The 71,917-nt window shown below is 42.1% G+C and overlaps 3 protein-coding genes and 1 pseudogene across 3 annotated transcripts; all 4 read left to right on the top strand.

The window, feature by feature from the left end:
* The first annotated feature begins 9,306 nt into the window (after positions 1 to 9,306).
* On the top strand, positions 9,307 to 13,970 carry LOC148854556 (Thioredoxin superfamily protein). Its single transcript, XM_088941282.1, has 8 exons — positions 9,307 to 9,863; positions 10,342 to 10,498; positions 10,587 to 10,706; positions 10,802 to 10,845; positions 10,940 to 11,065; positions 13,302 to 13,386; positions 13,498 to 13,554; positions 13,635 to 13,970. Exons 1-8 carry the CDS (start codon positions 9,808 to 9,810, stop codon positions 13,716 to 13,718), a joined length of 729 nt encoding a protein of 242 aa, XP_088797408.1. The 5' UTR covers positions 9,307 to 9,807; the 3' UTR covers positions 13,719 to 13,970.
* A 4,371-nt stretch (positions 13,971 to 18,341) lies between these two features.
* LOC148854557 (cytosolic sulfotransferase 5 pseudogene) lies at positions 18,342 to 18,956 on the top strand (annotated as a pseudogene).
* Positions 18,957 to 46,219: 27,263 nt separating this feature from the next.
* On the top strand, positions 46,220 to 63,170 carry LOC148854558 (hexosyltransferase GAUT11-like). Its single transcript, XM_088982190.1, has 2 exons — positions 46,220 to 46,939; positions 61,298 to 63,170. The coding sequence occupies exons 1-2, from the start codon at positions 46,790 to 46,792 to the stop codon at positions 62,741 to 62,743; spliced, it is 1,596 nt and encodes a 531-aa protein (XP_088838316.1). The 5' UTR covers positions 46,220 to 46,789; the 3' UTR covers positions 62,744 to 63,170.
* A 4,202-nt stretch (positions 63,171 to 67,372) lies between these two features.
* Positions 67,373 to 68,015, top strand: LOC148854559 (uncharacterized). The gene is made up of 2 exons (XM_088984846.1): positions 67,373 to 67,569; positions 67,754 to 68,015. The coding sequence occupies exons 1-2, from the start codon at positions 67,373 to 67,375 to the stop codon at positions 68,013 to 68,015; spliced, it is 459 nt and encodes a 152-aa protein (XP_088840972.1).
* The last annotated feature ends 3,902 nt before the right edge of the window (positions 68,016 to 71,917 follow it).

Below are 71,917 nucleotides of genomic sequence, written 5' to 3' on the forward strand. Positions count from 1 at the left end.
AGTCGCAGCGTAGGTACTTCGATCTCTGGGGGGATCACTGCTTCGGTGCCGTAGGTGAGATTGAAGGGTGTTTCTCCCGTGGCCGTCTTCTTCGTGGTCTGGTAGGCCCACAGGACACTGGGTAGTTCATCTGCCCACAATTCTTTAGCTTGGTCCAGTCGTGCCTTTAGTCCGCGGAGGATGGCCCTGTTCGTGACTTCTGCCTGACCGTTTGCTTGAGGGTGCGCGACTGAAGTAAAATTCTGTTGGATTCCCATGTCTCGACACCAGTCTTGAAATTTGATGTCCTTGAACTGCTTGCCATTGTCGGAGATCAATACCCGAGGTAATCCGAAATAGCACACGATGTTCTTCCAAAAGAAGTTTTGAACATTTCGGGTTGTGATCGTCATGAGGGTTCAGCTTCTACCCACTTGGTAAAATAGTCCACTGCTACTACTAAGAACTTCCTTCCACCCAATGTCGGCGGGAATGACCCGAGTAGATCGATGCCCCACTATGCAAAGGGCCACGGACTGGTGAGGTACTTGAGGTTGGCAGGGGGTTGGTGGTGGATATTGGCATGTCTCTGGCATTTGTCACATTTCATAACGAGTTCAATGGCATTTGCCTTCATTGTTGGCCAATAATACCCTTGTCGAAGCGCATTCTGGGCAAGGGCTCTACCCCCCAAGTGCTCGACGCACAACCCCTCATGAGTGTCGTGGAGTACGAGTTCGGCTTTGGTAGGCCGCAAGCAATGTAGATAGGGGAGCGTGTAGGATCTCCTGTACAACCGCTCGTCTATCAAGACATATTTGGCTGCCTCGCGCTGCACCCTTCTGGCTGCATTGCGATCTGCAGGGAGGGTCCCGTGTAGCAAGAAGCTCGCGAGCGGGTCAATCCAACTCGGTTCTGCTTGAACGACGGGAGCGACCTCCTCTGCCCCCTTGAGAATGCTAGGCCGAGACAGGTCCTCTATGTACACGGTTCTCATGGTGATGTCGCTAGTGTTGGCTAACTTGGACAGGGCGTCGGCCTCAGCGTTCTCCGACCTAGGGATCTGTCTGACAAAGTGTGACTGGAAGTCGAGCAGGGCCTCTCTAACTTTGGTCAAGTAGGCAATCATGGTTGGCTCGCGAGCTTCATACTCGCCAGTGACCTGGTTAACCATGAGCTGGGAGTTGCTGCAAATAACAATGTGTTTTGTTTTTACTTCTCTGGTTATGGCTAGTCTAGCTATCAATGCCTTGTACTCTGCTTCATTGTTGGACGTCGCAAACTCGAAGCATAGCGTGTATTCTAGTTTTGTACCGTTTGGGCCATGCAGAACTATTCCGGCATCGCTGCCCTGTTGGTTCGAGGAGCCATCTACGTGAAGGATCCAGGGCTCCTCATCCCAGATCATGGTTGGCCGAGCTTGGAGAGATGCCACACTGGCTGCTACCTCACGGGGTTCAGACTCGACCGACCTGGGAGCGTCGGGCTCACCCGAGCTGGGAGCCTTGTGCTCAATCGGCCTGGGGACTTCGGAGCTGAATGTGCATTCGGCTATGAAATCTGCTAAGGCTTGGGCCTTAATGGCAATTCGCGGCTTGTACTGGAGGTCGTAGTCCCTGAGCTCAATGGCGCACTTCGTCAACCGACCAGAGACCTCGGGCCTAAGCAATACTTGACTCAGGGGTCTGTCAGTGAGGACGATAACAGTATGAGCTTGGAAGTACGGGCAGAGTTTTCGATCTGCGATTATCAATGTGTATGCTAGCTTTTCCATCTCCGGGTATCTCATTTCTGCTCCTTGCAATACTTTACTAACATAATAAATGGGTCGTTGGACCCAGTCCACTTTTTTTATTAGTACTGAAGTGACCACTTCGTCGCTCGCCGAGAGGTACAGTTCTAAAACATCGCCCTCCTCAGGCCGGGTTAAGGTCGACACACTAGCGAGGTATTTCTTGAGCTCATCAAACGCGAGCTGACAGTCTTGGGTTCACTCAAACCCTTTGCTCTTGGTCGCCTTAAAGAACGACAGACAGCGGTTTGCCGATTTAGACATGAAGCGGCACAGGGTGGCTATGCGGCCATTCAACCTCTGAACCTCCTTCAACTTACGGGGTGGTCCCATGTCTAAGATGGCTTTAACCTTATTCAGGTTGGCTTAAATGCTGCGCCGGTTAACGATGTATCCTAGGAACTTACCCGAGGTCACACCGAACACACACTTGTTTGGGTTCAATCTCATACTAAACTTACGCAAATTTTCAAAAACAGAATGCATGTCTTGTATTAATTCATGTGAGAATTGAGTTTTGACGACCATGTTGTCTACATAGCATTCTACTTTTCTACCGATTAATAGCGCAAACAATTTATTTAAGAGCCTTTGAAAGGTTACCCCTGCATTTTTCAAATCAAAGGGCATAACCTTGTAACAGTACAGGCCGAATTCCATGATGAAGGCAGTCTTTTCTTCGTTCGCGGGTCCATTTTGATTTGGTTATAGCCCGAATAGGCGTCCAAGAAACTTAGCAACTCATGCCCTGAGGTCGCGTCCACCAAACGGTCGATTCTGGGGAGCGGGAAGCAGTCTTTCGGGCAAGCCTGGTTCAGGTCGGTGTAGTCGACGCACATATGCCACTTGCCGTTGGCCTTCTTTACCAGGACGGGGTTGGCTACCCAGCTTGGGTAGTGGACTTCTCTTATGATGTCCGCTGCGAGGAGCTTCTCGACTTCCTCGTCGACCGCTTTCCACCGTTCCGGGGCTAGGTTGCGTTTCTTCTGTTTAACGGGCCTAACAGTTCGGATCATAGGGGCTCCTGGACGGAAGCGCCGATCTGAAGCGTCCTAGCTGGGTCTGTTGTTGAAGTTGGGACCACGACTGTTTCTTCTGTGGGCACGGCTCACTCTTTGCTTTGCTCCGTGGGTTGTTCCAGCTCGAGGTCATCGGCCACCTTGGTTTTCCCCTTTAGGGCGGCAACGTAGCACTTGCGGGACTCGACCTGGTCGCCCCGTGCTACTCCCACACCGAAGTTTGTTGGGAACTTCATAGCCAAGTGGTAAGTGGAGACCACCGCCCGTAGGACATGGGTGATCGGCCGACCTATTATGGCATTGTAGGGAGAGGGAGTCGCTACCACTAGGAAGTTGTGTTCGAATCTGACCACACAAGGCCAAGTGCCGATCTCTACAGGTACTGTTACTTTCCCAAGGGGGCGAACTTCCTCTCCGCTGAAGCCCACTAAAGGGGTGTCCATAGGCCTCAAGTCGGTTCTCTGCAACTGAAGCTGGTCGAACGCAACTTTGAAAAGGATGTCGGCTGAACTGTTTGAGTCCACGAGTACGCAACTGACCTCAAAGTCGTTAATTCTTAGCTTTATCACGAGAGCATCATCATGGGGGTAGTGGACCCTCGCGCATCGTCTTCTGTGAAGAAAATTGGGTCTCTCATCTTTGGCCGCTTTGGGGGGTTTTGCTCTTCTTGGGTGACCTCACGAACTGATGTCCGAGCTGCTGCCAAAGTGCAACCCACAATGATCGAACCTCCCACTATCATGTGGATGGTCCCCCGAACTGGCCTCTCCTCTAGAGGCTGCCTCTACGGTTGTTGGCTTGCTGCTGGATTCGGGAACATCTTTATCGTGCTCCCCTTGCCGACCTGTTCTATTACTATTGTTATTATTATTATTTTGTACAAAGTTTCTCAAATATCCGCGATGGATGAGCTCCTTTATCTCATCGCGGAGGTTTTTACAATTCTCGGTACTGTGATCTTGGTCTTTGTGAAAACTGCAATACCGACTCTTATTTCTTTCATTAGGATTGCCCCTCAGACGGGGTGGCCACTTCACGTACAGGGCGTCCTTGATCACTATCAGCTCGGTTCGGTGCAGGAGCTCGGAACAATTGACCCAACTTTGCCCCCCGAACTGTTTTCTTTTTTCTTCGGGTGTCCCCTTGACTGGAAGGTTCTCCTTCTCTCTTTCTTTTTTCGGGTGCGCCCTTGCCCTTCTGGTTGATCTCCTCTTCGGTGGCTATGAACTTATCCGCCAGCTTTAGAAACTTGGTTATGGTCGCGGGTTGGTTGACGACCATGTGCCACTTGAACTCTTTGTGCGTCACGCCCTTCTTGGCTGCTGCGAGGCGTACGGAGGGGTCCAGGCGTGGTATCTGCATACAAGTGTCGTTGAACCGCTTGATATAGCTCCGGATGGATTCTCCCTCTCTTTGTGCTATGTTGAAGATGTTTTCTTCAGTTTGCGGGCACTGTTTGTTGGTGACAAAGTGAGATGTGAAGGCTTGTGCGAACTACATCCAACTTCTTATCGACCTGGGTGCCAAGTTCCGGTACCACGTGCGGGTTGCTCCCCTGAAAGTAGTGGAGAAGGCCACGCACATGCTTGACTCACTGGCTCGCGCCAGGTGCATCTGTGACTAAAAGGCATCTACATGATCATTCGGGTCGAACGACCCGTCATACTTGTCAAGAGGGGGGAGCTTGAAATCCTTGGGCATCGAGACTGCCAGGAGTTTGGAAGACAGGGGGGACGGAACCGAGAGGAGGGGAGCTTTGGCTTTGGCCGAGCTTACCTCTCCTTTGCTCATGATCTCGGGCAAATCGCAGGTGACAGATCGGCAAGCTCGGCGGCAACGTCTCTGCTTCTTGACGGGCTCGGCGTTCGTGCTGCTCACCTCCGCGTTGTCCAGAATGGTTTGCGTAGGGAGTAGCCCGGTCTGCTAGTGGTGGCTATGGACAGAGGGGTCCTGCTTGGAGTCTGTTGCTAGGATCTCGAACCGGTTTTCAAGGATCGAGGTTCCAAACTTCGATTGTCGAGGCGACGTAGATCTGCCGAGCCAGGGTCCTCCCGACCTGTCCGCCCGCGGCGAGATCGGGGTAGCCGGTCTCTCCCGTCTGCCGTGGGGGGAGGCTTGGTTTTTTGGGAGATTTTGGGGGGCCTCTCCTCGGCCGGAGTGCTCGCTCTGGCGGCGAGATTTGGCTTGCTGCAAGGCTAGGTGCTGAGAAGGGAGTTGAGGCTGCTGAAGTTGAGGTTGGGGCAGCTGGGGGAACTGCTGCTGATACTGATATTGGGAGACCTGGTGCAGTACGTGTTGTTGATAGAGCTGAAGTTGTTGAAACTGTTGCATTTGGGCCTGCATGGCTCTCATGCACTACATCAGGTCCTCCAGCTGGTTCGGGCTGGCCGCTGGGGGCACGACCGAAGGTTCGGTGAATGTCGTTCCGATTGTAGCGGGGAGTGGGGCGATGCCAGGTGCCATTGTGAGAGGCACGTTCAAGCTGGGGATTCCGTCTGCTGAGAGGGGGACGGTGAACTGTCCGATACAGATAGTGGGAAGCTGGGGTTGTTCCCTGGAGTTATCCATTTTCGTGCTTCATCCGACGTTGCTAGAGGAAGCCATGAGCGTTGGATTGTTTCAAGGAAGAAGAAAGAACTGAAAGAGTTTAGAAGGAAAGGCCTTTTGAAGCGCATCCCACAGATGGTGCCAAATGATGTAGCACAATCCGGTCACTCCTAGCTAGCGTTCACGTGGCTCCTGAGAGGTACCTGAAATGAGAGGAAAGAGGAAGAACTCCCGGGGGATTTTCCGGTAGGAATGCTCCGATGCTTAAGTTAGTACTATGTGCAAGAAGCTGAAAGAGAACGAAAACTAAGAGTGCAGGTTGCACTGATCATTTAAGATCCCTTGTTCCTTGAGGATGAGCTCCTTATAACTGAATTCTGTTGCTCCAGGCCCTATGACTTCTGATAGGGCAGGTATAACCGCCATTGTCAGTCTGCCACAACCGTTACAGGCATGGCTGAGGTGGCACGCGCGGGGCCGTCATGCAGGGTATGTGTCTGTCAGGTGTGGGACGCCTTTCTAAAGGTGGCAGGTGTGGTGAGGGGACATGCCTGCAATTCGCAGGTTTGTCAGGTACGACGATCGGGCAAGAAGCCCTCCTATGGTGTACCGAGCTGTTCCCCTACAAATTGCCCTGAGCTAGGCTATCCAGGCAGCCGGTTATGCCGAGCTAGCTGACCTGAGGTCTTTGTGTCTTGGGGCGTCCGAGGAAGAATCAGTGCGTTCTTGCTTGGGAATGGCCCGAGGTCCTTTCGGAGGAGCTTGGGTCTCAAAAGGGGTCAGAGTGCCCCAAACTCGGGACCCCCCGAAGTGCCTTAACCCCGGGGAGGAGGTGTGGGCGAGGCGGCTTTCGGCGAGTAGTTTACCTGCCGAGTTGCCGTGATGATTGCGCTCACGCCTGTTGTGCTGTCATGCCGAGTCGCTATTTGAGCAAGGTCACGACCACTTGTACCTGAGCTACGAGGTCGGGCCAATTCACTCTCCATCACTACCTTTTTCCTAATGATAAATTATAGTCAATCTACGTGCATTGTGGGGAGCTTAGACTTAAAATCCGTAACCATGATCAAACAAAAGAAGTGTTGTCACCTAACTTGGAGGTGACTTCCATACTTAGGATGGTCCCATTATTCTCCTCTCTTTCATGTTTCCTCTGTTGGATGTGCTTTGGAATCTTGATTAAATTATCAGTTGATTGTAGCCATACATGATGATTTGATTGTAGTCATATATTTTTCATCTCTTACTTTAGAGGATGGATGCATTTGTAAATATTATTTAGCATGGATTGTTTTTCTTAGCAATCGTGTAAATGATTTTCTTCCTTCTTTGCCTCTTTGAATGGATATTATTTAAATGCTTTTTATCCATTCATATGCCCCTAAATATTAAGCAGTATTGGTGACATTATTGTAAACATCTATCTAATTTTACTATTTTATAAATAGATTAATAATTTCAAAGTTCTTGATACTTTTTTTGGGGTGGGTTGCTCAACAAGACATTGATTTTTTATTGTTAAATAGTAAATTTCAAATTAAATGATACTATAGTTGCCCTTACTTAGTATGGGGACATTGTGTAGATAAAACACGGTAAGTTTCTTAAATCAAATAAATAGGCCACCCTAAATGTCTATTATAAATAATTAAAAAATGAAATAATTCAAATTAAATCAAATAATTACTTGCTAAAAATTATTGAATTAAGTAAATAATAATAACACTCAATTATTTATAGAAATAATTAATAATAATAATAATAATAATAATAATAATAATAATAATATTAATAATAATAATAATAATAATAATAATCAAGTACTCAATTAAGTAAATAATAAAAAATGAAATAACAATCATCAATTATCATTAGTGTTTATTCAAAGCATGCCCCATAATAATTACCGAATATAGTAATTAAACCTTAAATAATAATCAATATTTATTAACAGCCATTAAAATTGTTAAGCCAAATCATTAATGTTTATTCTTAAATTCAAAATATGAATCAACAATTCTATTATATAATAATTATAGTCGGTTGGAAAAAATATTTTAAGTAAATATTTAAATATTACAAATTTAGTTAATATTATTACTATATAACAAAAATTTTAAATTAAATACTAAAATAAATTAATAATAAATAATAATAATAATGGTTACATTAAAGTAATAAATGGTTCAAGTTGAATTTAGTGACCCGTATAACTTTACGGGTTTGACATATAAGGGTCAATGTATGTGGACCCGTATACTGTATGAGTGTCTTAAAATCTGGCAGCTTATAAACAATAATAAAAACTGTATATATATATATATATATGTATGTATATAAAACTTCCACATACTTAGTACGGAGTCATTCACTAGTTTATATTGATAATGAAATGTAAAAGTACAACAATAAAAAAGAAGTAAATTTGCATTCAAGTAAGATTTTGATAAAAAAAATCATATGCTTTATTGGAATTTGTATTTGCATCCATTACAGCTAAAAGTCTGTTTGATAAGAAGGTAAATTTGTCAATGTAAAACTAACCCAACTTTATAATTTATATGAACCCATTTTACACTCTACATATTTGCATTCACACTTATTTACATCATTTCCAAACACAATCTAATCTATTATTTGCTTCCTCTATAGTTAAACTGATGTCCAAAGGGCACCTAGATTTCTCGTTGCTAATGTCAAAAGATCCCTTAACGAAAGCTGAGGTTATTACAAGAACTGGGTCTTACTATTGTACGAAGAGGAATGCATGTCTAATGTTCAGGAGAAATCCGGGGTTATTCAGCACCTCTGAGGAGAGGTTAAAGTTGGGACTTGAGTTCTACTTGTACTATTGGTATAGAGAAGAGATTGATCCCTTGTTATACGATACTTAGTATTCTCAAGTTGAAGAACCCTAGTTTTATTAATGCGATACCGTTACCTGAGGATGAATGCAAGTAACACTTGCATCAATATTTTGGGGAAAAGTTATTGATAGCTAAGATGATAGTTCCAATTCTCTCATATGAATGAGAATCAATATTTTGGGGAGTAATAAAAATATTTTAATTATTACTGATAAATATGTTATGAAGTATTCTTATTACTATATAAATATTAATACTGAACATTATTATTTATTTAAATTAAAATGATATTATTTATAATTTTATAATAATAATAATTATTTAATAGTAATATATTTAGTATTATTATTAAATAAAAATATTATTATTATTATTATTATTATTATTATTGTTGTTGTTAAATATTAATAATAATAAGAGCATTAATGTCATTTTATCACATCTCAAATGCATCTGATTTTGGTAAGACATGAAACTAGGTCTTACCAATTTAGATTTGAATTTGTGTTTTAAATCCTCTAGTCAAACCTAAACCCAAATGCCACTAGCATTTGTAAAAGCAAAATAACTTCATACATGTGAAAAGTGTTATCAAACGCCACTTAACACTTTTCCCGAATAAACCCTTAAAAATTAACAAGCTCTCGTTAGCTTCTCTTTAATTTTCACCTTTCTTCTGCTTAATAGTTTCTTAATGGATGTGGAGTACTAGTATTAAAGGGTACATGCTTCTCGGGGACCAAAGGGTTCATTGGATATAAACATGTTCATGGGTTGGGTAGTCCAATGGTCCGGCCAGGCCCGACCTAAAATATTGGCCTGACCTCTTTTTGGATTGGGCTCCGACTTTCTGAAAAAAGCTCGACTTGATAATGTATTATATAATAAAAAGCGTATATATAATATATTATTTTTTTTTCTATTTTTCAAATAATAATGAGATCTTTCATTATTATTTTAGGCTCTAAAATCTTTTAATATAAATAAAATAATTTTTAATTAAATTAAAAAAAATATTTTTTTTTTCAAATTTATGATCGGGCTCTAACTCAGACCCGGACTTCAAACTTTATATGAGGGCCGGTCTCAAGCTCAATACCTCGGACTGACTGATGATGGCCATGCTGGACTCGAACTCGGGCAAAAACGCCGAACTCAACCCGTGAGCAAAGTCTAATTGAATGCGACCTCGAAGTCCTCACTCCTCGGAAAGGAAAAAGCTTCTTTCTTTCCGAAAAAAGGGTTTCTTGTTTGTTTTTGATTTTTTTTTTTAAATTTTTCATGAGGTGGTTTCAGGTTTTGCTCTTTCTGAATTTTTTTTGTCATTTAATTTTAGAAGTTTTAGAAAGGAAAAAGCTTTGCTTCTTTCTGAAAAATTTTTTATCTCGAGAGAGGGCCCACCCCATTACGATTAGGTTTTAGGTCATTTTCGGTCATCTCATATGTGGATGATTCTTAAACATGTACTACGAGTGCGGCACAAACAGACAAAACGGTGCATTGAAAGGCTGAAAAATGGCCCAGTAAACCCACCTACCAAGCTTATTGAAAATCTATAAAAAGAAGTTCATTGAAGATCCTTCCCGACCTAGTACCTAGTTTAATGCGTTCTCTCTCTTCAGCTTCAGCCCTCACCTTTTCTAGCTTCACTGTTCCGAGGTACCCAATTCTTAAGCTCTCTTGATTCTTCCTCAATTTATTGATTTCTGGTCTTAATTTTATTCTAAATTATGAATTACTGTATGTATTACTGATGCCACTTGAAAATACTGATGCTTTTCTTTATCCAATTTGATTGCAAAATTGTTCTTGCTGACCCCTGTTGTTGAAAACATGGTTTGAATTAGTGATATTTGGTTTGACGAAACATGACTTCGAAAAAGTTGTAGATTTGAGGGAATTGATATATGAAAATTGAAATCCAAATATAGTGTCAACTCTTGATTTCTGACTTGATTCTCCGTTTGGTGCAAATTGGTCTACAGGACACAGATATAGCTTTAGTGTTTTGTTTAGGCTATGTTATATAACACCAAATTAAGAATTTAATTACTCTGACTGGTTTGATTCCTTGCCTTGCAAGGTTTCGTATGGTAGAAGTATTGAAGTTTATGATAATATTCTGTAAAACTTGCAGATACACAAGATTCATGGCTCAATTAGAAGATAACAACGCCGGGAAGAAACTCATTCAAATTGATGTCAGTTCAGACACTGTCTGCCCATGGTGTTTTGTTGGCAAAAGAAATCTGGATAAAGCTATAACTTCATCAAAGGATAAATTTGATTTTGAGGTTCACTTCTTTGTTATTATTTTTCTTTTTTCCTGAATTGTTTATTTTTTCACCACATGTTAGATTTACTGCTAGTTCAAATTTTCAGATTAGATGGCATCCATTTTTCCTTAATCCTTCTGCCCCAAAAGAAGGAGTTAACAAGGCAGAATTTTACAGAAGCAAGTTTGGATCTCGGGCTGAACAAATTAAAGCTCGGATGACGGAGGTTTTTCTCATTTATCAAATCACTTAATATAGAGTGTTTGTTTCCTTTGTTTTGTTTAGTTAGTAAAAGCATTTTGAAAGCTTTAATTCTTGCAGGTATTTCGGGATCATGGCCTTGATTATGACATGTCTGGGCTTACGTAAGCATGAAATGTGGCTTAATCGTAGATACCATTATGTAGGAGAAAGATGACCTTTACCAGAGTTTCAACTAACCATGATTCAATAATTCAGGGGGAATACTTTGGACAGTCACAGGCTCATAGCATTTGCCAGACACCAGGGTCCTGATAAGCAGCGTGCTCTTGTGGAGGAATTGGGTTTGGGCTACTTCACACAAGGAAAGTATATAGGAGATCGGTATGTGTGTATTGTTCTGTTGGTATAAACTTGGTGTACTTCTGTCTTTTTTTTTTTTTTTTTCTGGTAAATAGTGTTCGTACTTCTATCTTTTTGTTGGTATAAACTTGGTGTACTTCTATCTTTTTTTTGATAAACAGTGTTTGTACTTCTATCTTTTTGTTGGTATAAACTTTGGTGTACTTCTATCTATGAACGGATGTTTGCCTTATAATGTGAACTACATATATACAATTATAGATATCCCAACAGCATTAGCTACCTATATTAATGTTTATAGTTGGGTTTTGAAGGGTAATCATATCTAACATGTAACATCTAAGAAGCTATTTGATAATGGCTGAAGTGTCTGAAATTAATGATTTGTTACTTTAATTTTTAGTGAATAAGTTATTAAATAGGAGGCAAGTTCCTTAATGGATGAAACACCTTGACATGCCATTAAGCCATTATTGAGCAATCCTCCTACTTAATGACTTACTAAAAGACAAAACAATAAAATGTTAAATTCAGCTAATTCAGCTGTTATCAAATGGCCCTTAGTGCCTGTGATTCAAATGATTATGATTTACAAGAAACCCTGTTAGAATGTTTCATTGCTTAAGTTTTACTTTCACTTGCTCAGGACGGTTATGAGACAAAGTTAGGGGAAAAAAATCTTCCAAAAATAATGGTTTTGAATTATTGGTTCTTCAAAGATTAGCTACATTTACCATCTTATGCTTGAATTGGAATTTATTTACTATAATTCACTAGTAACGAGTCAGGAAGGGTGGTTATTTGTTCCCTTCTCCTAAACTAACTCTATGCAACTAAGGTTGTTACAGGGTTGGGGATCCATTTCTCCTCCTTGGGATCATAAAAAGGTTATCATGTAATTTGTGGGTGACTTTGATCTTTTCTGTTTTGAGCTGTGTTGATATGATAAATAGAAAAGAACCTTCATCTCTGAACAACCTTGTGCTCTATAAGCAATTAGCTTCTTGTAGTTTTGATAATGAATACCCCAGAAGGATCATCAGTGCTTGAGTGCTTCTGCTTAATGTGAAAACATTCAGGCATCATTTTATTTATGGTTGATTATGATCTTTTCTGATTCTGAGCTATGTTGGTATGATAAATAGTAAAAACCTTCATCTCTGAACAATTGTGTGCCCTATAAACCACTCGTTCTTATAATTTTGATGATGAGTACTCCAGAAGGGTCCTTGGTGCTTCTGCTTATATGTGAGAACATCCAGGTTAAAGGGGAATGCTTAATCATTCCATAAAATGGTCAATATATAAGATTGCCAAGTTTCTTTTAAGAGCCAATAACAGACAAGGAAAATACATGGGTAGCCTGAGGAATAGGCTTAGGCCAGAATAGAACATATCTCAGTCCTAATTTGAAACTCATAGAAGAGAGGATGCTAATGCTTTCAAATCGTTGTAATGGGGTAGACTTGGCAAGGACTATCCAGTCTAGGATTTTGAACAAGCTTTATGACTTTCAAATATCCCCATAAATGAACATTGAATCTACCCTCATTATGCTAGAAAGCAATAACCTGGAATTAGTGCCAAAACAGTCTACATCCTGATAGATCACGATAGGTCTAGATGTTGAACTATCTAGCTTGATTGCATTTGCAGCTAATTCAGCTTGATCCTTTCATGATGCTTCATCAAAACTTCTGTCGTGAATTGGTAATGACATTACATTGACCAAAAGGAGACACCATATTGCTTAACTGCTTTCCTGGCTGAAACAGTGAAGCCATACCATAGTTTCTTCATTATAGAAATGAGTAGCAGAGGATATGATATCAGTACCACTTGCAGCATTTCCCTCAAATATAGCAGCATTTCTAGCTTTTCACTTGATGACAGCACCACCAGGGAAAAGATTAATTTCCTCTATAGGTTTCATATGGGGCTCATCCAATATTTACTTGATCTCCTTAACAAACATCTTGTTATCTTGAACAGCGTATCTTAGGTGTAGATGAGTAGCTAACAAATAAGTCCTGCTGCATCATCTTGCCACAGAATCCTGAAAATATGGTTAGGTCCAATCAGTTAAATTCTTGACTTGAGAGATCACCTTGCAAGCGATTGGTATCAGCACCTCTTTCTGTGTGCAACATGTACAAAAAGATCAGAAACATGGATTCCTAGAACTGAGAGGTGTTAATATTTGAATGCTGTTATTTTATGAAATATTTCTATTTTAATATTTGAAATTTGAATGCAGGGAATTCCTTGTAGAATGTGCTAGAAAGGCTGGAGTAGAGGGAGCAGCAGATTTCCTTGAAGATCCAAACAATGGACTCAAAGAGGTCTTTGTTTCTTTTTCTTTGTTCATTTAAGATGTCCTTTTTTCCCCTTACCTTCAAGTTCTATGTTCTCTACGTATTTCAATTGAACTTGCCATTAATAATTTCCTGAAGGTTTACGAAGAGCTGGAGCAGTATTCTGCAAACATTACTGGCGTCCCATACTTTGTGGTGAGTACTGTTTTTTTGTCATAACACTTCACACCTGGGGACACTATTTTCCTTTATTGAGTGGAAGATTTGTTTGACAGATAAACGGGAAACACAAGCTGGATGGAGCCCAACCGCCTGAGGTCTTCCTGAAAGCTTTTCAAGTAGCTGCTGACAATAGCTAGCTTATGGTTTCTATTCTTTTAATTCTGTATTAGAGAAGCAACTTGCTTGCCTATTCCAAAGACCTATTCTGAAGATAAAATGGCTTGTTGGTGTACCATTCTACTTACCTACATTGTCAAAAACTTTGAAGCTTATCAGATGTGTTGGTAATAAATTCATGGTATATAGGGGATTGGCTTTGCTAGCCGGAATAAATGTACGACTGACCCATAAATGGATTATCCTGATAAATTAATTTGTTTTCATCCAAATGTATCATGCATGCAGCAAACCAACCCAACAAAGCCTTATCCCAACTAGTCTATACATGGTTGGCTATAGAAATCATAGAAATCATATTTTGACATATTCCACTCTATCAAGGGTCGTATCCTCTTCAAAATATATTATACTATTTTAGAACTCATTAGGCATGATCATTGGGGTCAGTCTGATCAGATAGAACTCTTTCCAGTGCTCTATTGGAGTCATGGTTTCAGAAAGAACAATCCTAAGGGGGCGTTCTACAAAGTGAATCGTTTTTCTTGTTGTTGATTCCAAAAGCAAATCAAAACCATCCAAAACAAAAACAAATTCTTGACTGTGTTTGTTTTTTATTTTCAAAGCTGAAACCAAAGTCATGTTTCCGAATCTGTGTTTCAAAAACATGTTTTCATCTGATTATTGAACTTCATGTTTCATAAATCATCTAATTTTTATACTAAAAATTTTATTTTTGTTTTAAAAATTAATATTTTGTTGGTTTTAAAAGCATGTATTAATTTTTAAAATAAAATCAACTTGTTTTTCTTTTTGAAAACAAAAACAGATTTCAAGCGAATCAAATAACAGATGAAAACAAAAACATTCATTTTGTACAATGCCCCCTAAGTGGGTGTTTAGCACCGAAGCGTATCGCAAGCTTTTCGTTTATGCGGATGTGTCATGCACACCACATCACCAATTAAATGGAATTGGCAAAGATATCGCATTTAACAGTCTTGTTTCTCTTTTTTTTTTTTTTTTTTGCAATGATTAGTTTTGGGATTCACCCTAGTGACATGGCACACTAAAGTTTGAAAATCTGATTACTTTTCTGAGATGTCATATAATTGTCATTATAAATATAATATAGGGTAAATCTCTTAAATTATGACACTGTTTGTAAAATTGACTAACTCTACCCTTACTGTTTATATATTGTTTTAAAATACCCTTAAGTTTTTTGACAGTTGACGCGCCGGTAAACACTAACAGAGAAAATGAAATATCGAATTTGTCCTTTATTATTCATCAAATTTTCAAAGTAAAGCCCATTTAATGAAAAATCCTTGGTTTCCAATTTTTTCCAAAAGCAAATATGGCAGCGGTAGATCAAGAGAGAGAGAGACTTGCAACAGCGTGGACGGGATGAGAGAGAGATAGAGAGATAGAGAGAGGTAAGAGAGAAGAGGGGCACAGAGGTTGTCGAGCTCAAAAATGAGAGAGCCTTGCCGACCACCCTCTAAGCTGTAATGCTGCGGTTCTATATCTGGTGCCTAGTTGGAAATGCTGCTGCCAACTTTCCATTACTACTTGGTAATAAAATTGACTTTTCCATTTCTTGGGCTAGGATGCGAGCATGAATGAGTTGTTCTGTTGATTGATGATAAGTTAAAAATCTCTTTCGAGAAGTTGCCAAGAAAGGATACTTTAGGAATTTTAAAAAATATATCAATCACGTGATGTCACATGTGAATGGAGTGTGACGGAAAGTTAATGATAAGGAAGGTTTTAGACAATTGTTAGAAAACTTAAGAGTAATTTAAGAGATTTACCCTATATTATAATATTAAGTTAAATCACTTTAAATGTCCAATCAGCCTACATCCCGATTTTTTTTGTGCTTTTTCAATAAAAACAAGTGAAATGAATCACTTGTGAACCGGGGCCCACTTGTGAAACGCTCTGGTGCCAAACACCATGCAAGGTTCAAAATATCGCAACGTATTGGGTCGTATTCGCCGATATGTATCGCTCTGACGAGAACCTAATACACAGATCATAGATCCTTTGTTCTATTTCTTTTCATATGTATTGGCTGATACAGGCCCATACCGGGCTGTTTCGGATCTGTATCGGGCCTAAAGCAATTTGATACAGTTCGATACATTTGATTTCGGTTTATCATTAATTTTTTTAATATTTAATACCAAATATCTCATTAATGTTGTTAGTCCTGTATTAAGTCTAATTTCTCTTTCATTAATTAGTCAATTATTCTAAAGCAAATTTAAATTTGTTCACCAATGAGCCACACATATTTGTTTGCTATGATCATATGTATTTTTAATTTTAAGTAAATTTTCACTTTTCTTAATGTGTGATAAGTGTTTATTAATAAATGCTAGAATTAATTACTAAAATTTATATACTAATAAATATTAAAATTAATTATATTATTTTTTTTTGAAAATTGACATTCACATTTTAGTTACTTTATATAAACCATTAAATTATGATTTTTTACATTTAAATGACTTATTTACAATCATATAAAATTTGTAAATATTGTTAGTGATATATTTTTTAGGATTAATTTGAAATTTCTACTATATTTATATGTATCTTGATTTTTCGTCTGTATCTATACGTATCTAAAACGTATCTTGATATATCTCTTAAAATTGTCTTTCCGGTACACCTTACGTTTCCAATACTTTGAACCTTGACACCATGTAAGAAATACAATTATCTTGGCTATCTCCACCTCCAATTTTCATAAGTGTCTTGTTAATTATGGTAGTGTTTAGAGCCAATGCCGTTTCCTGATAGTTGTTTTTTGAGAAAGCGGTGCTGCATTGGCATGCCATTTTTATAAAAAAACATTTTTTATTATTTGGTGCCATTGCTATTGCTGCACATAGGCAATTTTCAATGCCATGTCAGCATACTATTGCTAGCAATGGTAAAAAACGAGAAAACACAAAAAAAAGGGGTTTTCTCATGCCACACCTTTCCTGATTTCTGAGGTGTGGTCTGAGAAAACGTTTTTCAGAAAAATGGATAACCAAACGTTTTCGACTATGATACTGGAAAAACTCCTACTCAATCAACCACCGATGGGACACAGATAAAAAACCCGGGGGCAGAGATGCCTACCCACACTTAGGAGTGGATTGACTAGAGAGTTGTTCAAATACACAAAGAACACATATTCACAAAATTGACGTTGAGCAAATAAGTCAGAAAATAGAGCTAATTTTTACCTGAGCATGAGATGGTTGGTAGGGGTGTCAATGGTATTCCAAAAACCGAAACCGATTTCGAATTCGAGATTTCATGTAATCAAATCGAATTCGGATGATCCGAATAATATAAATGGTCGAATTTGAATATTCATTTTCTACCGATGAGTCAATGAAATCGAATTCGAATGCAAGTTCATTCGATTCGATAAATATTCAAATTCGATTATATTATAAATAAATATAGTATTATATAATATATTTTTACATATCCGCTTTTAATGATTTCTGACATATCTCTTACAAAATTTAGAAAACTTGATTATAAATATAGTATTATAGAATATAATTTTATCATATCCGCTTTTATTGCATTCTAACTCTTACAAAATACAAAAAATTTGATTACCATCTGAGTGAGTGACAAGATCACTCAGTTTAGCGGTGAGGCATGAAGGTGATCGTTCATTCCCCTCCATCTCTGCTACTCTGTCTCTGCTATACTTTTATCATCTCCCCCATCTCTGCGACTCCATCTCATTTGCCCCGGTTCTCCGTCATTCTCCTCCGCCTCCCCATGGTATGAAGGTGAAAGTTCACATGACGCATCCAGAGTCCGGACTTTAGTAGCTGGAAGCATTATTGTAGAAAAATTAGTCGAATGTTTGATTTTCAAGTTTTTTGTTGCATCTTCCCAAGGTGGAAGTTCACATCAGCAGATTTCTTTTGTTCAGACGCTTGGCCAGCTTTAAAACCATTAGAGTAGAAGCACCAGCTTCAGAGACCAAAGCCGATCTAGGTTGAGAGCCAGCAACGACCCCTCTCTCCACTAATCGTCTCCTTTCCATGCATCACCCTCTATGGTCTATAAATACAACCCATATATGTAAAAATAAAAACAAATATACTTGGGTTTTATTTCATCATTCAACACTAAGAAGAATTAATTTTCCTAGTTCATTTTGTGCCTTCTCATTTCATGGCTACTACCAAGTATCTGCTAATAATGACCATTTCCGATTCACTGAAGCCTTTACCACGACAACTTCCTAGGGAGACATGGTGGGATGAGTTGGATCGATCTCTACCAATGGAAAGGCTTCTGGTACGTTCCCCGACACCCGGAAGCTGCGCCGCAGTGGCCGCTCGGTCGCACTTCGGAGCAGGAGATGACGATGTGATCGTAGCTTCTTCTATGAAAACAGGCACCACCTGGCTCGAAGCCCTTGTTACGTGCATCTGCATCATGATGATTCACCAATGCTGCCATGATCAAATTAAGCAGCAGTGGTAATACTGTAATACCACCCTTGCTGCTGTCGATCACGATGATGTCGTTAATTAAGGATATTGATGACCCTCTGATTACAAGGTATCCTAGAGCCTACATACGAACCTTAGAAATCCATGTTTACAATGAAACCCCCAACTCCTTGTCTTTCTGCTACACCATCTCCTAGACTCTTTCATACCCACATGCCTTACAGAGTTTTGCCTGAGTCCATCAAGAACTCCCAGTGCAAGATAGCATATATCACGAGGAACCCCAAAGACACTTATTGTATCCCTGTGGCACTTCAAGAACAAAGTCAGGACACATGAACACGGGCCATTTCCATTTTCCAATGACTCAAGCATTTGAGAGCTTCTTCAATGGAGTCCATGCTTTTGGTTCATTCTTTGATCATGTTTTAGAACATTGGAAGGAGAGCATGGAGAGCATGGAGAGACCTTACAAGATACTCTTTTTGAAGTATGAATAGCTTAAAAGGGACCCAAGGGGACAAGTGAAGAGGTTAGTTTCATTTCTTGGGAAACCTTTTGCTAAGGAGGAGGAAGTTGATAAATTGTTGTGGATGTGTAGCTTATTAGACAGGCTTAAAAACATGGGGATGAGCAAAAATGGTGAAGACCCTTGACTTTGAGTCCCCAACAGTTGTTTCTTCAGGCTTGGTGAAATAGGAGATTGGAAGAATCACTTCACCCCAGAGATGGGAATAGAGACTTGATCAAATTACTCGCATTAGTTAAATTAGAGGGATCTGGCCTTTGTCTCTAAATATATATATATATATATATATATATTGGGGGGAGTGGGGGGGGGGGGGTATTATCTATGTACTGAATATTGTTTTCGGGGGTCTTCACTTTTTCTTCATTCTTTTTGGTTAACACATTTATTAACTTTTTTTCGGGGGTCTTCGTAAACGGGGTAAAATGAGATGCAAGCATTATATCTGTTTTTTGTTAATTACAATATTAAGCACGTTGGATGAGTACTTGATAAATATTTTGACACCATGGTGCCTATTTGATCCGGACTGATTTTTGTATTGGAGCAGAAAGTAGGACCAGGTCATAGGGATGGATGAATATATCAAAAGAAGGTGGAAAAGGATGGATGGACCACCATTGTTGGTGAATTTGTCGTGGGCCGGGCCAGTTGGATTTTTAGGTAGTTCGAGCCTATAAAAAATATGGACTGTAAGTAAAAGACAAGTTGAAGTTTTTTTTTTTTTGACAGCTTTAAACGTTTCAACTCATGAATATCAAAGTGAATATGAATATAATCTCTAACTTTTTGTTTTTTGACAGCAATAAAATTTTGGTGTTTTTATTCTCATAATTTTTTATGAATTTGTACAGTTGTCAACAGTGTCGGTGGGGGAATCCATCACATTTCAAGGGGGTGTTGTAGCATATGTAGGGGTTTTAAAACAATACATTTAGAAAATCAATAAAAACTTGTGAGGGGGATGGGTCCTAAATTTCCCAAAAATATTATTTGTCCTATTGTGAGTAATGATATTTTGAACCTTCTTATTATGTGGAAAAGTTTGAATAATAGAAGGGAGAAATCTTAGCCTCTTCATGTTTCATGGGAGCTCGCAGAGGCAAGTTCATAGGAAATGAATAGTGTTTTTACACGCTAGAATTTGATTTTAATTTTTCAATTTTGAACAAATTCATTTTTGGGAAATAGTGGGGGGAAATTGACTAGCAAGAAACTGGTTCCCATTAACCAACTGTCCTATATTGAGCTCAATTCTACTGACAGAAACATATTATTGGCCACATTCACCCAGCCAAGCCCACTTGGGGAAAATTAGTTGTACTTGGCCAGTATTGTGTTGTGGCCAGCGGATCCAAACTCTTCCTGTAATCAAGATTTACATATGAAAAAATAAAAAGGCACAAACAAACAAAACAACAGGAAAACAAGAAAAACAGAGAAAACAAAAAACAAAAAACTATAGGAACTAATCAACAACTACAGGGGCTTCCAAAGTGAAGAATAAACACCATCTACCATAAACTTCATATTATCCAGAAAAGGATCCAGCCAGGCTGGAGGGCTTCTCCATTCAGCAGCGACGCCTAATTTACCTCTTCTCGTGAGTTCATGCACTACCCCATTTACGCTTCTACTTATGAAGCCAATACTGAAAGAAATACCAATATTAACTAGCACATGAGAGTCTGGTTCAATTCTGATGGATAATAAACCTAGGGATTGAGCAGATTTGCAGCAAAAAAAGAATATAGTTGTAAGTTCAGCATATTCCACAGACATATTTAAATACACCACATTTAGCCATCAAAAAAGAACCAATACTGTTCGCTATCCAGAAACCCAAACCACTCAACCCATTACTATTAAAACTGCCATCAGTCCTTGCAAAACAAAAGCTAGAATTCTGCTGAGGAGATGATCTGATGCTTTCTTCAATTGCTTTATCATGCAAAGAATCTATTAATTCTTGACGGGTAGCTTTCCGCACTTCCCTCATCATCCTGCCTGCAAGAAACAAAGATATATAAAGATAGGATTTACTTCTTCAAAAACAAATCTGTTTCTGGAGTCTCAAATATACCAAAGAATTATAGCAGACAACTCAATGATAGACTTTGCGGCTCCAACTAATGGATTTTCTTGTTGTAGCTACTAGGCCCACCAATCATCAAAGTGATTAAGAGAAGCCAGATTTAAACCAGTAAGGCCTAGGGGGCTTCCAATCCATGTTCCTGGTGCTTTCCTCTTCTCTCCCACAAATTGGGCAGAGGGAATCCTGGCACATGTTTCTCTTTCTAAGCACTTTTTTCACTGTTATGCTATTATGGCAACATTTCCAAATGAAATGTTTGATCTTTTAAGGAATTTTTAAGGCCCAGGTCTTCTTCCATAGATTTGGGGTCATAGGATTTGGATCATTTACTCCACATTGATCTTTGTTTAAGCTAACTGCTAGGTGGTAAGCCGATTTCACAGAAAATTTTCCTTTTGAGTCTTGCATCCAGATCAGCTCATCTTCCCCTCTAGCTCTTGGAAGGTCCATGTTACAAATTGAATTTGCAGTGGCCGGGTCAAATATGGAGTGAACAATTCTTTCTTTCCAACAGTTGTTTTGTGGGTCAATAAGATCCCAAATCGCTAGACCCTCACCTTTTGCTATACACCAGCACGCCCCTTCTCTAATGAGTTCCCTTCCTTCTAGCAAATTCTTGAAGCCCTAAGAACAATTTCGAGGGGCAGACACATTCCAGAAGCTTTTCCCATTTAAATACTTTCCTTTTACCAAATTTACCCACAAATTTCTTTTTTCTGTGTAGAACCTCCATGCTAATTTTGCTAGAAGAGCAAGAATAAACAAGTATGGATCTCTGTAGCCAAGGCCACCATGAGATTTACTTTTGCGAATCTTTGTCTAGCTAACCCATCTAACTTTCTTTTGATTTTTTTGTTTCCCCCCACATGAAAGCTCTTTGGTTTTTCTTTAACTGGGTACATGTGGATTTTGAAACCAAGAAACAAGACGTTACATAGGAGGGGTTTGCAGTTAAGACTACCTTTTTCAGCACTTCTTTCCCTGCAGAAGGGAGGAATGAGACCTTCCATCCATTTATCTTACTTTCCATTCTCTCCCCCGGATAATTGAACAAACCCTTTTTTGATCTACCAAAAACTGAAGGGAGTCCTAAATACTTTGATGGATTGGCAACTTTTTTAATACCCATAACTCTTGTAATTAGTTTTTGCAGTTTTGGATGCAATCCTGGAGAGAAAAAAAGTTCGGATTTAGAAGGATTCGCCTTCTGCCCGGAAGCTTTCCCATAGTTCTTTAGGATCTCCATTATCATTCCTCACTTTTTTATATCTATCTTACATGGATATTCTCATCCAAGAAAAATTGACACAGCGTAATGGGACAAAATTAACATTTCTGGTAATGACATTTTATGAATAAAAAGGTTATTATTTAATTTAACTACTCATTACTCAAAAATAATACCAGTAATTACATCGACCCAACAAACACTTATCAGATAAGTGCATTTTTCCTAGTAATTAAGGTGCCATTTGGAAAATCTTTTTAAAAAGATCTTTCAACAACCCAAATGGCCAAAATACATACTGATCTTGTGGGGTCTTGTCTTTAAAGACTGACTATTTGGTAAGCGGCTTGGTCTACAGGCTTTGTTGGGTGGAAACCTATACCTATTGCTTCTTGTAAACATTAAAGCTTTGTCCCCAGAATTACTACCATTGTGATATAAATATCAAGTTTTTTGGCTTGTTCTATGTTATGGGCCCGTGCGTAGGGCAGTCCACGGGGAAAATTCCTAGCCTTCCCTTGCCCTTCCCTTTGCATGCTGACCCTATTGTGGCGAACTAGGGGATGATTTGTCCAAGAGATCACCCTAACTCTCCTAAGCTCTTTTCTTGATCGAAAATTCAATGCCTTTTCTTCAATTCGTGGCTCCTTAAATAGGAGATTACAGAAGGAAATTCCTAATTAAACTCAAACTCCAACTTGAGCTCAAACTCCTAATTACTTACTCCTAATGGTAACACAATTCTTACTTAAGATGAGATAAGATAAGGATAAGGATAAGGATTGGTGTAGCTGGCAGCGAGTTGGCGAGCATAGCTGATGTGGCAAGATAAGTGTGGTCCCACCCTGATGAGCTGTCGTGTAGGTCCCACCCTACCGTTGCTGCCAGGCAGCGCGCGCATCTCACAGTGCTGCTGCTGTGTGGTGCGTGCTGCTATCGTGTGGTGCGTGCTGCTGTGCGTGCCGTTGCTTGTCACTACGCCGCAGTGTGCTGCCGGGCGGTGTGTCCATATCACACCCCTCCTGGACAATGAGCTTGTCCTCAAGCTCGAGGGCTGGGTAGGCGTTGTGAAGGTCAGTCCAGGGAATCTAGGTGGCCTCAGCTGAGGGTAATCCTTCCCATTCTACGAGAACCTCAAAGGTACCCTGATTGATGCGTGACCGGACAAGAGCTCAAGGGTGGAGGATGGGTCTGCCATCCTTTAGAGGAGGTAGAGAAGGCACGTGTTCAGGGGGAGTCCCTGTAAAAGCCTTCAATAGGGACACATGGAAGATATCATGGATTCTGCTGTGCTCCGGTAGCTCGAGTTGATAGGCAACCTTCCCGATCTGCCGTAGAACCTTGAAGGGCCCGTAGAACTTTGGGGCTAGCTTGGGGGGGGCCTCGACGCCGGAGGGAGAGCTAATGATAAGGCTGGAGCTTCAGCCAAACGAATTGACCAGGCTCGAATGTGACTTCGCGGTGGTGCTGATAGTAGGCTTGCTTCATGCGCGCCTGTGCTTGCTGTAAGCACAGGGAGACTTCGGCCAGGAGGGCGTCGCGGTCTTAGAGACTGCGCTCTACTTCTTCCAACCGTGTGGAGCCTGGTTCGTAAGATAAAAGACGGGAAGGATCTCGGCCATACACAACCCTGAAGGGAGTCATGCCAAGGGAGGAGTGGTAGAACGTGTTATAGCAGTATTCGGCCCAAGGAAGGCAATCCACCCAGCGTCGTGGTTGGTCCCCTACGAAACAGGGGAGGTACATCTCTATGGTACGGTTGACCACCTCCGTTTGCCCGTCTGTTTGTGGATGGTAGGCAGAGGAGAAAGGTAGGGATGTGCCTTGTAATCGGAATAGCTCCTTCCAAAAGGTGCTAGTGAAGACTGCATCCCTGTCGTTGACGATGGACTCAAGCAGCCCATGCAGGCGGAAGATGTGTGTGAAGAAGGTGTAGGCCACAGAGACTACGCTGTATGGGTGGGACAACGGGATGAAATGGGCATACTTGGAGAAGCGGTCCACCACTACAAATAAGACTGACTTCCCTCCGACTTTAGGCAAGCCTTCAATGAAGTCCATGGAGATATCGACCCAGATCTGTGTTGGGAGTGAGAGGGGTTGCATGAGGCCTGCCGAGTGTAAATTCTCTCATTTTTGTTGCTGGCATGTGGATCAGTTCTGGATGAAATCCCTAACTGAGCCGCGCATACCCTGCCAATGAAAATTGGCGCGGACGTGGTGTAACGTCTTCTGAACTCCTTCGTGGGTGGCGTTATGTATGCTGGCGATGACGACTGAAATCAATGGGCAATCTATCGGGAGATATATCCTCCCTTTGTATAGCACAAGTCCCTCGTGGAAGGACCAATTCGGGTTGGTTGTTCTGGGCTGTAATTCTTGCACCCGATCCCTCCATGTTGGTGATTGGGGTAGTATGCTCCTTAGGTTCTCCAATAGGGTAGCGCGGGGCCAGGAGATCGCGCAAAGGTGTATCATCTCTTCATCACGCCTAGATAGCGCATCTACGGCCTGGTTTGAAAACCCTGCCTTGTGATCTACGCGGAAGTCAAACCCTAGCAGTTTACTTGCCCAGTGCTGTTGGGGTGGAGTAGTAAGCCGCTGCTCTAGAAGGTACTTGAGGCTGTAATGGTCTGTCTTGATGACGAAGGGTCTACCCCACAAATATGGCCTCCAGTGTTGGACGGCCTTAGCAAGCCCTATCAATTCATGCTCGTAGGCTGGTTGCTTTAGGTGCCGGTCTGCTAGCTTGCGGCTGAAGAAGGCTATGGGGTGCTCTTGTTGTTGCAGCACTGAGCCGATGCCTATGCCCGAAGCATCACACTCAACCGTAAACTCCTAGTTAAAGTTTGGTAACTGCAGCACGAGGGTTGAGGAGAGTGCATCTCTTAAGTTTGTGAAGGCGATGTTCGCTGCTTCATCCCACTGGAATGCATTCTTCTTTAACATCTTGGTTAATGGGGCCGCCAGGAGTACGTAATCCCTTACAAACTTGCGGTAGTACTCGGTGAGACCTAAGAACCTGCGGAGAGCCCTAGTGGACTAAGGCTTGGGCCATTCCAGAATGGCCTGAATCTTGGAGTCATCTACCGAGACTCCTTCCTTGCTGATTATATGTCCTAGAAAAAGGACCTGTTGCTCTCCGAAAGAATATTTGGTTCATTTTAGGAAGAGCTTATATTGGCATAGCAGCTCCAGAACCGTCCGTAGGTGATGAACGTGCTCCACCCACAACGTACTATAAATCAGGATGTTGTAAAAAAATACTAGGATGAATCTGCGGAGGTGGGGTAGAAATACCTCGTTCATCAAGGCCTGAAATGTGGATGGAGCGTTGGTGAGACCAAAAGGCATAACCAGGAATTCAAAGTGGCCATGATGCGCTCAGAAGGCTGTTTTCTTCACATCTTTGGGTGCCATTTGAACCTGGAAGTAGCCTGACCTGAGATCCAGTTTAGAGAAATATTGAGACCCGTGGAGCTCATCTAGCAGTTCGTCCACCACAGGAATCGGAAACTGGTCCTTGGCGGTCCTGGTGTTGAGCTCCCGGTAGTCTACACAAAACCTCCAGGTGTTGTCCTGTTTTGGCACCAGCAAGACTGGCGAGGAGAATGGGGAGCGGCTTGGGCGGATAATACCCTGCTTCAGCATTTCTGCACACTGGTTCTCTATCTTGTCTTTCTGAAGTTGTGGGTAGCGGTACGATCGAATGACCACGGGTCCAGTCCCTGGCATTAAGGGGATCCGATGGTCACATGATCGGACTGGAGAAAGGCCCTTGGGTTCTAAGAACACGTCTGGAAAATCGGTAAGAAGTCTCTCCATCTCTGCAGGGTGCAAGGCATCACCATGGAGGGTATGTACCTGTGGTCTTTTTGCTCTCATCTTGGTCCCCTTCCATGTGACTTGTTTCCCATATAGGTTAAACGTCATGGTCAAGGCACTGAAATCCCGTAGGATAGGGCCGAGGGTGATGAGCCACTTAATTCCCAACACTATATCGAACTTGTCTAGGGGCAATACAAATAGATCAGCGAGGAATGGTTCAAAATCCACTCGTATTTGGATGTTTCGACAGATCCCCGGGCTGTGAACTCTCTCCCCATTTGCTACAACTACCTGAAGCCACGGTCTGTCTTCCACCAGTAGTTTCAGTTGGAGCACAACTTGTTTGCTAATAAAATTATGTGTGCTCCTTGAGTCCACCAGAACCCGTACCTGTTTTCCTGCCACTTGGGCCTCCAGCTGCATGGTTTGGGAGTTTTGTATCCCGGTGATGGTGTGGAGGGAGATCTCGGGTTCTAGTGTTGTCTGCTCCTCTTCTTCCTCCTCCAGTTTGTCTACCAGGAGGCAGAACAACCGCTTGCAGCAGTGGCCGGTGAAGTACAATTTGTCATAGTTGAAGCATTGGCCCTTGGCTCGACGTTCCACCATCTCGGCTCTGGATAGGCGTCTGATGGGAGGTGTCATCGTGCTGCTCCCTATGCTGGTTGCAGATTGGGGAGGGTTACTGGTGAAAGGTCATGGTTCCCTGTTGGCTTCCAGCGAGGGCCCTCCTTCAGCAGGCTTCAGGTTTGTCCAAGTCGTTGGTGGGTGTCCCATGCTGGACGACCCTCGGCTAATCTATAGTTTGCGCTCGAAGGCTCGGGCTAAATTCATTGTCGTGACCAGATTAGGTGGGCTCTGCATCTCTACATCAACTTGCAGAGGTTTGGCTAGGCTAGCTGTGAACATATCCACCTGCTGGTCTAGGCGTACTGAAGAGGCTCTGGCGAGAAGGGACTGAAACTGTCGCTGATACTCTTCTACTGTCCCGGTCTGCTTGAGGTTAATGAGTTCCCCCAAGGGGTTGCTTGTTAATGGGGGTCCGAACCGAAGGAGGTAGTACGACTTGAACTACTCCCAACTAAGACCTGGTTCTTCCTGCTCTACTCGGTAGAACCAGAGTTGCGCTTCTTCGGTCAGGTGGAATTGGCCAGGCTGACCTTGTCCTTCTCCTCCGTGCACTGATTACGGAAGAATTGCTCACAGCGGTACAACCATCCCAGTGGGTCACCGCTGCCGCTGTATGAGGGAAACTTCAGAGGATTGTATTTGGGTATGATCACTGCAGCTAGGGTGGCATCCTGTCGTTCACTGGAGCCTTCGGCTCGATCTGAAGGGCGGCTGTGGTTGGTGGCCGCCTCTTCAGGACTCCTTTCTTTGGTGGTGAAGTATAACTCTAGTAGGCGCTGAAACTCCTTGACATCCTCCTTGACCTCTTTTACTTCTGTGTGATTTTCCACGAGTCGGTGTTCCAGTTCGTGGACCTTGGATGATAGCTGCTCCATGTCACCCATGACGCTAGGCTCTGATACCAAAATGTTATGGGCCCGCGCGTAGGATCTCATCACGGGGCGGTCCACGGGGAAAACTCCTAGCCTTCCCTTGCCCTTCCCTTTGCGTGCTGACCCTATTGTGGCGAACTAGGGGGTGATTTGTCCAAGAGATCACCCTAACTCTCCTAAGCTCTTTTCTTGATCGAAAATTCAATGCCTTTTCTTCAATTCGTGGCTCCTTAAATAGGAGATTACAGAAGGAAAATCCTAATTAAACTCAAACTCCTAATTACCTACTCCTAGTGGTAACACAATTCTTACTTAAGATGAGATAAGATAAGGATAAGGATAAGGATTGGTGTAGCTGGCGGCGAGTTGGTGAGCAGAGCTGATGTGGCAAGATAAGTGTGGGCCCACCCTGATGAGCTGTCGTGTGGGTCCCGCCCTACCGCTGCTGCCGAGCGGCGTGTGCATCTCATAGTGTTGCTACCGTGTGGTGCGTGCTGTTGTGCGACCTACTGTGCGTGCCACTGCCTGTCACTGCGCCGCAGTGTGCTGCCGGACGGTGTGTCCATAACATTCTACCAGCCGAAAGTCATAACTTTGATGCTTCAATCTTGAGTAATGGGTAGGCAACCTGTTAGATTACTTGGGTAGGAGATCATTATCGAGGGCAGGGCCATTTTCTACCTAGTATGGAGTGTGGACTATAGAAAGGATGGATAAAACTTCCTTACATGAAGCCTTGGATGCAATTCAAGTAATGCATCAAGGAGAAAAGGTTCAAACTATGAATTGAGAATCCAAACACATTAGCCTTGAAAAAGACTTGCCTCTTGTCTTCAAAGAAATGTAGATCCTTGTACAAATAACAAATTTGCCTCCTTTTTTGGCTTCAAATATGCTTACTTAATCTGAAAGAAATTGCTTAATACATGTTGGGGCCTCTGTGACCCAAAAACCAAAGATTTTCGACCTAAAGCATGACAAAGCTAGAGTGTGAGCAATTATGTTAAGTTTTCTACAAACAAATTTAAAAGTGATATGCCCATGCAGGGCTGCCAGCAGACGAGCATCATAAACCAAGTGATTCCACCTCCAAGGCACCGATGAAGAAGGATTATTCGTATCATGGTTTTTAAAACCGGACCGAACCAGAAAAACCAGAAATCGGTCACTTGACTGGTTCCGTTTTTCCCAAAATCGTTGATTTTGGTCAGCGATTGTAAACTATAGAAAGTGGTGGAACAACTCTAATATAGTCTATTTGTTCATTCTTGTAAAATATATTAAGTAAATAAGCACTTAAACCATAGAAAAACCCCTATTCATTCTTGAAAATTAATCACATAAATAAGATTCCACAGTCCAGAACTTCTATTGCATGCCAAACATTCCGTATACTTATAGCTGATGGTGCGCGATCTAGATACTCCTAGCTGGAAGATGATCTGAACTCCAGTTGCACGGTGAGCTAGACCAAGCTGCAAAATAATAGATCAGAGAACCTGGGGTGACTAGCCCAACGGGGTCACTCTGGTGCTTAAGTCAGTTCTATATTGTGAATGCGAGCTGAATACTTGGATGCTTGAGTTCTAGTAAGTTAATAATCACACATACCTTTGCCTTGGGGTTTGATGTCCTTATATAATGGAGTAGTCATGGGCCTTATGAAAGAGCTCTGGGATCTCTGGGCTGTGCAAATAAGATCTGTTCCATTTTTTTAAGGAGAGCAATGTGTTGATAAGGTTTATCATTTACCTCCGATTCAGGCAGAGCTAGGATGAGTCTCGTCGTTATCTCGAGAAATTCGGGGTCCGTTGGGGAGGCCTTTGGAGTCGATTACGTGGCATTTCGGCTCTTTAGCTCCGAACTGGTACTTCGCTTCTTTAGTCCCAAACTGGATTGGGTATCGAGGTGTCTCTATGCTGAGGTGGTTTTCGGGCCGAGGTGACTGAATATCCGAGCTCCGAATGTTGCAAATTGGGTTCCTTTGGTTTAGTTGTCACCCCTCGAGCAAATCGTGTCCTCGTTCCAGGGGTCCTAACTCGGTGCAGGGAGTTCATGACGAGTCCAGGTGGATTTGGGGTGAAGTCTAGGCGACTTGGAAGGCGGACCATTGGTCAGACCTATTCAATCATTTGGGTCAACCATGAAATGACTCAGGTAGCGTCTCGGTCATGCGCGGACGTCACACTGTTTATAAATTCCGCGGACGCCAAAGGGTGAGCTCAACCGATTTCGTCCTCAGGTAGCGTGCAACCGGTTTTCATGGGAGCCGTCGGATCCCACAGATCTCAACCATCGATTTCCGGATGTGGTGGTTTATAAATAGGGGCTGAAGGGCCCATTATCCTCACCATAAATCGTGTGATTGAGCTCTCTTGAGATCGCATCGGAGTCCTTCAGCTCACCATTCTGTTCCCTTGTGTCCGAGGTCGTATCGCCTTTTTTGGTGAGTTCATCTTCTTTCACTAGTTGTTCCCTTTTCCTTTTCCTGTCCAATATGTCTAGTGCTAGCATGGATAGGTTACTTAGTGATTCTAACGAGCCCGGGGGTGCCGAGGTGTGGTCCTCAACTCCCACCGGTGAGGCCAGCTCTTCGCTAGAGAGCTCCTCTTTACACCTTTTAGGAGAAGTGCCTTTACCTGATGCCGAGCCATCTCGGCTTGAGGAACCCAAACCTCAGGTAGAGTGGCCGACCTCCAGAGAGGGGGTCTTTTCTTCTTCTCAAGGTTGGGATTCAGACAACTTCGGCCCTTCCACGATGACCTCGGATAGATTGTTATCCTTAATAGCTCATTACCATCTCCCTGATACTCTTGTCTTCAGTATTCCTTTGTGTCAGTACCCTTGGGTCCACGACCATTACAAACTCGGGGTTTTTGAGGAGCAGCTCGTAGCTAGGCTGCGCTTCCCGCTCCACCCCTTCACCATAGAAATTATTAAGTTTTTTAACGTCACTATCGATCAGCTACACCCAAACTCCATCCATACTATTGTTGGTACAATCTCGCTCTTCTGCGAGTATAACCGACCTTTTACTCTAGACATCTTTAGCTCGATTTGTTCTATTAAGAAGAATTCTTCTTGCTTGCACGGGGACACCTAGTAGAGCTACTATATCCCACCTCACCCTGGGTTCAAGGTCCTGTTCGATAACCCGAACAAGGTATCACCCTGGAAGAGAAGATACTTTTTTGTTCAAAACCCTCAAGGATGACATTCCTGACTCACTAGCGAGTGGCCATTAAGGACCCCGGGGTGAGGCTGGATGCAGAGACCAGGGTGGTCATCCATTCTTGGAGAGACCTCGGCCTTGAGATGGAAGATTTCTTGGCTGAGGAGAAGCTTGTACGAGCTAGGATGAGTCCTCCTAGTAGGCCTCCACCTCGACACACACATTACTTCTCTTTTTTTTTTTCTTTTTGCACTTACTTCAGTTCGCAACTGACTGAAAAATTCTCTTTTTCTTCTCTTTTGTAGAAGCTATGACAGATGTTAATGCTGCCAACCTCCTAAGGAGTGTTCAAAAGGGGAAGAAGAGGAAGGCCTTGAAAAGGTCCCGTCAGAGGAGGCCACCTCTTCAGTTCTTGCTGAACCCGAGGTCACAACGCCAGAGCCATCCTCTACCGAGCTTCTAGGGGAGGAGGTTCGCCCCTAACCTCCGATTGTTGACCTGGAAGAGGATCGGATGAGGAGACCCCACCTCGCGAACCCGAAGGTACTTCAGTGCCTGAGCCTTAGCCCCCCTCAGCGAAGGAGAGTATAATGACTCCGAGGCTCAGTCTTCTTAAGGGCAAAGACGCAGTGTTTCCTACGGAGGTCGCGGAGTGGGCTGACATGCCAACGAGTCAGCTCGGAGGGAGATCAGCTAGCTACTGTATGGTGGTAAGTAACTTGCCCCTTCTTTTACTTTCTTATCCTTCTGCCAATGATACTTACGCTTGCTTTCTGTTTTTAGGTGAACTCTGTTATCCACTCGCGAGTCTATCAATCTGAGATCCGTTTGAAGCGAGCTCAAGAGGCCGAAGAGAACACTCGGAAGCTTTACCGCGAGCTGGACTTAGCTCGGGGTGAAGTTCTTAGAGCCAAAAAGGGAGCTCGGAGCCAGGAGGAGCTGATCCTAGTACTGACAGAGGAAAAGAAGAAGTTCAAGGGGGAGAAGGAAGCTCTCCTCCAGGAGAATGAAAACCTTGAGGCGATGATAAAGGAACGCACTAAAATCTTCAACACTGCAATTTAGGAGGCGAGGATTCAGGAGAGAGATCGTGCCATCAAGGAGTTCAAAGAGTCCCTCGAGTTTTACGACTTGTAGGTCGAGTATGGTTCTGGCTCGTACCGATCGGGCTTCAAGCTCTACAGGTGGTTGGTGTGGTAGAAGTTCCCCAAGCTCGATCTCAGATCCATCTCCATGTCTACCATTACTCCAGAGATGGCGATGGAGGCTGACGAGGAACCTGACACCTCCGAGGGAGAAAGCGATGAGGAACTTCATGAGGTGAGACCATTAGGGGAGGTAGGTCGAGATGACATGGAGGAGGACCACATGGAGACTGACCTACCTGCTGGAGGAGATTCTGGAAATTTTGATGTTTAAACATGCATCTTTTCTTGGACTCCCCATATAGTGTATGTCCCGGGCCTCCGAGCCCGGTTATAGTAACCATGTACTTGGAACTTTTTTGTTAATGAAATATAATGATTCAAAACGTCTTAAGTGTGCAAAAATCTTTCTAAGTAAGAAATTTTCTAAGTGTTGGTTATCCCGAAGTGCCAGACTAGTGAGTTGGACTCGAGGTAGGAATAACCTTGTGTTGTTGTATGTCGAGGTGGATAGACGCTGTAGGGTATACCCGACTTGTCTATGCACGGGCTACTTACTTGCCCAAGCCGAAGAGGTGATTGGTTATCCCGAAGTGCCAGACTAGCGAGATGGACTCCAGGTAGAAATAACCTTGTGCTTGTTGTACTCCGAGGTGGATAGACATTGTAGGGTATACCCGACCTGTCTACGCACAGGATACTTACTCTCCCAAGCTGAAGCGGCGATTGAGAATCGTTACGCCTATGTCGAGGAGGCGACTAGGACTTATCTGCCTATGCTGAAGAAGTGACTAGGACTTATTGTAGTGTTGGGGTCTTTTTGTCAACTCAGCATCTAGCCCTTAGGCTTCTAGGAGTGACTCATAGTCCTCTCTCCTGTCGGTCATCTTTTTTGACCAGTTTGGTGGTCAAAGACTTAGAGAAATTTTGCCTTGGAGTCACGTGCTCATAAGTAGTACCTTCTTAGGTTATCGATGTTCCATGCTCGAGTTTCCTACTTCCCTTCCAAAGTCTCGAGCTCATATGTGCCTTCCCCAAACACCCGCTTTACACAGTACGAACCTTCACAATTCGGTATGAGCTTACCTACGTTGGGCTCAGGTACCGTAACTTTCCGAAGAACCAGGTCGCCAACACAGAACTGTCGTTTTCTGACTCAGGCGTTATAGTATCGGGCTACTCTCTACTGGTAGGCTGCGGTCCGAATGTAGGCCAAGTCTCGCACCTCCTCTACTAGGTATCGGTTGGTACGAAGCTCGTCATCATTTGTTTCCTCATCATAAGCCTCCAATCGCAATGTGGGTACCTCGATCTTTGCCGGGGTCATCGCCTCTGTGCCATACGTGAGGTTGAAGAGGGTCTCACCCATCACAGTCTTGATAGTAGTTCGGTAGGCCCAAAGGACACTGGGCAGTTTGTCCACCCACAATCCCTTGGCTCGAGCTATGTGAGCTTTCAATCCGTGAAGTATCGCCCTGTTAATTACTTTTGCTTGTTCATTCTCTTGTGGGTGTGCCACTGAGGTAAAGTTTTGCTGATTGCCCATCTCGCTACACCAGTTTTGAAACTTAACATCTTCAAACTGCATCCCATTGTCAGATATCAGCACCCAGGGTAGTCCGAAGCGACATACTATGCTTTTCCAAAAGAAATTATGTATGTTACGGGTTGTGATCATTACCAGGGGTTCGACTTCCACCCACTTTATAAAATAATCTACTGCTACAACCAAGAACCTCCTTTGCCCTGTTGCTGGCGGGAAAGGACCAAGGATGTTGATTCCCTACTACGCGAAGGGCCACGGGTTGATGAGGTATTTCAAATTAGTAGCAGGTTGGTGGTGGATGTTGGCATGCCTTCGACATTTGTCACAATTTTTGACGAGCTTGAGTCCATCCTGCTTTCATTGTGAGCCAATAATAGTCTTGCCTTAACACTTTCTATACAAGGGCTCTGCCCCCCAAATGTCCACCGCACAAGCCTTCATGGGTGTCATGAAGTACGTGCTCAACTTCTGAGGGTCGTAGGCAGCATAGATAAGGGAGCGTGAAGGATCTTCTGTACAGTTGTCCGTCTATGAGGACGTACTTGGCTGACTGACGCTCTACCCTCCGAGCTGCATTGCGTTCTACAGGTAGGGTCCCGTGGAGCATATAACCAGCGAGTGGGTCGATCCAGCTCGGTTTCGCTTGTGACACGGGAGTGACCTCTTCAGCTCCCCCAAGAATGTTGGGCCGAGGTAAGTCCTCTATGTACACAATTTACATAGTGTTGTTGCTCGTGCTCGTTAGACGTGACAAGGTATTGGTCTCAGCGTTCTCGGACCTCAGAATTTGCCTAACAAAGCAAGAGATGAAGCTATGTAGGGTCTCTCTAACTTTGGCCAAGTAAACTGCCATAGTTGGGTCACGGGCTTTGTACTTGCCAGTGACTTAGTTGACCACTAGTTTTGAGTTGCTATATACGATGAGGTGCTTTGCTTTCATTTCCCTTGCTAAGGTTAGCCCGGTGATTAGTGCTTCATATTCTGCCTCGTTGTTCGATGTTTCGAATCCAAACCGAAGAGCATACTCCAGCTTCACCTCGCTTGGGTCATACAGTATCAGTCCTGCACCGCTTCCCTGTTGGTTGGACGAGCCGTCAATAGACCTCTTCATGGGTCGGGCCGGGCTGAGCTTGGGTTGAGCTTTTACTCTTCATTAATGGAAATTTGTTAGGCTCAAGCCCAAGCCTGGCCCGACCAACGGGCCTACAACTTGGGCCCGAGCCCCACCTTGATAAAAAGCCCGAAGCCCGAGACCGAGCCCGAGCCCGAGCCTGAGCCTGAAACCCGAGGACTCACCGTCGGTGATTGTGTTCATCGGAGCTGAGCTCGCAGCAATTATGAGTTGCGACTTGCGATTTTAACAGTGATTAGTTCGCGTCTGAGCAAGAGAGAGAGAGAGAGAGAACTCATTGTTGTCGGTGTCCAAGATTTGAGAAGAGGAACGAGAGAGAGAAAGAGAGAGAGAGAGAGAGAGAGAGAGAGAGAGAGAGAGAGAGGGAGAGAGAGAGAGAGAGAGAGAGAGAGAGAGAGAGAGAGAGGGAGAGAGAGAGAGAGAAGGAGACCGCCGGAGTTGTTGCGCCAGTGAACGTTCGCCGCTTCGCCGGTTGTGTGGCTGCCTGAGAGTGTGAGGACTGAGAACTATGGAGGATGTGGAGAAGAAAGGTTTGGCTGGAAAAAGAGGTGAAAGAAAGAAGGGTATTCGACTAGGGTTTTTAGCTTTAATTATAGGTTGGGCCGGGCCAGGCTCGGGCCGGGCTATTTCGGAAAATCCTGAGCCCAGCTCGAATTTATTGTGGGCCGAGCTTTTTGGCCCGAGGTTAAGCTTGCGGGCCCATTTGTGTGTTCAAGCCCGTTCGGGGGCCGAGCCGGCTTGTTGGGCCACTCGGCCCATGAACAGGTCTATTCATCGACGTGGAGGATCCAGGGCTCCTCGTCCCAGGTTGGTTCCACTCTGACTAGGGCTGGTGTCGTATTGGTTGATGCTTTCGTCGTGTGACCGAGCTCGATCAACTCGGAGTCATTGCGTTGAACGTGCACTCTGCTACGAAGTCTGCCAAGACCTGGGCTTTGATTGCTGGTCGTGGCTCATATCGGATATCATATTCACTCAACTTGATGGACTACTTCGTTAATCTTCCAGACACCTCGGGCTTGAGCAGAATCTGCCTCAAGGGTTTGTTTGTGAGAACAACGATAGTGTGGGTCTGGAAGTATGGGCAAAGTTTTCGGGTTGCTATGACCAGCGCATATGCTAGTTTCTTGATCTCTGAATACCTAGTCTCTACATCCTGCAAAACTTTACTAACATAGTATATGGGTCATTGAACCCGATCTACTTCTTTGATCAGTACCGAACTAACCACTTCGTCGTTCGTAGAGAGGTATAGCTTTAACACGTCCCCTTCTTCAGGCCGAGTTAAAACTAGGGCATTACTTAAGTACCTTTTCAGCTCGTCGAAACTGAGTTGACACTCTTCAGTCCATTTGAAGTTCTTTCTCTTTTTTATAGCTTTGAAAAAGGGTAGGCACCGGTCTGCCGATTTAGACATGAAGCAACTCAGGGCGACTATCCGGCCAGTCGGCCTCTGAACTTCTTTTATTTTTTGGGGTGGTCTCATATCTAGGATCACTTTTATTTTGTCTAGGTTGGCCTCGATGCCACATCGGTTGACTATATAGGCTAGGAATTTACCCAAAGTGACTACAAAGACGCATTTATTCGGATTTAATTTCATGTTATATCTTCTTAAAATTTGAAAAAAAATTCTTTTAAATCATCCAATAAAGAATTTGAAAATTGGGTCTTCCCGACAATGTCATCAACATAACATTCTACTTTATTTCCGATCAACTGCTCAATAACTTTGTTTACAAGGCGCTAGAATGTTGCCCCAGCATTTTTCAATCTGAAGGGCATGACCTTGTAACAATATAACCCAAGCTCAATTATGAAAGCGGTCTTGTCTTCGTCAGCGGGATCCATCCTAATCTGGTTGTAACCGTAATAGGCGTTTAGGAAGCTCAGCAACTCATGCCTTGAGGTCGCGTTCACTAGGCAGTCGATCTTGGGCAGCGGGAAGCAGTCTTTCGGGCAGGGTCTGTTCAGGTCGGTGTAGTCGACGCACATGCCCCACTTTCCATTGGCCTTCTTCACCAGAATCGCGTTGGCCACCCAGCTCAGGTAATGGACTTCCTTGATGAAGTTTTCCGTGAGGAGCTTCTCGACCTCCTTATCGACTACCCTCCAACGTTCTAGGGCGAGGTTGTGTTTCTTTTGTCTTACTAGTTTGACTAAAGCATCGGTATTAAGTTTGCGTTATAATTTTTGGATCAATCTCGGGCATCTCTATTGTGGACCAAGCAAAATTACCTAAAATTTCAAGTAAGAAACTTACTAGCTAGGTTCAAAGTGGTTCGTTGATTGAGGCACCGATTTGAAGAGTTTTGGCTGGTTCGGCGGCAAAGATTGGTATGTGGACCATTTCCTCTTTCGGGGCAGCTCGCTCATCGATATACTCTGTCGGTTGCTCGAGTTTGATGTCCTCTGCCAGTTTTGCTTTTCCTTTTAAGGGCCATGTAGCACTTGAGGGATTTTTGCTGGTCACCTCGCACGACTCCCACCCCATAATTAGTTGGGAATTTCATTGCTAAGTAGTAAGTGAACACTATCACACGTAAAACGTCCGTGATAGGCCGACCTACTATTGCATTGTAGAGGGAGGGAGTTGTGACTACCAAGAACGTGTGCTCAAATCGCACAATGTTTGGCCATGTGCCGGCTTCCACGGGTATTGTGATTCGACCAAGAGGTCTGACCTCCTCACCGTTGAACCCTATCAAAGGCGTATCTACCGGTTTCAAGTTGCTCTGCTGTAGCAATAATTTGTCAAATGTCTCCTTGAAGAGTATGCTTACTAAGTTGCCTGAGTCTACTAAGATGCGTTTCACCTTGAAGTCGTTGATCCTTAGCTTCACTACTAAAGTATCATCGTGCAAGTACTGGATCCCGCATGCATCGTCGTCTGTTAAGTAGATCGGTTTTTCGAGCCGAGGTTGCTTTGGCAGGTTTTCACCTTTGTTCTCCAATTTGCGGACTGAGGTCCTCCCACTTGCTGATGTATAGCCGGCAATAATGGACCCGTCGGTGATCATATTGATCACCCCTCGGACTGGTCTTTCCTCTAGCAGCTGCCAAGGTGGTTGCTCATTCTGCCTGCTCACCTCGGGGCCATTTCTCCTTTGGTCCCTCTGTTGATCTGCCTGTCGGTCTGCTTGTCCCCTCTCTTCTCGCAATATGTAATTCTTAGGTACCCGCGACGGATAAGTTCCTCGATCTCATAGCAGAGATTCTTGCAATTCTCTGTGTTGTGTTCATGATCTCGGTGGAAATGGTTGTAGACATTCGGGTTTCTTGTTGTCGGGTCTTCTCTTAACTTGGGAGGCCATTTGACGAAGGAGGAATCCTTAATAGGCATTAAGATCTCTCCTCGCTTAGCATTCAAAGGCGTATAGCTTGTTCTCTCCCCGGGCGGGGTCCTAGAGCGCCGACCTGGCTTGTGCCCGCACGAAGGGGACTGGCTTCTTGACTTGTTTCTTTCCCTTCTTGGGGACTTGCTCTTCTTTCTTTTCTACCCACCATTACTCGTCCCTTCATTCTCTCTCTTCCTTTTTTCTGGCGATGGGTTATCAATCTTTTGGTTGATCTCCTCCTCGGTACCGATGAATTGATCTGCCAACTTGAGGAACTCGGTGAGCCACCACGTGCCACTTGAACTCTTTTTGGGTGATTCCTTTCTTTGCCGCAGTGAGTCGCCCCGCTAGATCGAGGTCCGGTATTTGTAGGCAAGTATCATTGAAGCGCTTTATGCAGCTTCTGATTGATTCAACTTCCCTCTAAACCATATTTAGAAGGCTTTCTTGTGACTCCAGGCACTTGTTGGTAATGAAATGCGCAGTAAACAGGTCGGCAAATTGGGACCAGCTTTTGATGGAGCCCGGCGCGAGGTTCCGATACCAAGTTCGAACTACCCCCCTAAACATAGTGGAGAAAGCCACGCATATGCAAGATTCGTCAGCCCTGACTAGGTGCATCTGAGACTAGAAGGAATCCACATGATCGTTGGGGTTGAATGACCCGCCATACTTATCTAACAGGGGCACCTTGAAGTCTTTTGGTGTGGGAGTTGCTAGGAGCTCGGGAGACAGAGGAGATGATCGGAAAAGCAATGGTGGTGTAGTCTTCGTCGCCACCGAGCTCACTTCTTCCTTTTCTTTAGCTTTCTTTGCTCGTTGGCTTGGCTTTGCTAGTAGACTGTTTCTAGCCAAGGAGTGACGTGTCTTGCGACATCGCCGTTGCTGCTTCTTCATCGGCTCGGCGTTGGTGCTGCTAATTTTTGTCTGATTTGGTATCTCGACATCACTACGAACATTATCGCAAGGTGGATCCTGGTTCCTTCTTGCCGGGTTCTCTTGGTTGTGGAGTTTGCACTGGCTATCATGAGGGACAGAGGGGTCCTGCCTCGAGTTCACACCCCGAACTCCGGGCTGGTTGTTATCTCCTCATGAGTCATTATTTTCCTGTTGGGAGTGCCGAGCCGGATTGGCCCTGTTGAGTTGACTATCCCCAGGCTTATTTCTAAAATTTCCTTGCGAGACTGGAGGAGTGTGCTAATCGTCTCTCCTCCCACGAGGCGAAACTTGACCCCTAGAAGGAACTGGCACCTGCGAGTTCCCTTCACCCTGATGGGGGGATCGGTTGACGTTCTAGCTAGTTCCAGGCCGATTCGGATTCTAGCCCTGACGCAACCCTGGGTGTCGGGGTGGAATTGGCTGTTGGTTCAGCTGTAGTGGTGGGAATTGCTGCTGATACTGCTGGTACAGATAGTACTGCTGATACTTTTGGAACTGTTGTACCCGTTGCATCTGGATCTATATTGTCCGAACGCACTGAATGAGGTCATGGAATTGGGAGTGCGCAATTCCAGGAGGGACCATAGATGGCTCGGAGAAATTTACGCCCACTGGGGGAAGCGGGATGCTCACTTGCATAGTGCCCTGCAGTACGGACAATGACGGGACTCTTGAAGTTGTAAGGGGAATAGTAAACTGGCCGATACATACCGTGGGATCTTGGGCGAAGGTTGATTGCTGATCTTGCCCCCTGGTGACGTTCATCTTGATGCTTTTGCCGGTGTTGCTGGAAGAATCCATTGGGATAAATTGAAAGCTAAAACTGCAACTAAAATTGGGATGACTTTTTGATCGTTTCCCACAGACGATACCAATTGATGGTGTGCGATCTAGATACTCCTAGCTGGAAGATGATCCAAACTCCAGTTGCGCGGCGAGTTGGACCAAGTTGCAAAATAATAGATCAGAGAACCCAGGGTGACTAGCCCAGCGGGGTTGCTCTGATGCTTGAGTCAATTCTATACTGTGGATGCGAGTTGAATACTTGGATGCTTGATGCTAGTAAGTAAATAATCACACATACCTTTGCCTTGGGGTTTGATGTCCTTATATAATGGAGTAGTCGTGGGCCTTACGAAAGAGCTCCGAGATCTCCGGGCTATGCGGATAAGGTTTATTCCATTTTTGAAGGAGAGTGATGTGTTGATAAGGTTTATTGTTTACCTCCGATTCAGGCGGAGCTAGGATGAGTCTTGTCATTATCCCAAGAAATTCGAGGTCCATTGGGGAGTCCTTTGGAGTCGATTATGTGGCGTTTCGGCTCTTTAGCTCCGAACTGGTACTTCGGTTCTTTAGTCCCAAACTGGATTGGGTGTCGAGGTGTCTCTATGCCAAGGTGGTTTTTGGGCCGAGGTGACTAAATATCCGAGCTCCGAATGTTGCGAACTGGGTTACTTTGGCTGACTTGTCACCCCTCGAGCAGATTGCGTCCACGTGACCCCTTCTTACTAGGTCGTGCCAAATCACCCTTCATCAATACCTAACTAAGACTAAGAGAGTAAGAGTCCCAAACTCAAACCAAAAGAAAGATCCTATTTAGTGGTATCATTCATTCGACATTCAGAGTTTCAAACATGAGACATTTTTATTTTAAACAAATTTTATATAAAATATTTAACTATTTTAACTAAAAAAACCATTTGCCAGTACTTAAGTAGAACCGGCAACGGAGAGTCGGTGACGGTGACGGCGACGACAACTAGAGAGGTCAAAGGAGAAATGGTTCGGTATTCAGTATTCTGATTGTTTGAGGAGAAGAAACCACAGCCCTGAGCCCACAGCCACATGCGACGGCGATGGGAGAGAAGAGGTGATGGCGACGTTGGAGAAGAAAGAAGAGGCGAGGGAAGAGGAGCGGCGGCAGACATCTTAGTTGCTAGGGTTTTCACTTTTCATTTGCGAGTTCTCTGTTCAAGGCTCAAAGAAGAAGAAAGAAGAGGGATTTTATTCATGTTTTGGCCTTTTGTTTTGTGGGGTTCGAAATTCAAATGTGAAAGGAATTGGGCTTGGGCGGAAAGAGAGGGACAGAGGGGCATGGGGCCCCAGGCCCCAGGGGGGCTGGGCTGGGCCGCTGGGGCGGGGATATATTATCTATAAAAATCGGTTGGTTCGGTTAACCATCAATTTTTTTATAAGTTAATTGAACACTGAACCGATCAGTTTGATTAACCGATTTTTTCGGATCGGTTTGTTCGATTCAGATCGGTTTTTTGGTTTCTTATGGACACTCCTAGCCATCTCTAATACAAGTAGTAGCGCCTCCATCTCTACAAATTTTGGGTCCTCATCATTCACCTAGCGCGAACTTGCCATCTCTATCGAGGGCCACACTTGCCACTACACCACATCCAACATTCCGTGCCTTTTTGAGAGGGCTTTCGGGATGCAACTTCTAGTGTTTCAAGCTGGTTCCACATGAGATCGTCGGAATCTATGTTTGGTGAGAATTCAGAAAATGTGCCAATGTGTTCGAAACGTGAGAAACACAATTATAATATAAAACTATTGTACGTAGCTTCTCCAGAATGCAAGTGTTCAACAATTGTTGAGGGATAATTTGGCCGACTTGTAGTGAAGCGAACACGTGGCACATCCAAACCCTCTGAGAGCATGTCAGCATTAGGTGCTACATGTGAACTGACCTGTGGAGGCCGATGCAACTATAAGGCCGCGAACATCTCATCGAAAAGAAGGTCGACGACTGACCTCCATTGTCCTCCGCCAACTTGGATGACCAGAGACCCAAGCAGTCAGCCAACCTCCGGGGTTCCAACCTGCATGGTAGATTAGCCTTATTTGGAATAACGTGCCAGTCGATTCCGAGTTGGGCGGTAGAACAATCCCCATTAAACGCAGATGACCCCGTCCTCCGTATAACTCGAAGAGGTTGGATTCCGAGTTGGGACTTCGACGCTTATATAAAGGAGTTGAGCCTCCCTTACCATGGTACAGACGATTTAGTGCAACTAAACTCTCACTTACTTGTACTTTGCTCTCAACTAGCTTGGCTAATTTAATCATCAGAGTGTTCGTCTCAGATCTAAACCCTTCGACACTCTGATCTTCTATTCTTGCAAATCGATATGCTGATCTCAGCATCACTCATCCAAGTTGTCCTCCAACAGGAAATAGGCAAATTTGCACATCATCTACAACTATGACTCTAGCATTACAACTCACCTCTGATGCATAAATCGTACCAAATGGGCTCTCAATACTTTTCTAGAAGAAAGATAAACAAGGAGGCATAGCCTTATCATCCACTAAAAAAAATTGAAAAGTATTAATAGGGGCAAAAGTTTTTTCGTTGTCAATTGGCATCCCTCACTTTAACAATGCACGGGTCCAATTCTAGTAGATAGATTTTTCCTCCTAACGGAGGTAGTATTATGTAGGGTGTAACTTGGGTAGGCTGCGTTGGCAAGTTGAATTTCAATCCAGGCCCAACCCCAATATGGTCCTAGTCCAAATTGAGTCCAAAGCCATCTCGATCTGGCCGATGCAAGGGCAGTCTAAACTGAAATTTGACACATATGCATTCATGTGCACATGCGTGTATGTATGTATTATATGCATAGTTGGGCGATTGAGTTAGTCCAGCTTAGGTTGTTGGATCCAACTAAGTTGCACCTTTAGTGTTATTTGTTTTCTTTATCATTATTTGATCGAATGATTAAGAGGAAAGACTTGGGTCGCAATTAATCCAACTCAACAACTCAATTGTTTTCATAAATGACCGTATCTTTTCTTCTATTTTCTTTATTCTTCTTTAAAATGGTAAATGAACTCCGAAAATTGAGGAAAATATGCAATCTTGTTAGTATTTTCCTCGATTTTAAGGTGTAAATGCACATCAAGAAAAAGGAAGCAAACTTGTTTGAGCTTTCCATCAATGGAAAGAGAAGACTGATTTCCTCTCTTCATCGCATCTTCTCATTAAGGAACACCACAACAACAGTTACTTCTCACCAATGGCTACCTATCATCTCCTCGGCCTGTGATGATGGAAACGGAAAACTTGAACTGTTATTTTGAGCTCCAACGGCTACCTAACATCTCAGGTATGTATATCTGTCCTCCCATGGAGATTCACGGCGATGGCAAGACCAAAGACCTCCGAACATCACCGTATTTCACAGTATTTAGAGTATTTGGCCTTGCATTGTTCACCGGTGGTTGTTATTGCATTGTTTTTGCCGTATTTCACAGTATTTGGGGTTTTTTCTACTTTCCCCTTGGTTCCCGCATGTATTTGGGAAAAAAATTCTAAGATTACAGATCTGAATATATGTTTAATGATAATAATGTTTTTGTATTATTATTATTATTATTATTATTATTATTATTATTTATTTTTATTTTTTTGTGTTTTGGAGGCAACAGGGCTCTCGATAGAGGCCAGATATCATATGCTCTCACTCGTTCTTCTAACCATTTATTCTTGATACTCTGAAGGTACATAGCCTCCGACCGTTGCATGTTCTCTGCATGCCGGTTTCACCTGTTCTTCTATCATCTGATTTAAGTCAAAAGAAACATAGCCTGATTTTGGTACAAGGTGTAATGAACCTTCACATATCCTAGCCAAGACGGTTGGTTTATCAGAATCCAAATATACAACTGTTGGGACTTCAACAGCCCAATATAGGGGGAAACAGTTAAAAAAAGGCAAGGCATGATGGTGGGACCCATTCTCTAGGTTTGCAACTTTAAAAACTTCTCAACACCAGAAATTTTGTGTTCTTAATTTACTTTCTTCCAGCCAAACAACCATAATAAGTGCAAATAACCATAAAATCGGCTTGACTTCTCTGCAAATATGCATTTACCCTCTTCCCAAACGGAGCCTAAGGTTACTTGCTATATATAAAAAAAAAGGTAGAGTTGATACTAACATTTGTATGAATGAGGTGTCTAGAACCCAAAGAGAGATTTTATGGATATTACGGTGATGGTTTGATGATGGAAAGAAGTTGCTTCATATTTTTTTAGTTTTTTCTTTAATATTTTCAAACAGCCCATTCATAACATTTTGTCATTGTTTTGGGCTTCGGCCCAGGGCAGCACCCAAGAAGCTTATGTTTAAGCCTATTTGTTTGGAATCCTGCCCGAGTAACAAATTATTTTTGCCCGTTGCCCGTCATATAGGTCGGCCATCCCATAGCTGAGAAAACTGTTACAATTTACAACCCAACTATTTAAAAATAGTCAATTTGGGTGAGGGGTGTAAATCGGATTGGCCCAAAGCCCGCCCAAGTTGCACATCTAAGTTTTGGGCCATGTTTTTTACCCAATAAGAATAGGTTGAGTTTGGGCATGGGCCTGCTGACACGAACTAGAATAACAGTTCGGTCCATGTATGGACTTGGCCGGACTATCATATAATTTACTTAAAAAGCCAGATGGGCCAGTGCCCAGCGGAATGCATTTGCCCAGTTTTATTTTTGTTAGGGAAGCCCAATATGCTGACCGACACTAAAATTTGCCACGAGCTCTTTCTATCAATACAAGGACAGAATTGCAAGTGAACAGGGCCAAATCAAAGCAAGAAGAAATTGGATTCCGGATAAAAAGAAAATCATAACAAAATAGCCATTTCGTGCCAGTCTTTCATTTTCTATTTTGTTTATTGCAACAAAATGTATAGAAGGCTCCGTTGTTGTATGTTTTTTGTATTGTATATTTGTATTTGTATTCTTTTCAAACTGAGTCTAAAAAGCACTTTGTTTCAATTTTAAGTTTGTTCTTGAAGAAAACCCGTCTTCATAACATTAAGAGTCATTGTGCCAAGAAATTCCATCAAAATTATGTCTATTCCTAAAAATCCTCAGAATTGAGAAGCCACCGAAATTTTGAAAAAATCATTGGTAAATTTGATTCTTATAGAATATAGAAACAAAATCTAGGAATGTTCGCCTTTGTGATTAATACTAATAAATTCTATGGTTGGATTTCTTGTCTATTAACTCTTATGAAGACATTTTATTATTACTTAGATGGTGTTTGATTTTATGGCAGCAGTGTCAGGTCATTGACATATAAGTGTTGGGAAAACACCATTATTTGATAAGACTATTTATTAAATAAACGTTTTCTTGGTTTGTGTGAGAGTCAACTGTTAGGGGAAACATTATTTTTAATATTTCTCCTAACACCTAACCATTTGCTTAATATTAAGTTTATGTGGTGCTTTGAGGGAAATACCATTTTTAATATTTTTTCCAACACTCAATCATTTATTTACTGTTGAGTTTATGTGGTGCTCAATGGTGTTTAATGACATCTACCTATTAAAGAACACTAAATACAAAAAATACAAAAGGTTTATCGCCCACTTTCTCATTTTTTAAGATACAAAAATACAAAATGTTTAAATAAACATCCACGGTACCAAACAGCCACGTCTTGAATGGAGTCGACACTCTGCAAAACCTCAATTTATCAAAAGGAAATAGAATGTCTGGAATGATGGTAAATTTAGTTAACGTCTACCTAATTCCAGTCCAATAAATTTTATCTTTATTTTTTCCATGAATATGACATCCTGTCGTTGACTACTTGAAGGAAAAGAGTCCATCTTCCATTCCAATGGCCTTCAGATATTGAAGGCATCTAATGGCATATGGTTTAGGGATTTTTTGCTGGGTGATTGTTCACCAATCAGAGGAACAGTCATAAGATGTAATTGGATTGGAATGCATTAAGATCAAGAATAAAACATGACAATAGAGCACATTACCATAATATCATCATGGTCTTCACAGAGAAGAATGAACCATTTCTCTCCTCCCTTCCAATTGTTTTAAACCATGTTTTGGAGACTACTATCGGTTCAGGCTTCCATTAGGAAACCTACAATGAAGGAGTTTCTGCCATGGGGAGGGCTGCTTTGGCAAATCCCAGACTGTTTGATAGACGATCCTCTGGATTATCCATATTTCCACCTTTGAAACGTGAGAGCTCCCAAGTCCCAACCGATCACCACTCTTGGTAGCAGCAAATTATAATGACAATGTATGTGACAATATTATTTTTTTTTCAGAAATGTGGCAGATGGTTAGTGGGCAGAGAATTTTGTGCCAGTGGGTGATGTAGGTGCTCTATTAGATTGAGTTTTATGTCTCAATTTGGGCTGTCACATCTATCTCCACAAATGATGCATAAATACAATAACAGGAAAAGCTTATCTGATTTGATCAAAACGGTTCAGTGTCACAGTGGTCGGCAATGTGCAATCAAAAGAAGAGGTCTATGATCTTTATACTTACCACTAGGCCTGAAAAGATAAACACCTTGAGAGTTGAGAGAATCCTCCCAAATCTAAGTGAAACCTTTCAATTTTAATCTTTTAATCAGGAAGACAAAGGAATCTTGAGAGGGCCATTGGTGAAAGATCGATGAGAGCCTTGTTATTATTATTATTATTATTTTTTCTTTGTACCATATGACTGAAATCCATATGAGTGAGCCAAATTGCTTATTAGAATTTAGAAGGACAAAGGGAGAGAGTATCTTCCATTGAGTTATACATTACATGGTAATGAGCACTAGCACATGGTTTCATGTGCTGGCCACCTCCCTACTTTCCTTTTACATTTTCACCTTTCTAGTGGCAGAGGATAGCCATTAGCCAATACAATTACAACGTTTCTCCAAATGGGCTTCGCTAAAACCGGTCATTTAATATGAAAATCTTCCCTCACTCAAAGCCTCGTCTAAATATTACTCTCTCTCTCTCTCTCTCCAGTCTCTCCTGTTTTGGAAAAAAATACAGATTCCGCTGGCGTTCTCTCTCCATGAAATCCTCCAAATTTTCATCTATAGCTCTGGAATCAAAGTTTTGGATCCTCCAAAAATAGCTAGAAACGAGGTATTACTATGTTTTCTCCAGCTTTTCTTCTAATACAAAAAGTTGTGGGGACTGGGGACCGGAGAGAGCACATATAGACCTCAGAATAGAAGCGAACAACAAATCAAAAGAAGCTGAGATGGCAAGAAGATCCGTTTCAATGCTGTCTCTATCCAATCTGAGAAATGGGTTGCTCTGAATTCTGGATTTGGCTGTGAATCGTGGAAAGAATCCGTAGAAGATGCGGCGAAGGGCGACCGACTACCGGCGCCCAGTCCGAAGGAGGTTTTCTTATTGGATCTGGGGACTCCTTGTCTTGTTCTTAGTTGCAGGTTTGGTGCTATTCGTCGTACATCATCACCATGAATACCGGGATGAACAGTCGATACAGGTAAGTTTAGAAGATAACCGGTTGGAATTCTGTATGCCCTATTTACGGTTGTGTTATTATAAAGTTGTGAAATTAAAGGTTTTTCTTTCTAATTTGATACAATATATATTTCAAATCAAAACCATTTGTAGTTGGTAGGCGGTAGCTAAAATTTCTTGAAATGCAATCTGATTTAAGTTGATGTTGCCCCTCTTGTAATTTGATTAGGTGTTTTATGATTTAGAAGTAGGAATTCTCTAAAATGATCGTTTATATATTTGGTCACGGGATACGGGACCCGTGAGCTGAGATGTCTGGAAGGTCAATGCTTAAATTGTCCTCTCCATGATCCTTGTTGAAGATGCTGACTTCTTTCTTATTGGATCCATGGTCAATATAATACACTTGTAATACGTTCCTTAAGTTTGACGCTTAGAAATGGTGGTGATTTCTGATGGTTAGTTATACAGTTAGTTGTAGTTCATTTAAGCCTGCAGATAATCTAATAGTTAATACTGCATTCATCTTGAAAATTTTTAAACATTTTCCAAGTTGTTAGGTTTGGGGTACAAGTTAGATCAGTTTCAATTACTAAAAGACCAAAGATAACATGCTTATCAGTAATTCAGCATTTCTATACACTTAACTATCACAGTTTCTGACCTCAGTACAGATGCCCTCTTTTTGTAATTATCATAGTTTCTGATTTTGTACATGCACTATAGTTGTACAGTCACTCTCTGTACTGCATTCATCCCATTTACTATCAATACAATACAATATACTTTATCCTTTCTCAAAAGAAAAAAAAAGTAATGTGACTTAAATTAACTCTATCTAGATCTTCTGCAAAGATTGCATCAAGTTTGTATATTTAGGGACATCAATCTATTATATTTATGTATACTAGATTGGAAACACAAATGCCTAATTATTACTGGAAGCACTTTGATTAACCATGCAGATTCTTTTGCATCCACTAAGCCCTTTGCATCTGAATCTGTAACTACTGTACATATCATATGAGAAACATTCCACATAAATAGAACAGGATAGGTGGTGAACCTTTTGGGAAAACCAAGAAAATATATTTGAAGGATACATAATTGGGAAGATTTCTGAAGAAATTGCAGACGGAATATTGAAATACCTTAATTCCTGCTTGTGAATTACAGTCATTAGGAATTAAGTTCTTGAAAGTTGTCTTGCAAGAAGTATTTAATTGGTCACTTGGCAACTCTTCTGCTTGTCATTCTTTTAGTAAAAATGGCTTGAAAGACCTTATATATTTGGCTAAAAGTGCTTTGAAAGTCTACTCAATATGTTTATATTAACTTATGCTACAGCTTTCAGCATTTTCAGGTTGTTATTCATGTTCTTTCATTGGCTACTATAAAAGCTTTGTTCAATCAAAGGAGAGAATGAAACATAAATTAAACTTATGATGACATAAAATGAAGTGTTTAGTAAATATAAAAAGGAGTCCGTGGAGAGAAGTTATCAATACATTTGAATAATTTCAAAAGCTATATCTTGTAAGGGTCTGTTAAGACATAACTTTATTGAGTTGAATTTCACAATCTATATTTTGAAGTGGCAAGGACACAATGAAATTTTGGGATGATATATGGTTGGGGATGATATGCTTAAGATCAACATTCTGGACATTCATCAGATATCTAATGAGGGAGAAGCTGTGGCGTTTGATGTCTACAAGCTTGTAGTGGACCTGGTTATTTGGAACTCAAAGTTAGGAATATGGCTTAGTTATTGAAGAATAAATTATTTAATTGTATTTTAGATTCAAATAGAAAGTGAGCTAGTCTCTTAAATAGAAGATAATCATTTGTGCTGTTAAGATTGGGTGGACCACTTTGGTCTTGTATTTCCTTCCAATGATAGAAGAAACGTATCAGGATCTTTTCCAGTTAATCTGGAACTCAATATTATCTAAGGTTTGATTTCTTTATGTGGATTGATTTCCTAGATCCAATCACACTGTTTATCACTTTTCTTTCCAGAACCAAGGTAGTGACTAGCATATGCTTTACTTAATGTGCAAGGTGAGTAACAAAACAGTGTGGCACTTGCTTATCAATCAGACTTAACTCACAAATCCAGGAGTTAAGTTTTTCTTTTTGCCTCTTTGGTGTTTAGGGGCTCAGCCATGGCCTTTTTAGTAGAAGAGGCATGATACTTGTGGAGGTTTCTACTTTCTGTACTTTGTTGGGAAATGTAGTACTGGTAGAACAGGAGTAAGTCTTCTCCTCTTTGATAAATAGAGAAAGACTGTGCTGAGTAAAGAAACAGGTGAAGCCACATGTACAAAAACCTAAACACTACTGAAAAGTGTATGGTATTGCACAAAGAAGGTACAACAACAAGATCTCAGAAACAATAAATCCCATCATAAGACAAGAATGCAGGATATCATATCTGAGAAGTCTGTAAAGGGTGGAGGCCTAGTTGAATGAGTTATCTCACTTGTTATTGCCATCTCAACTGTGAATGTAAGCATCTGCAAAAGAATTCTTCCTCTTCAGTAAAAAGATGAAGTAAGCTTTTGTTTTTTTGGAAATAAAAAATGGAATAGTAATAAGAGTGATTAAACTGGTATGTCTTCCTTATTGGAGAGACTTGGCAAGAAACAAGCCAACACACTCTTTGATGCATGTATACATGCTGAATACTGGACAAAAAAATGCAGGCTGCTACACCCATAACCTAATACAGGCGAGCTCAACACAGGCATACAGTTCGGATCTCTCCATCCCTTCCCATACAGGCTGTCTGCCAAAGAGTTAGCTGGTGCTTATCTTTGGATCCATCTCAATGAGATGTTCACTCTAGAGTCTAGAGGCCAAAATCCACCCTTTCTGATAAAGGGACATAGTGTCCAGGACCCCTCATCTACCTACTCCAACTGATTACCACATGCAAATCCCCATCTAACTCTACATGAGTAAAACCTGTTGTGAAACTTATTTATTGGTTTGCTGTTAGTATGCTGTTAGTATTCTGTCAGCCTAGTCAACCTAGGCGCTGTCAGCTAGTTTTCTTTTCTGTTATTTGTTCATTATTATGAATTGCCGCCAGGGGCATTCTTGTAATTACTGATCTTATTATTTTAAGAGAATATAAATAACAAGTTGGTAGCCAGCCAGCCCTAGTCTTTGGTTCTCAATCGAACCTCTCTCTCTCTTCTCTTCTCCTCTCTCTTCTCTTCTCTCTCTCTCTCTCGTTTCTCTCTCTCAGGAAAGAGCACATGGTATCAGAGCAATAATTCTGGGGCTCGGAATTTTTTCTCATCTGAATCTCAGTCCTCTTTTTTTTTTTTTTTTTTCTCTCTTTCTCTTGATCTCTTGGACGTGGAAGACCAAGAATTCTAATCAGATTGATCAAAGTTCTTGCGGCTGTTGTTCTTTGGGTTCTTCCTTGGTCGTAACACCAAGGAAACCTTAATAGAAAAAGGGCGATGCTGGAATGACCCTCTCTTAGTTTGATGCTGTGAAAAGTATTTTCTGGATTTTCCGATGCTGTGAAAAATATTTTCTGGGCTTGCACCTTCGTACAAGTGCTGGACAGGGTATGTGTCCCCTTTTCTTCTCTGTGGTCTATGCTATGAAGAGCTGTGAAGGCCATGGTTTTGAGGTTTACATCTCCATGCTGGACAGGGGTATGTGTTTCTTTTTTTTTAATCATGTGTTGTTGTCGAACTGTTAGTAGGCCTTGTTAATGACTCCTTGTTGCCGAACTATTGCTGTTAATAGACTGTTTTCAGTAGCTTGTTAGTAGACTAGTTGTTGGACTGATTATTGGGCTATTCTAAGGGCCAAACTATTGCTGGACTGTTTTCAGTAGTATTTTTTCTCTTTCTGGAAGTGAAAATTCTTGGGAGTTTAGCATTCTGTTTTTCTGGAATCTGGTCTGGTATATTTGTGACCCTTTTTTCTCAATGGCAAACTATGATTCAGCATCATCTGGAGTTACACCAAATCGTAGTACAACTGGTATGGGGGGTGAAAACATGATATTTCCCATGCCAATTACCCCTTTAAATGGCCTGAACGACCTGGAGTGGGCTAAAAGTGTGAAACTTTATGTAACAGCAAGGGGAAAAGCTGGTTACATAAATGGCAGAGTGAAAGAACCCAAATGTGAGACAGTTGAACATGATAGATGGGACCAAGAAAACAATATGGTGATGTTTTAGCTCCTTGCAGCCATGGAACCCGAAGTGAAGAAGAATTTTATGTGGGCAGACACCGCTAGTGAGATTTGGAAACAGGCCAAAACCACCTATTCTAGCTAAGGTATTATGCCAAAATTTACTAGTTGCAAGCTGAATCCTCAACCTATAAATAGGGAAATCGTAGTTTGTCTGCCTATTATTTGGCCCTTACTTCTGTATGGAAAGAATTGGATCACTATCAAGCTATAGAGTGGAAACATAATGATGATGCTAAGGCTTCTAAGAAACTGGTTTCTCAGTAGCGGGTGTTTGCTTTCTTGTTGGGACTGAACCTTGCTTATGAACCCTTGAGAGTTCAGATCTTAGGAAGCAAAGAGTTGCCTTCGGTTCAAGAGGTATATGCCCTTGTTCAATTTGAAGAAAGTAGGCGGAGCAACGGGTTGTTATGTACTCACTATGGCTGCAATGGGTAATAATAATATGAGGAAGAAAAGTGACTCTAAGAAGGCTGATGATAAAGACAAGTTGTTATGTACTCACTATCGGCGCTCGCAACATACACGTGACACATGTTGGGAAATTCACGGGAAGCCCAAGTGAGTAGTGAAGAACCAAGAACAGGGTAAAGTGCAAGGTTAGAAGAAGCTGAATACAACACACAATGCAGCACAAGTGGCAACCAAGATACTCAGGTTGCTGGTACTACCTATGACCACTTTACTAGTTCTGACCCCAAGGAAGATATCATGAATTCCTTCAGAGATCACTTGGAGTCATATGGTAGGGCTTTGCGACAGATGGATAGTTTAGTTACTAATACTCCTACTTCATTTGCATCTACATCAGGTAATGCGGCTTCTGCATTCCATGTCACCACTACCACTGGTTCCCCTTGGATCATTGACTCGGGGGCTTCTAGCCACATGATCGATAAGCCAAATTTATTTCAAACTTATAACCTTTTGTTAGGAAGGGATAAAGTGAGGCTTGCAGATGAATCACTCTCCTCCATTGCAGGCCAAGGATCAATATCCCTTCCCCATGGCCTTAGCCTAAATAGTGTGTTGCATGTTCCCCAACTTCCTATAAATTTTCTTTCAATCAGTAGCATCACAAACTCTTTAAACTGTAATGTAACCTTTTTTCCTAGTTCATGTGTTTTTCAAAATCTAACTTCTGGGAGGACGATTGGTAGAGGAAGCCTAATGGATGGTCTCTATATTCTCAACAACAAAGTTGGTCTCTCGGTGTCGTCCTCGGAGTCATATAGTCAGTCAAATAAGAGTCAAATTTTTTTGTGGCATAGTCGGTTAGGTCATGTTTCTTTTGAAATAGTTAAGTCATGTTCAGTGTCTAATTTTCAGTGTCAAACATGTCAGTTGAGCAAACAATGTAGAACAACTTTTCATTCAATTAATAAAAGATCCAGTTTTCCTTTTCATATTGCGTATTTTGATGTATAGGGGCCTACTACTATAATCTCTAAGGCCGGGTACAAGTACTTTATCACTTTGGTCAATGATTTCTCTTGCTATACATGGGTATTCCCAATGCATAGCAGAGATGAAGTTCCAAAGGTCGTGCAAGACTTCTAGTGGATGGTGTTTATGCAGTTCCATGTTGAAATGTAGATCTTTCGATCAAATAATGCCAAGGAATACTTCCACGGTGAGCTTAATGAGTTCTTTTCCTCCCATGGATCAATTTATAGGAGCTCATGCGCAAGAACACCACAACAAAATGGTGTTGCCGAAAGAAAAAAACAGACACCTTCTTAAGGTAGCTCGAGGGATGATGCTACACATGAATGTTTCAAAAAGGTTTTGGATGGATGCTATATTTGCAGCTGCTTATGTCATCAACCGCATGCCCTCTAGAGTGTTGAACTACATGGCCCCTTATCAGTTGTTGTTCCCTCAGTTACCTCTATTTTTCATTCCCATGAGAGTCTTTGGTTGTCGTGCTTTTGTCCATGATTGGTCTTCGTCTCAGGGAAAGTTAGACCCTCGGTCCATTCCTTGTATTTTTCTGGGGTATCCCTCCTCTTTGATCCCGTTAGTCATAAATTTTTTATCTCTATGGATGTGTCCTTCTTTGAGTCTAAACCATTATTCTCTGCTTCTCCCCAGGGGGAGAGTAGTGTGGAAGAGGAGAAGCAGTTTCAAGTCCGCTAAGTCTCTCTTCCTTCTATTCTGGACCTAGCCCCCTTTCGTGTCTTCCAACGTATACGTCGTAGAGATTAGCAATGTGACAGAGATGTGGAGCTACCAAACACTGGGCATCTGACATTGTCAAACTCTTAGGGGGTAAGTCCAAACCCTACTATACCTATTGACACCCCTGCTCCTATTGTGGATGACCTTGACATTCCTATTACTCAAAGAAAGGGAGTCAGGTCATGCACTACTAAACACCCCATCACCCAGTATGTCTCCTATGATCACATTTCCCCTTCATACCGAGCCTTCCTATCTACAGTTGATTGCATCCCTGTACCCAAAAATGTTGTTGAAGCCTTAAAATACCCTGAATGGATGGATGCTATGAAGGAGGAGATTAATGCCCTCCATAAAAACCAAACTTGGGAATTGGTGGATCTTCCAAGGGGGAAAGACCCAGTGGGGTGTAAGTGGGTGTTTACAGTTAAACACAAAGCGGACGGGATAGTTGAATGGTATAAAGCAAGATTAGTAGCCAAGGGGTACACTCAAGTGAGTTGACTATGATGAGACATTTGCTCCAGTAGCTAAGATGAACTCAATTCGAGTTCTTCAATCATTAGATGCTAATCTTGATTGGGAATTGCATCAACTAACATCAAGAATGCCTTTTTAAATGGTGACCTAGAGGAGGAGGTGTATATGGTTCAACCCCTAGGATTTTGTGCCAAGGGAAGTGAGAATAAGGTGTGTTAGCTAAGAAAGTCTCTCTATGGTTTGAAACAATCTCCCGAGGCTTGGTTCAGTAAGTTTCATATGGCAGTTCAGTAAGTAGGGTTCAAGCAATGTTGGTCCGGTCACACACTCTTTGTGAAGAGATGTCAGGAACAGGTTGCTGTTTTGATAATGTATGTGGATGATATCATCATCACAGGAAATTGGAGTTTAGGAATACAACAGTTGAAACAATTCCTTGCATCTAAATTTGAAGTGAAAGGTTTAGGTCCTCTAAAGTATTTTTTTGGAATTGAAGTTGCCCGCTCTAAAAGGGGTATCTTTATTTCTCAAAGGAAGTACACTTTTGATCTGTTACAAGACACAAGCAAGTTAGGTGCAAGACCAACAGATACTCCTATGGATGTTGATCATAAATTGGGTAACTGTGATGGTGAACCTCTGAAAGATGTAAAACAGTTCCAAAGGTTAGTGGGAAAGTTAATTTATTTGTCTATGACTCGTCCAGACATTGCTTATTCAATTGGTGTCCTAAGTCAATTCATGCACTCTCCTAAGAAACCTCATTTGGAGGCATCAGAGGGAGTTCTTAGATACTTAAAACAGTATCCAGGAACAGGTCTACTATTCAGTAAGCATAATCATCTAAATGTGGAAGTCTTTATATATGCTGATTGGGCAGGTGTTGTGGATGACAGAAAGTCCACAAGTGGGTATTGCACATTTGTGGGAGGAAACCTAGTGACATGGAAAAGCAAGAAATAAAGTGTGGTAGCAAGATCAAGTGCTGAAGCGGAGTATAGAGCTATGGCACATGGGGTGGTTGAAGTTCTTTGGCTAAAAAATCTTCTAGGGGAGCTTGGAGTTGTTGTTCATAATCCCATGTCTCTTTACTGTGACAACAAGGCAGCCATTAACATCGCCAACAATCCTGTCCTACATGAGAGGACCAAGCACATTGAAGTGGACAAACACTTCATAAGGGAAATTTGTATCCCATATGTCAACTCCAAGGAACAATTTGCTGATGTCCTCACAAAAGGACTTCCATACTCACGGCACAATGAGTTGTGTGACAAGTTGGGCATGATAGACATATACAACCCAACTTGAGGGGGAGTGTTGTGAAACTTATTTATTGGTTTGCTGTTAGTATGCTGTCAGCCTAGTCAACCTAGGTACTTTCAGCTAGTTTTCTTTTTTGTTATTTGTTCATTATTATGAATTGCTGCCAGGGGCATTCTTGTAATTACTGATCTTATTATTTTAAGAGAATATAAATAACAAGCTGGTAGCCGGCCAGCCCTGGTCTTTGGTTCTCAATCGAACCTCTCTCTCTCTTCCCTTCTCCTCTCTCTTCTCTTCTCTCTCTCTCTCTCTCTCTCTCTCTCTCTCAGGAAAGAACACAAAACCCATTGTAAACATCAGCCTTAGGCACTGTAGAAGAGCCATAACCTCAGCATGAATAAATCTCCATGATCAATGAATCAGCATGTTGCTAGTACTTGGATTCAGGACATCAGCATTTGAATTGGATTGATTGTTTTGCTTGGATTTGGGCATTGTTTGTTGGCTTTCAAGCAGATCCCTACCTCACTTTCTCCATATTTGCCTTTTGCCCAAGAAGGTGAAGTTTCTTATGATTACCTTCTTTCCACCAGGAATCCAAACTGCACTGTCAAGGTGTTAACTTGGTTGGCTGGTAAAGTTACGCTGTTTTCGTGCCATATGCCAGGACTCTTCCCTTTTTTTGGTCAAAGGACTCAATTCCCGAATCAAACCTTTTTAACTTGGAATTGCAAGTGTATAATTGCATTTGTAACTGGACTAGCAAATCCATGCTTTTGTCTTGGTCCTTTATTTGGTTGTCTAGATGGACTAGCAATTGGGTTTTTGAATTCCACATGAACCCAATTCAATTTCATGGGCCATAAACTTGCACTAGTAAGCCAATCTTAATAAGTTATTGAATTGGGCCTAAAGCACATTAACTTAGGCAAAATATAGCTAGGCCAAGAATGTAAAACTGTCCAGCTCAAATGGGCCTATAGGCTGAGTAGAAGATTCTCTTAATCAAATAAATCAAAGATTTATTGAAAGAGATTAAGAGAATATTTTATATTTGAATTTCTTTTCCTTGTTAGTAACTAGTAAGTATTTCACTGTTAAGAGATTAAGAACTCTTTTGAGAAGTAATGGAGGTTGAGTTATTCTTACAATTTTTATGGTTCGGTACCGACTCAACCTTTAGGTGTTGACTACTATGGAAACCCAATGATTTTGACTCCATTAGGGTCTGTTTTCATTCCATCATAGGTACATTATTTATTTATTGCATCTTACTTGTGCATCTTGCTATTAATCTCCATTTAGTCTCTTCTTTGTCCCTTACTATTACCCTCTTTCTATTACACACTGATTTCCCTAGTTCTCTTTAGTTCCCTTTTACCCTCTTACTGTATTGCATCTTACTTTTACCCTCTCTCTTTGTTGTTCTGTTCTAAGCCTATGAAGTTATCTTAGAATAGTAAAGACATTTTCCTTGTTTTAATCCCTCTAGCCTTCCTAAGCTTCTAATCCAGCTTTTCCAATTTTCTCACCCAACCTGTAAGTTTCATTTCTACCAGACTTGTTTCCTTCTGTTTATTAATTTTTAGAAGCCTTCCTATGTGCTGTCCATTACCTAATGATTGTTAAATTTAAGCAAAGTGTTAAACTAACAAGCTGAGGACTTTATCCAGCTAGCTCATGTCCATTACAGTGGCATCAATTAGCTGCTGTTTGTGGTCATGCTAGGTTTTTTTCCCTTGTCTTTTCCATCGCCTATTTCTTTTCTTCCAAATACCCAACAAATGACAAAAGGAGCTTATTTTCACTAGGTACATTGTTAGGCCCAACTCAATCCAGGCCCAGAGGATATTGCAGCAGAGAGCTCAGGTGAGAAAGCTACAGGACAGCTGGTTTTATTGCAGGAGGCCACATCAGCCATGACAGCAGGAGTTAGTTAGCACAGATCAATCCTAACTGAAATGATTCTATTGATAATGATGTTTATATGAGGGTGGGTTTGTGTATGGGGAGGGCATGAAAAGACAAATCTTAGTTTTCTCTCCCTATCTTCTTCTTTCCTTCATTTCTGTTCTGGAGGGTGGTTCCTTGAAAAGACCCTGGTTAGGCAGTCTCTAACATACATCCTCTTGTATTATACCATTTAACTAGGCATGCCTCAGCAAGAAATGATTCTTTGGTCTTTTCATTTTATATCTGGGTAGTTGTCAATCATGATAATATACTACATATCAGGAAACCAATTTGGAGTCATATCTGGGAGGTCAACTATGGAAGCTATTTTTTAACATAAGAGATTAACAAAGAAGTTTAGGGGAATAGAGAGAGATTACCACTTGGAATTTACTGATTTAGAAAAAGCTTATGATAAAGTCCTTAGGGAAGCCATCTAGTGAATTTTGGGAAGAAAAGGGCTTCGAGTAAGTTGATATTATTAGGGATATGTATGTGATGAGGGCAGATTTGGCCCTCCAGTGAAATTGTGACACGTGGCACCTCGTGACAACTAGGAAAACACCCAGCCAACAAACTTACGAAGTTGGTGACCCACCCGGGCACCAGTCTGGTCGGCCTGGCGCGACCTGCGCGCGGCCTGCGCGAGCTGCGTGCGGCGTGCAGCCTGCGCGACCTGGCCGACCTGGACCAGCCTAGCGCATGATCCGGCCAAGGCGCCCACCGACGAACCTGGCCTAGACACTGACCCGCCGACTGACATAGGCGCCAGCTTGACGACCTGGTCTAGACACTGACCCACCGATTGACACAGGCGCCGGCCTGACGACCTGGCCTAGACACTGACCCATCGACTGACGCAGGCACCCCTCTGACAACCCGGCCCAGGCGCCAACCTGGCCGCCTGACACAAGCGCCAGCCAGACAACCTCGAGGAGTTCACCACCGTACCCCGGTTCTGATAGGATGCGACGAGTCTTACCGTTTGGAGGCTTTTCACCCACCTAACCCGCGAGGACTCCGGTATATAAAGACCTCACCCCCCAAAGGGGAGGGGGATGGAAGAAAAGGGAGGTAACCCTGCTCTCTAGCTCTCTCGTATTATCTTCAAAGCTCTCTACAATAAGAGTGCTAACTTAAGCGTCGGAGAGCCCCCATCGGGAAAATACCCCCGGGACCTCTGATTCAGTTCTCGCAGGTCCTTCAGCTCCTGCCGCCTACAAAGAGGAGGAAAAGATGGAGTTCTCGCAGGTCCCTCAGCTCCCGACACCTACAAAGAGGAGGAAAAGATGAAGTTCTCGTAGGTCCCTCAGTTCCTGCTGCCTACAAAGGAAAGAAGACCACCTCAAGATGAGGGCAGTCGGATTGCGCCGCACCAGGGAGCTCCAGCATTTTCTAAGTCACCGGCCGCCTAGTAGGCAGTTCGCTACCAGGCAGTTCGCCACCAGGCAGTTCGCCACCTGACAGTTCGCCACCAGGCAGTTCGCCACCAGGCAGCTCGCCACTAGGCAGTTCGCCACCAGGCAGCTCGCCACTAGGGAGCTCGCCATCAGGTAGTTCGCCACCTGACAGCGCCACCGGGCAGTTTGCCGCCAGGCAGTCCGCCCCCAGGCAGTTCTCCACCGAGCAGTTCGCCAGTAGGCAGTTCACCACCAAGTAGCTCATCACTAAGACACGCCACCACCGGGTCAAATAACGAGGTACTTAGCCAAAAAATTTTACATCACAAAACATTGGTACGTGGCCGAAAACGGTTACATCAGTATGAAATGGCAGAAACCAATTTGAGGACCCCAAGAAGGGGAGATAAGAGGGTTTCCTATTACAATGGGTTTACACCAAGGATCGAGACTTAGTTCTTTACTTCTTTGAGTTTCTGTATTAGTTTTGGATGAATTATCTAGATATTTACAAGAAGAGTTTCAAGGCATATTTTTTTGTTGATGATTCATTACTGGTTGACAAGACTAAGGATGGTCTGAATGCAAAAATAATGCAATGGAAAGATATGCTTTACAATAAAAGTTTCAAAGCATGTGTTTTTTTGCTGATGATTCAGTACTGGTTGACAAGACTAAGGATGGGCTGAATGCAAAAATAATGCAATGGAAAGAAATGCTTTAGAATCAAAAGGTTTTAAGATAAGTTGGACTAAGACAGAACAATTGGTGTAATCGAGATTGGTGATCAAGTGATACCCTAAAGTAACCACTACTGGTACCATGGATCAATAATCCATAATGAAGGATAAGTTGAATGTTTCATGGCTGTAAAATGTCCTGTTTACTCAAGGACAAAACGCTAGTACCCAGAGAAGTTTAATGTTTCATGGCATAAGTTCTGGCTATGACAATGATGACAAGGATGGTTACTCCAGATAGGCATAGCTGCACCAATCTAGTAGAAAACCTAGCAGAAGAAAAAGGAATGTTCCTATGGTAAACTGGTCTATATGGGGAATTGTATAAATGATATAAAAAAGTTAGAAAAAAGAAATATGGTAAATGAAGAATTTTCTGATTTCAGTGCTAACGTGTGTATGACAGGTTGGCACAACATTGTTAGATTTTAAAAATGAAATCTCCTTGTTAAGATGGTTTTCATTGAGCTATGCACCATTGGCTTCATAATAACAGATCAAGTGCTCAAGTCAATAAGGATTTACTGTGGCCCTGAATAAGGATTTACTGGTAATTCATAATAACTTGTTGACTGTGGCCCTGAATAAAAGACAACAGATCAAGTGCTCAACTCTTGCAAATCTGGCTATGCCCAATTTTTCCTAATATGCCAGGATAACTGTGTCTTCACCATTTGAGAATATCCCTGCCCTGAAAGTTATGGGTTCCCTTTAGATCAGTCATCAAAGTTTACATCAAGAATTGACATTTTTTTTTTTTATCAATAACAGTGAATTTTATTAGAGATTGAGAAATTACATAGCTAAGGAGCTAAAGAATCTTAACTCCCTATCCCTAATACATCAAAGCACACCCAAACCGTAAATCAATTACATCAAAAACCGTAAATCAATTACATCAAAGAATTGACATTTTTCATTTGTCTTAACTGCACATAAATATCTCAATTTTTATATATCATCTTCATCTAAGCCTTATCCCAACTATATGGGGTCAGCTACATGAATCCTGTTTTGCCAATTTTTTTTTTTTTTTTGATGAATGATCCTGTTTTGCCTTTCTGTTCTGTTTATTCCCTTCTCCATTGTAAAATGAAAAAGGCCATTACCCAATGTTGGTCCCAACCGACCTTTCCTTTTCCTTTGAAGGATATGACAAGTATTAATGCAACCCCAAGCTGCCTCCCAGATGAAAAAAGAAACCTTAGAAGGGACTGAGGGAAGGCAAAGCCTCCTCTCTGGGAGGGCAATAGGCAGACCACATATTGGAGCTACTCCTAGGTTCCTTTGAATGACTTTATTTCCAACCCCTGTCCTTATAGTTTTTACACGCACCCATCTCAGCATATGCATTTTTGCAACCCTCATTTTTTGAACACGTTGTATCTTGATTGATTGCCCACTCTGCCCCATAAAGCATTGCTGGCCTTACAACTGTTATTATAGAATTTTCCATATTAAACCTGCACTTTCATGGTTGGAGTGAATAAAATGAAACAAGCCATGACCAACTTTGGTCCTGTTCAGAAAGAATTGATTATTTTTCTGTGAGTGTATGGACCATGAATGTATTATAAGATACTTCATCAGTATTGCTTGGGATCAACTAGACCTTATAAAGGCCAACTTAAGTCCAACCTCAACCCTATCCTAACTGTGAATTTCTGAAGAATGCTTTGCCAAATGGAATTCTAAAATACTTGAACAAACTACAAACTGCTGCTAAGACTCAAGAAGCACCGAGTAAAAATTAATCAAAATAACTTCAATTCCAAAGGAAGAATCAATAGTCAGAAGTCAGAATTAGTGATTTACATCACATATTCATGCTATTTACTTGCAGCCACCAGCCATAGCACTCTCCGGTTACATCCAAATTGTATGATATTGGGCTTGTTGAATTGGTATCAAATAGACTTTTTTAGAAGAGCCAAAATTAGCTTCCATTTTTCTTCAACAAGAATAGATTGCAAGATAAAGCTTATCATCTTTTGTGTTACTAAACCTTTATATTTTCTTTATGAATAAACAACTGCTATTAGACTACATGTAGGTTGAATTGTGAATCCACCAAGTTGCTTGCATATGTGGTTTGCTATTACTTGGTGCTGATGCGGTTTTTTCTCTCCCAGGAGAACAGAAGGACTGAAGTTGTTCCAAGTGAGGGTTTGAATTTCACGGAAGAACTATTAAGCGTGACCTCATTTGCCCGGCAGTTAAGCAATCAAATGACACTTGCCAAGGCTTATGTTATTATAGCAAAAGAGCACAATAACCTTCAACTTGCTTGGGAATTGAGCTCAAAAATCAGGAGTTGTCAGCTTTTGCTCTCAAAGGCTGCCATGAGAGGAGAATCTATCTCATTAGATGAAGCACAGCCCATAATTGAGGGCCTAACCTCACTGATCTATAAGGCACAAGATGCTCATTATGACATGGCTACCACAATCATGACAATGAAGTCCCACATCCAAGCCCTTGAAGAGCGTGCAAATGCAGCAGTAGTGCAGAGTTCAGTTTTTGGGCAGTTGGCTGCAGAGTCTCTGCCCAAGAATCTCCACTGCTTGAACATCAAACTCACAGCTGATTGGCTTAGAAATCCTTCCATTCAAGAGCTTGCTAATGAGAATAGTAACTCCCCTCGCCTTGTGGATAACAATCTCTACCATTTCTGCATTTTCTCAGATAATGTGCTGGCAACCTCAGTAGTCATTAACTCAACCATCTCCAATGCTGACCATCCAAAGCAGTTAGTGTTCCATATTGTCACAAATGGGATCAGCTATGGAGCAATGCAGACATGGTTTCTCACTAACGATTTCAAGGGATCCACCATAGAAGTGCAGAACATCGAAGAGTTTTCTTGGTTCAATGTCACTTATTCTCCTGTTATGAAACAACTCCTTGATGCAGAGACACGAGCTCTCTACTTTGGGAGCTCTGAAGAAGGCGAAGCAAAGTTTCGGAATCCAAAATACCTATACTTTCTTAACCACCTAAGGTTTTACATTCCAGAAATATATCCCTTACTGGAGAAGGTAGTTTTTCTGGATGACGACATTGTTGTACAAAAGGATCTGATCCCTCTTTTCTCACTGGATTTGCATGGAAATGTAAATGGAGCTGTTGAAACTTGCCTTGAGGCATTCCATCGTTATTATAAATATTTTAATTTCTCAAACCCACTCATTAGCTCAAAGTTTGATCCACAGGCTTGTGGATGGGCATTTGGGATGAATGTTTTTGATCTGATTGCATGGAAGAAGGCAAATGTTACTGGATGGTATCACTACTGGCAGGAACAGAATTCTGACCGGACGCTCTGGAAATTGGGGACTCTTCCACCTGGCCTTTTGGCATTTTATGGATTGACAGAGCCTCTTGATAGGAGATGGCATGTGCTAGGGCTGGGATATGATGTGAACATTGACAACCGTCTGATTGAAAGTGCAGCTGTCATTCACTTTAATGGTAATATGAAGCCATGGCTGAAGTTGGCCATTAACAGGTACAAACCTTTGTGGGAGCGGTATGTAAATCATACATACCCATTTCTGCAAGATTGCCTCACAAGTTGAGAATGTGCTAATTTCCTTTCCAGGTCAATTTGATGCAATAGTCAAATACATTTGGCCTCTCAAGCAATGGTCACATTCTTGTAGTCAAAAGCAAAAGCTTTGCGCTGGTAGAAGCTATTCATTTCCTTTTGTCATTGAAAGGAAAAGGTTTTATACATCAGAAAACATTAATGTACTAGATCTAGGGGTATGGATAATTCTTTCTTTGCTGATAGGGCTTCCTTTCTTCCTCTCCTGGGGGAGGGGGTCTTCTAGGATGAATTGTTCTGTAGCAAGTTTTGTAATAATTCATCTGCTCTTTTAGATTAGAATGTATCTGGACCCAAATTTTTTGTAATCCAGCCAGATGATCTGGTGATAGATGTAAATTTTCACAAGACCCTTTTTTTGGGGCATTTTATCAAGAAAAAAGTTGTTTAGTGCATAATCAATTATGAAAATTTAAGTTTTGGAGGGGAACATTCAAAGCTGAGTTCTGGGTCAGCTCATAACTTAAACAGTTCAACTCCTCCCTAATAATTGTTGGCTAGCTAACTTGACTTAGCATTTGACTGTTAGAGTTCAACTCAGACTGATTTTGGGGAAGTATAGATAAAAGAAAATTTAGGGACAATGGTCAACGCTTTAATTCTAAAAGATTGGGCATTCACAGAGGTATTCCGCATTTGCAGTTGAGCACTAGCCGCCTGTTATCAAGTTCATTGCTTGAATGTTTACTGTATTATGTATATGTGTGCTGGAAATTTAATTTCACCTGCGTCATCTAAAAAAAAAGAGCCCAACTGCAATTGTGTCGGATTTTATTATGACTATTTTGAATTTTAGTTGTAATCCGTATTGGATCATTGAAGACGATCAATAACTGTTCACACGCAATATCATCAAAATAGGTGACCAACGGTCATTATCATTTTCCAATGCGAAGGTAAGAGTTTATTCATCCTTTGCTCTGCACTTCATTTAGTTCACGCATCCCCCCCTCCCTCCAAAAGAAATCTTACTGCCCACACTCCACACGACGACATTGATTAATATGTTCTTATCAGCAAAGGCTTGAGGCTGAGGGTTCTTATCAGCAAATGGATACCCACTTCTGTTTCTTTTTTTTTTTTTTTGATGATTCTCCATGGTCCAATCATCCCCACACATAACTGCCCGAGTTTCATCTCTATATTGTCAATGGCCCGTGTGTCATCTATTTTATGTAACACTATCGGACCACCGATCGATCTCTACCCGATGAAAAATCTTGGTGGTCGGTAATTTGGATTAGATGCCGAGTAGCCAGCTGCCACCACTATGTGCAAGCAGCATGCTATATGTCCTGTCAAAAGCAAGTGTTTTTTTTAGCATGATGTCTGTGTTTGGATATTTCACTGCAAATGGCAATAAAATTTGTGACTGAACTATTGCATAAATTAACTGAGATCTGGTCTCCTTAGTGGCCAAAAGAAATAAATTCAAATAATACATTGAAAGCAATTGCCAATATGATCATGAACCTTGCAAGAGAAGAGCCTCTTTTCAACTCTGTACTGTATTCTATTTTCTTCTTTTTGGGTGTTCGGCGAAAATTTTATATCACACATTAATTTCTTCTAGTCTACAGTTGACTGGTTTTTGCATGAACCACATCAAGAAGTTTGGTGTCTCCTGTTCTTTCATGCTAGAATTTAATCTCTTCCCTGTATTCATGAATGAAGCTTTGCGTTAATGATTCCGAATTAATCATAAAAGAAATTTTATGACTATCTTCATGCAATTAGGATCATCAGAACGCTCCACAGAAAGAGCAGTTGCAAAATATCCTGGCATTTGATATTAGTTTACTTTTCAGTACTCTTTCGTAGGCTAAACATGAGAGGAAACTTCCTTCTGCAGTTGTTGTAGGCACTGTTTTACTGTGATACTTGCTTTCAACAAGATTTCTCAAAGGCCAGCCACTTCATATCAGTTTCTTTTCCCAAACAACGCTTGCCACCTTTCACTAGGAGAAAAATTAACATATGTATCTTTGGTCTTTTGTCAACTTGAAGGGCCAAGAATTCACAAACTTGTTATGCACAGGTGCTTCTGTTGCAGTGGAATGTGGAGATGTAAGTCTGAAACCCCTGGCCAGTTTCCACAAGGAGGTGAAGACGGATGAACATGGGCGTTTCAAAGTTCATCTACCATTATATTTGCAGTCAGTAAACACGTCAAGATCATTAAGCGGTGCTTTGTGAAGTTAATTAGCAGCAGCGAGCCTTTTTGTGCAGTGGCCTCTCTCCACAGCAACTTCATCATCTATTCATCTCAAGTCAAGAGAACATGGACTTACACATTTTCTCAGATGGGTTTTTCACCTCTTCAAGCCTCTGAAAGAGCCTGACCTGTGTAACCAAAAGCAACGCCTTGAAACCTCAAAGAACTCAATTCCATGAAGAACACCCTTCCTTTTCCAAATCTTCCATTGTTTCCACTGGTGAGTCAAGATCCAACAGTGCCAAATCTCTCAACTGCAAATCCAACATTGCCACTTCTACCTCCTCTTCCTCAACTTCCCCAGCTTCCACCATTGTCAACTATATCCATACCACCTCTTCCTCAACTCCCCCAGCTTCCAACACTACCAACACTTTCGCCTCCTTTGCAGCCACGACTTCCGGGGGTACCAAGTTTACCACCTTTGCTGAAAGAACCAACTCGGACAAAAACTACTGAACGTTCAAACACAACTCCCATGTCAGACCAAAAAGACGAGCCAGCCAATATTCTTCTTTCCTCCTCCATTACCCATTTTTCCGCCACCATCACCTCCCTTAGGTCTTTTGCAGCCACCTACATTTCTTCCTCCAAAGTCCAAACCCACTCTAGCCCCTTTGATTAATTAGTCCTACGATTGCCAACTCCACCACCTCCTCGCACCTATTCCATTTTCCTTTCCCTCCATTTCCATTCCCACCCAGCTTATTCTTCAAAGAGTTCTTGATTGTAAGTCTTTTTTATTTTTTTGTCAGCCAAGGATCAAAAAATTAAATTAAATTAATTAATAATTAAAATGCCTGTACATCAAAACCTTCAGGAGGGAGTTGGAATACTCTCTATGCGCGTGGACTATTGCCTCCTTGCATGCTTTGAATGCTAATTTATATAGTTTATACAGAGGTCAACAAAACACCTTCTAAGCTCCAAGACTTCATTCTTGAACATCTTATCAACCCAACTACATGTAGGAGCATTAGTATTCACAATATTCACTATATGCAAAGCATCATTAAAAACATTTAGTTGATTTTCCTCGGTTTTTCTGTCTTCAAACCCAAAACAAGCATTTGCCATTCTACATCAATTGGTTGTGATTTGGCTCTATCATCTGCTGCTACAACCACCCGAGTGGAATCCTTCATTAGAACAAACGAAATAGCCACTTTACTGTGGAATTCCTTGTAGGAACCATCAACAAACAGACAATGCTCAAAATACTTGCTGGTTGTTGAGTACAGGTGAGCTATGATGATAGAACCGAAACGGAACAGAGAGAACTGGAGCTGTTTCGAGGGAGCTCACCCTCCTGAACTGAGAAGATAGGAGAAGAGAGGAGGAGAGGAGAGAGATTAAGAGAAGACGTTTATTCTATTATGTTATGTTGCTCTCAATAGCTCATACAGACATTTATCATGGAGCACCTTTGAATAACTAACAACCCACTCACTCCTCCTGACGTGGACGACGTGAATACACGAACCGCAGTGGAGGCGTGGTGCGCGTGAACTCTGGAGAGGCCTGAGTTGGGCTTCGTGTGTAGTGGGCCTGGATCCTTCCTTCTGGGTCTGCTGCTACTCGGGTCTTAACATACCCTCCCCCATCGAGAACGACCTTGTCCTCAAGGTCGATGGTGGGAAACCGCTTCTGGAGCTAAGTGTAATCCTCCCAAGTTGCATCCTCCTCTGTCAGGCCCTCCCAAGCAACTAGGGCCTGTTTGTATTAGAGAAGAATACTCAGATTACCCAGATGACGCAAATTGCGATAAAGCAACTTGCGATGAACTTCACTCCTGCGCTGAAGCTGCGATGAACCCACTCTTACACATACGCGATAAACCTCACTCCAGCGAATGAGTTTGTTACCGTCAGTGTTATGGATTCGATTTTAGTTGTTTCTTTGTAAATGCCACGTCAGCTTCTTGTAATAATTGCCTATATATATATCTGAATATTTTAATAAAGAAAAATAATTATCTCTTCGTCAATTTTGCCTGTCTGAGTTTTTAAATGGTATTAGAGCGACAGGCCCTCTCTCGTAAAATTCCAATTCTTGCGGAAATTTTCGATTCTTCTTTCTAGTTTTCTTTTGCTTCTTGCCTTACCTTTCTTCACTCCGGTCTCCTTGTTTTGCCCTCTTTTGACATCAACGAGGATGGCCCTGAATAGGAGTGGAAACAACATATTCACCATAGCTGATCAGATCTCTTCCGGTGATCAAGATTCACCTTTCTACCTACATCCTTCTAACAGTCCTGGTATGGTGCTTGTTTCTTGTCTTCTTAATGGAGACAACTACATAACTTGGCGAAGAGCAATGACTAATGCTCTCAGCGTCAAGAACAAGATTGGCTTCGTGAATGGAATGATTTAGAAGCCAGATCCGATGAATCAGGCAGAATTTCTTGCTTGGTCGAAATGCAATTCCATGGTGATATCATGGATCTTTAATGCGCTAACCAAAGATCTCCATGAGAGCGTTGCTAAAAATGCTCTAGAAATGTGGAAAGATTTGGAAGAAAGATTCTCACAAGGAAATGCTCCAAGGATCTTTCGTCTCAAAAGAGAACTCATGCTGTTCAGGCAAGAAAATCTCCTTGTCTCTGTTTATTTTTCAAAACTCAAAGGAATCTGGGATGAGTTATCAGCCTATATTACTGGACCATTGTGTACCTGCGGAATCCAGAAAAATTTTGTTACAGAATGGGAAAGAGATAAAGTGTATCAATTTTTGCTGGGTCTGAATGATAAAATTTAACAACATCAGATCGAGCATCTTGAACATGGGTCCTTTGCCGAGCATCAGTAGAGTCTATGCACTTGTGTCACAAGAAGAAAGACATCAGTCTTTGATTGCTCAACATGGTCCAACTATGGAGGCTGCTACTTTTCATGTGGCAGGCCCAAAATTCAATTCAGAAGGAGGAAAAGAAAAGTCCAAGATTCGATGTGATCACTGCAAGAAACAGGGTCACGACAAGGACCGTTGTTTTGAATTGTTCGAGTATCCACCAAATTGGGGAACTTGATCAAAGGCCATGCCTAAGAATAGTACTAGCAATCAAGAAAAAATAGTTGCTGGTATGAACTTAGTCCAAGGAGTCTCTCCGATTTCCAGCCTATCCAAGGAACAATATCAACAATTGTTGAGCACCATCAGCATCCTATCTAATCTTTTGAACAAAGATAAACACACTTTCTCAGCCAACTTTGTAGGTAAAATCACTACCTCTTCCTGGCTTTTGGATAGTGGGGCCTCAAATCACATGGTTCCCACTAATTCTGAATTTGCTACATCTTTTACTTTGGCATCAATGCTAAAATCGGTTCAATTGCCAAATGGAACATTGTTACCGGTTTAGTCACAGAGTGGCATAGCGTTGACCTCAATACTGGTATTAAAGGACGTGTTATTCATTCCAGGATTCCAATGCAATCTTATATCTGTTGGTAAATTTACCAAAGATCTGAACTGTGCTATATTACTCTTTCCGACTTTTTGTGCTCTTCAGGACCTAACATCCAAGAAACTAATTGGTGTGGGTTTAATGCGTGACGTGCTGTATCACTTCATTCTTTTCCATTATCCTTCTCTTTGCACAGTACTTGTGCACATGATCCATGTATATGACATTCAAGGTTGGGACATGCTTCTTATGAGAAATTAGTTTTGATTCAAGGTTGGGACATTCAAGGTTGGGACATGCTTTTCGAGTGAAACAAGCACGCCCATCTTTTCCTACTAGTCAAACTAGATCTGATGCCCAATTTACCCTCCTACATTGTGACACTTGGGGAGGCTATCAAACACCATCTCATTCTGGAGCCCATTATTTCTTAACAATTATAGATGATTGTACTCGAGCTACATGGGTATATTTGTTATGATATAAATCAAATGCTTGTTCTTTTCTTGTAATGTTTTATGAAATGGTGAAAACACAGTTCTATGCCCAAGTTAAGTGTATTCATTTGGATAATGGATTCGAATTTCTCTCTAGACCTGTTCAAGATTACTTGAAATCACATGGGATCTTACAACAAACATCTTGCGTAGACACCCCTCAACAGAATGGGGTTGTTGAGCGCAAACACAAGCACTTACTTGAGATAGCAAGGGCCTTGTGATTCCAAGCACACTTACCAATCGAGTTCTGGCGAGAATGTGTTCTGACAGTAGCCTACATCATCAATCACCTACCCACTCCAATACTTGCTGGGAAATCACCATGTGAACTTCTTTTCAGCAAGCCCCTTTCATATAATCATTTCTGGACATTTGGTTGCCTCTGCTACGCAAGTACATCCAAACATGGGGGTGATAAATTTGATGCCTGTGCCACCAAATGTATGTTTGTTGGGTATTCTAATGGTTAAAAATGATACAAATTATATGACTTGACAACCAAGCGGATATTTGTGTCCAAAGATGTGATTTTCCTTGAACACAAATTTCCTTTTGCTGATGAAGTATCTTTGGAGCCATCTTCATCATCAACAATACCTCTGCCAATAGTTGTTGATACAATGGCTAGCACAGTTCCTAGCCAAACACCTAGAACTGAACCAATTCATGACAGCTCACACCCCCCCCCCCCATTAGTGACAATCCAGAATTGCCTGAACACATTGATGACGTGGATTCCATTACTTCACCAACTTCTGAACAAACTATTTCTAGCCCTCCAACTTCACATAACCATCGCCCACTTCGCACCAAGAAACCTCCTTCACACTTGTCTGACTACATTTGTCCAATATTTTAGTCACAAACTAAGGCATGCAGCACACACTACACAATCTCCAATCTTTTAACCATGGGATCAATACCCTCTGCCCAACCTGAACCTTCTTGTTATGATGAAGCTAGCAAACATGACTGTTGGAAACAAGCTATGTTAGCCGAACTAGCTGCACTTGAACGCACACATACTTGGACTTTGACTGACCTACCATTAGGCAAGACTCCCATTGGGTGTCGTTGGGTCTACAAAGTCAAGTACAAATCTGATGGAACTGTTGAGCGTTACAAAGCCCGTTTGGTAGCAAAAAGCTATACTCAAACTTAAAGCATTGATTATATGGGACATGCCCCAGTTGCGAAGCTAGTAACAGTGTGCTGCCTCTTAGCTCTAGTTGCAGCCCGAAATTGGGAACTACATTAGATGGACGTGGACAATGCATTTCTACATGGCACTCTCCATGAAGAAATCTACATGGTGCCTCCACCAGGACTCCTATCTCCTAAGGATCCAAGAGTATGTCACTTGAACAAATCCATTTATGGCCTCAAGCAAGCCTCGCGTAATTGGTTTGAAACTCTAGCTCATTCCCTCCGCTAATGGGGCTTCAAGCAATCAATTGCTAATAATACCATCTTTACTCCAGTCCAGTCAAGCAACGTTCTCGTGGTACTTGCATATGTTGGTGACTTGGTGATTGCTGGGAATGACCCAACCTGTATTTCTGCTCTTAAGGACTACCTATGGTAGTGTTTTCCAATCAAGGACCTCGGCATTCTTCGATATTTTCTTGGCATTGAGATCTCTCGGTCCTCTTCTGACATCTTTCTCAGTCAAACGAAATAGACCCTTGACATTCTTTAGGATTAAAGTACGCTAGGATGCAAACCTAGTATATTCCCCATTGCACAACAACTTCATTTGGGACCTGAATCTGGTGAGACCAGATTACGAGACCAGAACTCACTTATCCAATTCACATTCTAAGTCAATTTATGGGTGATCCTAGACAACAACATTTGGCCACTGCGCTGCATGTCCTCCGATGCTTGAAGGCTACACCTGAGCAATGTATACTTCTCCCGGTTGATTGTGATCACCAATTACGAGCTTATTGTGACTCGGATTGGCAACCAGCCGAAAATTGATCACTGGCCATCTGACAACTCTAGGATAATCTCCTTTGTCATGGAAGAGCAAGAAGCAAGCAACAGTGGCCCGCTCTTCTGCTGAAGCAAAGTATCGTGCGATGGCAGCCACTACTAGTGAACTATTATGGCTAAAGCAAATCTTCTCTGATCTTCGTCTTTCTCATCCACAACCGATGCAATTGTACTATGATAACAAGGCAGCACTCCACATAGCTGCTAATCCAATGTTCCATGAGCGCACCAAACACATCGAGATAGATTGCCACTTCATATGAGAACACCTTCAGTCCAAAGCTATAACTACTGCTCATCTACCTGCATAAGTTCAGCCTGCAGATATCTTCACTAAAGCAGTTGGTCAAGCTAGATTTGCATCTGTTACCCAAGTTGAACATCTTTAATCCTCATACTCCAACTTGAAGAGGGGTATTAGAGAAGAATACCCAAATGACCCATGACGCAACTTGCGATGAACTTCATTCCTGAGTTGAAGCTGCGATGAACTTCACGTTACCGTCCGCTAATCGGTTACGAATTCGGTTTTGATTGTTTCTTTATAAATGGCACGTCAGCTTTTTGTAATAATTACCTATATATATCTGAATATTTTAATAAAGAAAAATAATTTCTCTTTGTCAATTTTGTCTCTGTGAGTTTTTACAGTTTGTAGGGTTTTTTGCCGATTTTTACCCAACGAACATCTTTTGTGGTTTAAACATTACTTCACCAACTTCAGAGAACGGAGAGAGCATGGGGCTGGTGATGTCAGAAGGGGATAGGCAAGGCTTAACGAGACTAACATGAAAAACAGGGCGTAACTGGCACTCTGTGCGAAGGTCGAGACGACAGGCTGCACTCCCGATTCTCTCGACCACCTGAAATGGGCCAAAATAACGGGGAGACAGCTTCTGAGACGCTCTTTGAGCCAGAGACGCCTGTCTATATGGCTGAAGTTTCAAATAGATCCAATCTCCCATTGAGAATTCCAGCTCTCGGTGCTTATTGTCATAAGCAAGTTTCATACGTTGTTGGGCCGGC

This window comes from Nelumbo lutea, chromosome 4 (genome assembly GCF_056320005.1).
Source record: "Nelumbo lutea isolate HS-2025 chromosome 4, American lotus-T2T, whole genome shotgun sequence".
NCBI lineage: Eukaryota > Viridiplantae > Streptophyta > Magnoliopsida > Proteales > Nelumbonaceae > Nelumbo > Nelumbo lutea.

What these genes read in the sequence shown, in the direction of transcription:
- LOC148854556 (XM_088941282.1), top strand. Translation starts at nt 9,808, where the DNA reads ATGCGTTCTCTCTCTTCAGCTTCAGCCCTCACCTTTTCTAGCTTCACT. An exon ending in TTAAAGCTCGGATGACGGAG is followed by an intron (nt 10,707 to 10,801) that starts GTTTTTCTCATT and finishes TAATTCTTGCAG; the next exon opens with GTATTTCGGGATCATGGCCT. An exon ending in GGAAAGTATATAGGAGATCG is followed by an intron (nt 11,066 to 13,301) that starts GTATGTGTGTAT and finishes ATTTGAATGCAG; the next exon opens with GGAATTCCTTGTAGAATGTG.
- LOC148854558 (XM_088982190.1), top strand. Translation starts at nt 46,790, where the DNA reads ATGCGGCGAAGGGCGACCGACTACCGGCGCCCAGTCCGAAGGAGGTTT. An exon ending in GGGATGAACAGTCGATACAG is followed by an intron (nt 46,940 to 61,297) that starts GTAAGTTTAGAA and finishes TTTCTCTCCCAG; the next exon opens with GAGAACAGAAGGACTGAAGT.
- LOC148854559 (XM_088984846.1), top strand. Translation starts at nt 67,373, where the DNA reads ATGAATCAGGCAGAATTTCTTGCTTGGTCGAAATGCAATTCCATGGTG. An exon ending in AGAGAACTCATGCTGTTCAG is followed by an intron (nt 67,570 to 67,753) that starts GCAAGAAAATCT and finishes TAACAACATCAG; the next exon opens with ATCGAGCATCTTGAACATGG.